Source organism: Rhinoraja longicauda, chromosome 38, assembly GCF_053455715.1.
Source record: "Rhinoraja longicauda isolate Sanriku21f chromosome 38, sRhiLon1.1, whole genome shotgun sequence".
NCBI lineage: Eukaryota > Metazoa > Chordata > Chondrichthyes > Rajiformes > Arhynchobatidae > Rhinoraja > Rhinoraja longicauda.
In genome coordinates this window covers 7,088,977-7,160,179 of record NC_135990.1, presented here as the reverse complement: position 1 = coordinate 7,160,179, position 71,203 = coordinate 7,088,977, and the positions used below count along the sequence as shown (strand labels likewise).

Below are 71,203 nucleotides of genomic sequence, written 5' to 3'. Positions count from 1 at the left end.
AGACTTTGCCCCACAATTTCCTCTCTAAACTTTGCCCCTCTCACCTTAAAGCTATGCCCTCTAGTCTTCGACATTTCCACCCTGGGGGAAAAGGTTCTGACTGTCTACCCTATCTAGGGATGCCAACTATCTCACTCCCAAATACGGGACAAGGTGACGTCACCGTCCCGCCCTCCACGTGTCCTCACCCAGCCAGCGGCCACGTGCTCCCGCTCCACCGATGGCGGCTGCCCGGGCTGGGAGGCGGGTTGCTATGCAACCTCCATTAGGTGGCGCCCGGGCCTCCAGACCTAGACTGTCTGGAGCTAAAATGTTGGAAACTTAGTGTGTCGGGCCCAGAACTGTCGGGCCCTACAGCGTCGGGGCCTACAGCATCCGGGCCTACAGCGCCCCCCCCGGGCCTAATACGGGACAAGGGCGATACCGTACGGGACAAACCAATTTAGCCCAAAATATGGGATGTTCCGGCTAATACGGGACAGTTGGCAACCCTAACCCTATCTGTGCCTCTCATCATTTTATATACTTCTATCAGGTCTCCCTTCAATCTCCACCGTTCCAGAGAAAACAATCTAAGTTTAGCCCAAACATTCCTTAAATCCTCTAATCCAGGCAGTATCCTTGGAAGCTGCACTTCAAATTCATACTTTAACGTTATTTCTATTAATTAATTTAATTATTTCAGTTTAATGGACAATTGCCTCACAGAAGGGTTTTCAATCTCAAATGTTTCTCTTTCCGCAGATGCTGCCTGACCTATTTTTTTATAACTTAGAAATCATATCATATCATATCATATATATACAGCCGGAAACAGGCCTTTTCAGCCCACCAAGTCCGTGCCGCCCAGCGATCCCCGTACATTAACACTATCCTACACCCACTAGGGACAATTTTTTAAAAAACATTTTTACCCAGCCAATTAACCTACATACTTACAGGATGGAAACAGGCCCTTCGGCCCACCAAGTTCAGGTCAACCATCAATCAGCCATTCACATTAGTTCTACGTGTTCGCTTCACACTAGACTAGTGCGGCACGGTGGCGCAGCAGTAGAGTTGCTGCCTTACAGCAAATGCAACGCCGGAGACTCAGGTTCGATCCTGACTACAGGCGCCGTCTGTACGGAGTTTGTACGTTCTCCCCGTGTTGAATGGCCTCCTCCTGCACCAATTTTCTATGTTTCCCACTGATGTCTGTCTACACCCATTTATGTGGTCAGAGTGCATCAGCGTGTGCTTGGCATGTGTGTGTGTGTCCATGCAGGTGTGTGCTATGACGGGTTGCCCATCAACTTGGAAACCGAGACACAAAATGCTGGAGTAACTCAGCGGGACAGGCAGCATCTCTGGAGAGAAGGAATGGGTGACGTTTCGGGGTCGAGACCCAGCAGGCCCTCGGTCTGAAGATGGGTCACGCCCGGAAACGCCACCCATTCCTTCTCTCCGGAGATGCTGCCTGTCCCGCCAGCATTCTGTGTCCATCTTCGATGGTGGCGCAGCGGTAGAGTTGCTGCCTTACAGCGAATGCAGCGCCGGAGACTCAGGTTCGATCCTGACTATGGGCGCCGTCTGTACGGAGTTTGTACGTTCTCCCCGTGACCTGTGTGGGTATTCTCCGAGATCTTCGCTTTCCTCCCACACTCCAAAGACGTACAGGTATGTAGGTTCATTGGCTGGGCAAATGTAAAAATTGACCCTAGTGGGTGTAGGATAGTGTTAATGTGCGGGGATCGCTGGGTGGCGCGGACCCGGTGGGCCGAAGGGCCTGTTTCTGCGCTGTATCTCTAAATCTAAAAAATCTAAAAATTTAGACCTCTGAGTGTTTTCAAAATTGATTTGTCTATTTCATGTTGGATAATTATTTGTTGGTGCCAGTGCCGAAACAGGAGAAATTGTTTAAAGATTCTAAAAGTCATAGTGGTGAGTCATACAAAGTGGAAACAGGCTCTTTGGCCCAACTTGCCCACACCACGCCAAAATGTCCCAGCTGCCCTAGGTCCATATCCCTCCAAACCTGTCCTATCCATGAAGTCTGAAGAAGGGTCTCGACCCGAAACGTTACCCATTCCTTCTCTCCCGAGATGCTGCCTGACCTGCTGAGTTACTCCAGCATTTTGTGAATAAATCGATTTGTAGCAGCATCTGCAGTTATTTTCTTATACTGTCCTATCCATGTACCTGTCCAACTGTTTCTTAAGAAAATAACTGCAGATGCTGGTACAAATCGAAGGTATTTATTCACAAAATGCTGGAGTAACTCAGCAGGTCAGGCAGCATCTCGGGAGAGAAGGAATGGGTGACGTTTCGGGTCGAGACCCTGTTTCTTAAACGTTGGGGTAGTCCCTGCCTCAACTACCTCCTCTGGCAGCTTGTTCCATACACCCACCACCCTTTGTGTGTGAAAAGGTTACCTACCCCTCAGATTCTCATTAAGTCTTTCCCCCCCCCCCCCCTTCTAGAAAGTCTAGAAACAAATCACAAAGCAAATCTGGCTGTGAACTCGCCTTCTTCCAAAGAATGATTGAAAACACAAAACTGTTCCAGCAACAAATGAGGAGGGGGGGAGAGAGTTTATTAAATATTCCCTCCCTCCCTCCCTCCCTCCTACCCCTACCTCGGCTGTCAAAACCGGTCATGGTGGCACCCGATTTACTCCTGAATTCGGTTGTTTTGCATTTCAATGGGCCAGAGAGAGAGAGAGACGTCGGGGAGGGGGGTCGATGGAGGGAAATAAAGAAATCTACTGTACGCGCTTTCCAAATGGCGAGTCTCAAGTGCGGTTGAATGGTGGGAGGCCGGCCTACGATTAAATAGGGGGCCCCCTTTGAAAAACACGCGCGTCCTGCCCCCATTCATGGCTTGCAAAGCGTAAACAATTCCCTCTGGCGAGGAACGAACAGACTGAGTGCGGGAGAGAGCCGGCCACAAAGGGAATGTATCGGGCCAGAAAATGCTATTCAAGGGAGTTTTAGGGAGGGGGGATGGGAGATTGAGAGGGGGGGTGTGGGGGGTGGGAGAAGAGATTGAGGAGGGGGGGGGGGGGAAGGAGGAGAATCTGAGCCAAAGGACAACAAAATAAATATTGCTGCTTATCAGTCTCCCAGGATTTAGCTGAGCAAAACTTGCAACAATCCCCACAAAACAAAAACATTACACATGTGTAGGAATGAACTGCAGATGCTGGTTTTAAACCGTGGGCACAAAACGATGCATCTCTGGAGAGGAGGAATGTCAAGTTACATTTCTACGACGGGGGAGGGTGGATTGGAGGTGGTTTTAAGGGGGGGGGGGTAATTTCTAAGTGTCAGCAGCTCCTGTGAATTTCACATGTTGAATTATATAATCACTTCTCCTCTTCTCCACTGAATCCTGCTCCCCCTGGTGTTTTATACTTTTTTTTGTGGGGAGGAGGAGAGGGGGGGGGGGGGGGGGGGGTATTTAGCCCTTTAAAAAAAAAGTTAAGACCACGCACGTCGCGGTTTGTTACATTTATATAAACATTTGATCAGTATGTGACGTGCGGCTTTGCCAAGAAATCTGAGAGTCGCTGTGGAAACCAATCCAAATCTGCACAACCCTAAAAGCAAAAACTCAACCAATCCCATTTCGGGATGAAAGTAAGAGATCTTTTTTTTTCTTTTCCCCTCTCTCTCTCTTTTTGACTCTCTCTTTTTTTTTAAAGACCGTTTTGGGGAGGGAAAGGCGAGAGTTGGGCTGTGTTTTTTTTTTCCTTCTCTCTCTTTAAAAAAAGGGAGAAAAGAGAAAGCTAAATGAAGCGTGAAGTGGAACAGTTGGCACTTTAGAGACGGGGTTTGAAGGGCTGTGAGAAAAAAAAGCCCCAGCGTCTCGTAAAAAACCGCGGCAAATCTCCTTTCCCAGCTGTGTGTGTTTGGGGAATTCAGAACAAAGAGGGGGGAGAGATATTTGACTTCAACTGGAATGGGGGCATTTGGTGATTGGGAGCGTCCGGGACAATACTCGCAACACTTTCAGGGAACTCGCCAGTTAACTTGATCGCCAACACCAGAGGGAATTAAAGAGGGGGAAAGCGAAGAAGGGGGGGGGGAGATGTTTTAACCAGTGCACCGACCCAGCTGGAATGCGACTACCAGGGATCTCTACAGACAGAGAGAGAGAGAGAGAGAGAGAGAGGGGAGCGTTTGGGTGGCCACTGGAGAGATGCGCTCGACGCGGTCGCTTTAGACAGGGCGCGGATGGTCGTTGTGGAGAATGGTACGGGCAGTCAGGCTGTGGTGGTGGTGGTACCTGGCGATCGTGGAGTGCTGTAGCAGGTCGGTGGCCGGGTCTCAGCCGGTGTGCTGGCAGGCCCTGCTGCGTTGCCAGCAGGAGAAAGACTGCAAGTGGGCTTACAGCCAGTACAGCGCGGCTTGCGAGCCCTTCATGAAGGGTCTGAGGAAGCATTGCCCCAGCCACTGCATAGGCGCACTGGTCAAGCTCAACCAGACCCTGAACGGGCCGGACCTGGAGAACTGTGACTGCGACAAGGACGCAGAGTGCAGGCGGGCCAAGAGGGCCATCGAGCCGTGTTTGCCCCGGAGATACAGAGGTGAGTCCGACCTGGGTTGCACCAGGGCGCGGCAGCGTTGCGAGGACGAGTCTCTGTGTCATGGAGCCATGAAGGATTACCTCTCCAACTGCGGGCAGCTCTTTAACGGGAGGAGGTGCACGACTGTGTGCCGAGACACCATCAACTACCTCCTCTCCATCCCCACCGGCATCTTGCTCAACACATGCGTCTGCGACGGCGTGGAGAGGCCTTTCTGTGAAGTGGTCAAGGAGAACATTGAGAAATTCTGTGCCATCAACGGACACTCGTTTCTGACGGCCATGCCGGACTCCGATGAGAATTACGAATATGAGGATTATGAGATAAACAGAACTGACTTAAAACCGCACCAAAGTGTCCCGGAATCCAACTTCTCGGAGGTGCACACGTGTTCCCCGCTCCTCCTGATTCTGCTTCCAGGCTTGTGGTTTCTATAATTGTGCAAACGATTATTTGGAGGTTTGTTTGTTTGTTCAGTCTCTGCTCTCCCCCCCCTCTCCTCTCTCTCCCTCTCTCTTTACACAAACACACACACACACACACACAGCGTGGCGGTGTTTACAGATTAGCAACTAAACACACACACACACAATGACGCACAGGCACACAGCCACACACACACATACATATAGGCACACAGCCACACACACACATATAGCCACACACACACACACACACACACACACATACATATAGGCACACAGCCACACACACACATATAGCCACACACACACACACACACACACAGAGGCACACACAGCCACATACACACAAGCGCGCACACACACACACACACACACACACACAGAGGCACAGACACACACACACACACACACACACACGCACAGACACACACACACACACACACACACACACACAGAGGCACAGACACACACACACACACACACACACACACACACACACACAGAGGCACAGACACACACACACACACACACACACACACAGAGTCTCAGGCAGATATACACACAGGTAGAGCCACACAGGCACAGACACACACACACACACACGCACACAGGCACACACACACACACACACACACAGAGGCACAAACACACACACACACACACACACACACACACACACACACACACAGAGGCAAAGGCACATACGCATAGAGGCACACGCAACCACACACACACACAAGTCAAGTCAAGTCAAGTCAATTTTATTTGTATAGCACATTTAAAAACAACCCACGTTGACCAAAGTGCTGCACATCTGATTAGGAAAAAAAAGAAACAAAACATACATACACACACGCAGAGGCACACACAACCAGACACACATACAGAGACACACAGACACACACATGCACACACATACACACAGAGGCACAAATACACACACACACATCCACACACACACACACACACACACACACACACACACACACACACACACAGAGGCACAAATACACACACACACACATCCACATATACACACACACACACACACACACACACACACACACACACACACACACACACACGAGGCTCACAGAACAACATTGAGAGCAAACATTCTGAAGACACGAAATACCCGCTGTGTGTCCACCCCCCTCCACAGACGCTGTCTGACCCGCTGAGTTCCTCCAGCACTTTTCTCTTTTTTTTGTGTGTTTCTGCTGAAAATCGGATATAATTTCTGTCTCACAATCAATCCCCATTTCCCGGCTGGGGGGGGGGGTTGTTTTTTGTTGTTGTTGTTGTTGTAAACGCCATGTGCAAATCCACTCGTTCTACAATCTTGGGATTTGGCTCGACTCAAACCGAATAAAGCTCAGCGTTTCGTGTACAGTTACAGCAACTGATTGAACCCTGACGATGGGACAACGTGTAGATTTGTACGAAGACTTTTTGTTTTGGTGTTGTATAAAAGGTGGTACACATTTTTGGCACTATTTATGGTTTTGAGCGAATGTATTTTGGAAATAAATTCGGGCCACGGTTTTGTATCGGATTTGCTCGGTTCTGTAATTATGCATTTCTTTTTCTTTCTCTCTCTATGTGCGTGGATTGACAGCGAAGTCCAAACACACACATGATCAAACTGTTCCTCCCTCTGCATGCATTGAGTCGCCCTGTGTGAAACCTTGCCCCGTCGCTGTCCGCTCACAAATGTGCTGTCTGTACGGAGTTTGTACCCGTGACCGCGTGGGTATTTCCACCGGGTGCTCCGGTTTCATATGAAGAAAGACTGGAATAGACTCGGCTTGTACTCGCTGGAATTTAGAAGATTGAGGGGGGATCTTATAGAAACTTACAAAATTCTTAAGGGATTGGACAGGCTAGATGCAGGAAGATTGTTCCCGATGTTGGGGAAGTCCAGAACAAGGGGTCACAGTTTAAGGATAAGGGGGAAGTCTTTTAGGACCGAGATGAAAAAGTTTTTTTTCACACAGAGAGTAGTGAATCAGTGGAATTCTCTGCCACAGAAGGTAGTTGAGGCCAGTTCATTGGCTATATTTAAGAGGGAGTTAGATGTGGCCCTTGTGGCTAAAGGGATCAGGGGGTATGGAGAGAAGGCAGGTACGGGATACTGAGTTGGATGATCAGCCATGATCATATTGAATGGCATAAGAAAATAACTGCAGATGCTGGTACAAAAACGATTTGTACCACCCATTCCTTCTCTCCCGAGATGCTGCCTGACCTGCTGAGTTACTCCAGCATTTTGTGAATAAATCATATTGAATGGCGGTGCGTACAGGCTCGAAGGGCCGAATGGCCTACTCCTGCACCTATTTTCTATGTTTCCTGCCACACTCCAAAGACCTACAAGGTTTGTAGATTAATTGGCTTATGTGTGTAAAAAAAAAAAGTAAATTGTCCCGAGTGTGTGTAGAATGGTGTTAGTGTGCGGGGATCGGTGGGCCGAAGGGCCTGTTAAAACAGTGCAGGAGGGTCTCGACCCGAAACATAGAAAATAGGTGCAGGAGTAGGCCATTCGGCCCTTCGAGCCTGCACCGCCATTCAATATGATCATGGCTGATCATCCAACTCAGTATCCTGTGCCTGCCTTCTCTCCATACCCCCTGATCCCTTTAGCCACAAGGGCCACATCTAACTCCCTCTTAAATATAGCCAATGAACTGGCCTCAACTACCTTCTGTGGCAGAGAATTCCACAGATTCACCACTCTCTGTGTGAAGAAAAACCGTTCTCATCTCGGTCCTAAAAGACTTCCCCCTTATCCTTAAACTGTGACCCCTTGTTCTGGACTTCCCCAACATCGGGAACAATCTTCCTGCATCTAGCCTGTCCAACCCCTTAAGAATTTTGTAAGTTTCTATAAGATCCCCCCTCAATCTTCTAAATTCCAGCGAGTACAAGCCGAGTCTATCCAGTCTTTCTTCATATGAAAGTCCTGCCATCCCAGGGATCAATTTGGTGAACCGTCACCCATTCCTTCTCTCCAGAGATGCTGCCTGGCCTGTCCCGCTGAGTTCCCCCAGCACTTTGTGTCTCGATGGAGATTCCAGCATCTACAGTTCGCTGTGTCTCGGCTGAATTGTAATGGATGACCTGTTTGGTACATTAACTGGAAAAGAACCGCGCTTGGGTAACCTACAACTCGACGTTATGAACTTTGAAGGACACAAAGATTATGATAGACTCATAAGAGTGATACAGCGTGGAAACAGGCCCTTCGGCCCAACTTGCCCACGTGTCCCAGTACACTAGTCCCATCTGCCCGCGTTTGGTCCATAACCCTTTAAAAAAACTCCCATAAAAGATCTAAGACTCCTTTGTGTATTAATCTGCATCTGCAGTTCTGTGTTTCTACGGTACGAATGGTGAATTCTCCAATTTCAAGAAGTGCCCTTGTAACCAAGTTCAGTCCCCCCTCCTCCCCTCCCCACACGCTCATTTCTCCCACCAACAACATCATCCCACTCCTTCCCATCCTCTCCATACACACATCTCCCATCCCAGATTCCCACATTTCCCTCTTTCCCCTCCCCTCTGTTCCCCTCCATCCATCTCTCCCTCCCTCCAGTTTTACATTTCACTCCTCCTTTCTTTATCTGACACCAGCCGGACTAGATTTCAGATTTAGATTTAGAGACAGGCCCTTCGGCCCACCGGGTCCGCGCCGCCCAGCGATCCCCGCACATTAACACTATCCTACACCCACTAGGGACAATTTTTACATTTTACCCAGCCAATTAACCTACAAACCTGTACGTCTTTGGAGTGTGGGAGGAAACCGAAGATCTCGGAGAAAACCCACGCAGGTCACGGGGAGAACGTACAAACTCCGTACAGACGGCGCCCATAGTCGGGATCAAACTTAAGTCACCGGCGCTGCATTCGCTGTAAAGCAGCAACTCTACCGCTGCGCCACCGTGCCGTACTGAACTACGATCTACCTGATTGGTGACCTTCGGGCTATCGTTGATCGGACTTTGCTGGCTTTACCTTGCACTGAACGTTATTCCCTTATCATGTATCTGTACACTGTAAATGGCTCGATTGTAATCATGTACTGTCTTTCTGCTGACTGGTTAGCACGCAACACAAGCTTTTCACTGTACCTCAGTACACGTGACAATAGACTAAACTAAAACCTTTTGTCTCCTTTTCATCTCCAGCCTTTGCCACTTACCCCACCCATCTGCCAGTCAACCTTCCCCCTCCCCCCCTCACCTGTATCCACCTATCACTCTCCAGTCCCGCCCCACCACCGCCACCCCTCTCTTCCAGCTTTCTCCTCCCCCCCGACTCCATCACAGTCCGAAGAAGGGTCCCAACCCCAAATGTACGATACGGTCAAACTTTATTGATCCCAGGAGGGAAATTGGTCTGCCAACAGTCATAAAGACACAAGAAGATACGTGAAACACGAAATTAAAGTGATGAGTGGAAATGATTGGTGGTGGGGGGAGGGGTTAAAGGATGGGGGGGAGGGGGTCAGTCTACCCCACGACAGAAGAGGGAGGAGTTGTGCAGTTTGATAGCCACAGGGAAGAAGGATCTCCTGTGGCGTTCTGTGCTGCATCTTGGTGGGGCCAGTCTTTTGCTGAAGGTGCTCCTCGAGGTGGTGCCTGTTACCTGTCCATATTCCATCCACAGATGCTGCCTGACCCGCTGGGTTCCTCCAGCACTTTCTGTTTTCGCTCAAAAAAAATCCAGCACCTGCAGTTCCTTGCACAGCTGGTATGACCGCGTTGTTGCTGCTGGGATCTTGCTGTGTGAAGATTGAAATGCTCGCCCACGGTAGCGACTTTGCATGAAAAAGCAATGACTCGGCTGTCAGGTCTTTGTGTGATCAGGTAGGGACACCAGCTCTTTTAGAAAGGAGGTGAGGAGGAACTTCTTTAGTCAGAGGGTAGTTAATCTGTGGAACTCATTGCCACAGAGGCCAAGTCAGTGGATATTGTTAAGGCAGAGATAGACATATTCCTGATTAGAGCGGGTGCCAAGGGTTAATGGGGAGAAGCCAGGAAAATGGGATTAGGAGGCAGAGATCAGCCAGAATAGCCTCAATGGGCTGAATGGCCTAATTCTGCTCCTATGTCTTCGAAGGCAGGAACGGGGTACTGATTGAGAATGATCAGCCATGATCACATTGAATGGCGGTGCTGGCTCGAAGGGCCGAATGGCCTACTCCTGCACCTATTGTCCATTGTCTGTTGAACCCATATGAACTTGTATCACATTTCTGTCAGGCTCTGACTTGGATTTAGTGGTAAATAGCAAGGATAATATTTATTCCCCCCCCAACCATCATTGTTAATAACAGATCGCCTGGCCTGTCCACACTGTAGCCATGTTACACCAGCTAGAACGTTTCAAATATGAACTCCCTTGACTGGTAAATGCTTTGGGATGTCATGAACAGGCAAGGAACTGCAGATGCTGGCATTTTGAGCAAAGCACAAAGTGCTGGAGGAACTCAGCGGGTCAGACAGCATCTGTGGAGGGAATGGACGGAAGACATTTCGTATCAGGGTCCTTCTTCAGACTGATTGGAGGAGAGTCATAGAGTGATACAGCATGGAAACAGGCCCTTCGGCCCAACCTGCCCCAGCTACACTAGTCCCATTGGTCTATATCCCTCCAAACCTGTCCTATCCATGTACCTGTCTGTTTCTTAAATGCTGCAATGGTCCCTGCCTCAACTACCTCCTCTGGCAGCTTGTTCCATACACCCACCACCCTTAGAGTGGATGTTACCCCTCAGATTCATATTAAATCTTTTCCCTTTCACCTTAAACGTATGTCTTCTGGTCCTCGATTCACCTACTCTGGGCAAGAGACTCTGTGCATCTACCCGATCTATTCCTCTCGTGGTAGTGGGGGAGGGGGGAGAAAGGTGGACAAGGGTGGTGGGGGGTAGGACAAAGTCTGGAACTAAAGATGCTGGAATCAAAACACAAAGTTTGTCCAGTCCCTGCCTCTCTTTTCCAGCTTCACACCCCTCCCCACCCCTCCCCTCCCCTCCCCTCCCCTCCCCTCCCCTCCCCTCCACACACCAATGTGAAGAAGGCTCCCGATCTGAATCATCCTCTGTCCACGTTCCCTCCACAGATGCTGCCTGACCCGCTGAGTTCTTCCAGCACTTTGTGTTTCGCTGAATAGAGTGAATGCTGTCACTGGATTTCATGATTTTTTCTTCTTTAAATGTTACTTTTAAAGATTCCTTCACGAATATTTAACCTGCTTTGTGTAGGAAGGAACTGCAGATGCTGGTTTAAACCGAAGATAGACACAAAATGCTGGAGTAACTCAGCGGGACAGGCAGCATCTCAATTTAAACTGCTTTGTTTAAATATAAATTTAAATTTTTTTAGATTTAGAGATACAGTGCAGAAACAGGCCCTTCGGCCCACCGAGTCCGCGCCGCCCAGCGATCCCCGCACATTAACACTATCCTACACACACTAGGGCCAATTATTACATTTGCCCAGTCAATTAACCTACATATCTGTACGTCTTTGGAGTGTGGGAGGAAACCGAAGATCTCGGAGAAAACCCACGCAGGTCACGGGGAGAACGTACAAACTCCGTACAGACGGCGCCCGTAGTCAGGATCGAACCTGAGTCTCCGGCGCTGCATTCGCTGTAAGGCAGCAACTCTACCGCTGCGCCACCGTGATGTACTGAACTACGATCTACCTGATTGGTGACCTTCGGGCTATCGTTGATCGGACTTTGCTGGCTTTACCTTGCACTGAACGTTATTCCCTTATCATGTATCTGTACACTGTAAGTAGCTCGATTGTAATCATGCATTGTCTTTCTGCTGACTGGTTAGCACGCAACACAAGCTTTTCACTGTACCTCAGTACACGTGACAATAGACTTAATTTTTTTTTTAAAGAGATACAGCGCGGAAACAGGCCCTTCGTCCCACCGAGTCCGCGCCGCCCAGCGATCCCCGCACACTAACACTATCCTACACACACTAGGGACAATTTTTACATTTACCCAGTCAATTAACCTACAAACCTGTACGTCTTCAGAATGAATAATCATTCATTTTTCCCTCAAAGGTCACTCTCGCAGATTCTAATTTTAATGATTCATAACAGGAATACTCAAATAAACACGGCTGTCGCAAGAAGCGAGGAGGGTGGGGGGGTCTTGTGGGACGGTCGCTGTTTATTGAACAGCGAAGAGAGAGTTTACTCTGGTTGCGAAATGCTACCTGTAGACATTTGATAGTCATCGGCCTTTGAGCGCCAGCGCCGTACAGAAACAGCACCAAGTTACATAAACAGTCTGAAAGTGACAGCACTCGAGTTTTGTGGAGAGGTTTGGGCTGGAGTTTGTGTGTGTGTGTGTGTGGTGTGTGTGTGTGTGTGTGTGTGTGTGTGTGTGTGTGTGTGTGTGGGTGTGTGTGTGTGTGTGTGGGGGGGGGGTAGGGTGGAGACAGACGAGAGATGGGGAGGGGGGGGCGAAAGAGGGTAAAAAAATTGCTCAATTGCAAAGCAAAGAGTATCCGAACTCGCAGACTGCATTTCCTCTAAATCCTCATTGAACTTTTAACATGGGATTAAAAATAGCTTCCCGGGCAAAAGAGGAAACGTCTTAATATTTTGTGCAATGCATTTTGTACACAATAAACCATTGATTGGGGGGGGTAACATACAATGGAGGCGCAGTGAAGGTTAGGTTACTTAAAGCATAGAGGCCCTGAGAAGGAATAGAATCTTTGCCTCCCTGTGGAATAGTCTTCCAAGAACAATCTGTTTCCAATTACCTTGCGCAGAGTCAGACTCAAGGCATTAACTCAGGGATTTCGCCCGTCTCTCTGCATCCATATAAAATGTTTTAACAGCCTTTCGCCAATGCCCAGAACACTCATTCGCAGCTCAGAGGGGTTTGGCGCGCTTTTAAATTGCAGAGTAATTGCAGACGGTAATAAAACGATGCCATTATCAACAGCTCTAAACGTTTAGAAAGCTCGGAGACTGAGGCTTGGCACCATTTTTCACACTTGAAGGCCCTCTTTCCAGCCTGAATGGCCATCTTCCCGATTTGTGGGAAAAGAACTGCAGATGCTGGTTTAAACCCAAGACAGACACAAAATGCTGGAGTAACTCAGCGGGACAGGCAGCCTCTCTGGAGAGAAGGAATGGGTGACGTTTCGGGTCTGAAGAAGGGTATTTTTAAAACGGAGATTCATAGGTTGTTGATTAGTAAAGGTGTCAAAGTTTACTGGCAGAGAAGGAGGGAGAATGGGATTGAGAGGGAAAAATAGATCAGCCATTATCGATGGGCCCCATGGGACTAATTCTGCTCCTATGTGTATTATGGTCTTACTCCAGCACTTTGTGTTTTTATGCTGGTTTTTTCCCTGTATAAATCAGCCTCTGCAGGCCTAGTATTTCCGTTTTGCCACACCTTAAGCTTTATATTTGCCTACATAGATTATTGTCAGATCATTGGAAACAGGAATTTATTTATTAAAGAGGAGACACAACTAACTGCAGGTGCTGGAATCTTGAGGAAAGCACAAAGTGCTGGAGGAACTCCAGATTATGTTAATTGAAGATGGACACAAAAAGCTGGAGTAACTCAGCGGGTCAGGCAGCATCTCTGGAGAGAAGGAATGGGCAAAGTCTGAAGAAGGGTCTCGACCCGAAACGTCACCCATTCCTTCTCTCCAGAGATGCTGCCTGTCCCGCTGAGTTACTCCAGCTTTTAGTGTCTATCTTCGGCTTAAACCAGCACCTGCAGTTCCTTCCTAAACATTAGGTTAATTAGCCACTAATGTTTTCCCTAGTGTGTCAAGAGTGAATGAGAAAGTGGAATAACACAGAACTGATGGGTGATCAATGGTTGGCATGGACTCAGTGGGCCAAAGGGCCTGTTTCCATGCTATATCTCTAAACTAAACTCAGCAGTTCATACAGCATCTATGCTATGAACCAATCTGTCTGAAGAAACCGCGCCCGTCTATTCCCTCCACAGATGCTGCCTGACCCGCTGAGTTCCTCCAGCACTTAGATGGTAAAGAGTTGTCCACTCTAGTAGTCTGAAGAAGTGTCTCGACCCGAAACGTCACCCATTCCTTCTCTCCTGAGATGCTGCTGAGTTACTCCAGCATTTTGTGAATAAATACCATCGATTTGTACCAGCATCTGCAGTTATTTTCTTAAACTATTATATAGCCACTCTAGTGGGCACGGAGAGAAAACATTCTTAATTAAAGAAATATTTTAATCTTTTGAAGAAAGTAATACAATGTCGCTGGTGGTTTTCAAGGATTTTAGGTCTGTATTTTCACTGCTGCATAAGTCTTTATGTTCTGGTTTTGAATTTGGTGTTTGATTCAGCTAGAAATTCAATTTATAAAATGCTTTGGTAAACATTGGCAAAACCAGCAGGTAATGGGGATTGTTTCTGTATTACTTCAAGTAGGGCGGTTTCAGGTGACGCAGTGGTAGAGTTGCTGACTTACAGCGCCAGAGACCCTGGTTCGATCCTGACTACGGGCGCCGTCTGTACGGAGTTTGTACGTTCTCCCCGTGACCTGCGTGGGTTTTCTCCGAGATTTTCAGTTTCCTCCCACACTCCAAAGACGTACAGGTGTGTAGGTTAACTGGCTCGGTAAATGTAAAAATTGTCCCTAGTGGGTGTAGGGTAGTGTTAATGTGCGGGGATCGCTGGTCGGTACAGACTCGGTGGGCCGAAGGGCCTGTTTCCCCGCTGTATCTCTAAACTAAAACTAAAGTGTTAACTTGCCAAGGTACATGTTTGACCAGAACCTAACTCGGTTTCCAGCATTTAATCTCAAGAAAAAAAAGATCAAATATAAGAGGGAATTAAATCTGGAAGAACGAACAGCAAAAAGTGAAAATCCGGTCAAAAAGAATAATTTATCTTATTTATTCAGGCACGGTCTGAAGAAGGGTCTCGACCCGAAACGTCACCCATTCCTTCTCTCCCGAGATGCTGCCTGACCTGCTGAGTTACTCCAGCATTTTGTGAATAAAAACCTTCAATTTATCTTATTTTGAGAGTTATTACAGAACATTCTGAAATCAGCTGGGAAATTAAACAGGGGAGGATAAAAGTGACAGTTTTAAACCCATTCCTTCTCTCCAGAGATGCTGCCTGTCCCGCTGAGTTACTCCAGCATTTTGTGCCTATCTTCGGTTTAAACCAGCATCTGCAGTTCCTTCCGACTAGCCACCAGGCTGAAACTCTGCAGATGTGTGCCAATTCTCAGTGTAGATCGATGAAAGATGGTCATATTGGAATGGAAGATCTATTACAAGTCATTGACTGGACCTGTCCAATCTAAACACTTGAAACGTTTGCTTCAGATAATAGGTCAGGCATGTTTATAGAGGAAGCAAATAGCCCTCAAGAAATGTCAAGTGCCTGGTCCATTGTCATTCAGATTTTCCCAGCCCCTACACATCCACACTCCCCCTGCAAGTGTGAATGCTCTCAGACGTGGTAAACAGGTTATTGTGTGCGGGATATTCCAGAGGATGAAACACCATCTGCTTTTTTTTGTGGGGAGGGAAGAGGTGAAGGCTCGGAAAACTGTAACCCCTGGAGATAGACACAAAATGGTGGAGTAGCTCAGCGGGACAGGCAGCATCTCTGGAGGGAAGGAATGGGTGACGCTCCAGAATCTGCATATGGGGCTGCACACGGATATCAGGCAGGTGGTCATAATGTTTCGGCTCATCAGATCATAATGTGTTTTTTTTTAGAGATACAGCGCGGAAACAGGCCCTTCGGCCCACCGGGTCCGCGCCGCCCAGCGATCCCCGCACACTAACACTATCCTACACCCACTAGGGACAATTTTCACATTTGCCCGGCCAATTAACCTACATACCTGTACGTCTTTGGAGTGTGGGAGGAAACCGAAGATCTCGGAGAAAACCCACGCGGGTCACGGGGAGAACGTGCAAACTCCGTACAGACGGCGCCCGTAGTCGGGATCGAACCGTGAATCTCCGGCGCTGCATTCGCTGTAAGGCAGCAACTCTACCGCTGCGCCACCGTGCCGGGCTTTTGGCCGATCAGTGTATAGACACTATTTTGAAGATCTCAATCAGACCATTCTACGGGCTTACACACACACACACACACACACACACACACACAAAGAGTTTCTTTATTTTCACTTTATTGAGACGGCACTGACTCTCATCATTTGTTAAGTTACTTTAACAAGACAGACAGCCCACACAGGCAAGTGGGAACGCAGATGTGACTTTCCACTAAAGCCGTGGGCAGGCTCGTCATTAAAGGAATCCTCGTAAAATATCAAAGGTGACAAGGAAAAGTGAGCAAAGGAATCTCTTGTTACACAAAAAACACCGCAGCCTGCCCTGAAAGGCCAACTAGATTCTCGCAACTAGAGGTCATTAATTTATCTCCTCCTATTAAACAAAGTTATTTGGACAGTGAACTGATTGTGTTTCAGCTTCCTGAGTTCCAGCAGTTCCAGATGAGACACCTCTCCCCAGTGAAGCAAAGGGGCTCCAGGTTTTACTTGCCGATAGCTGGAGAGGGAGCACTCAAGGCACTCAATTAATTATCCTGATGTATAATTTTCACTAAAGACGTTAGTTAATAACCTCACTGGAATGTGCTTCCCTGGCTAACGGTCAAAATCTGAAGAAGGGCCTCGACCCGAAACGTCACCCATTCCTTCTCTCCTGAGATGCTGCCCGACCCGCTGAGTTACTCCAGCCTTTTGTGTCTATCTTTGGTCTAAATCCACCTCCTAACCCCTTGAACAACCAACAGTTAACAGGGGCAACCGATCCCTCTCTGTAAAAATAAGAAAATAACTGCAGATGCTGGTAGAAATCGAAGGTATTTATTCACAAAACGCTGGAGTAACTCAGCAGGTCAGGCAGCATCTCAGGAGAGAAGGAATGGGTGACGTTTCAGACTGATGTCAGGGGGGGCGGGACAAAGGAAGGATATAGGTGGAGACAAGGTATTCTCCAACCTCTAACAATGCCACCCCTCCAATTTCACCCCCACACCCCTCTCCCCCCCCCCCCCCCCCCACCTCTCCTCCAGAGATGGTTTACAAGAATGATCCCAGGAATGAGTGGGTTAACATATGATGAGCGCTGGGCCTGTACTCGCTGGAGTTTTGAAGGATGAGGGGGGGACCTCATTGAAATTTACCGAATAGTGAAAGGCCTGGATAGAGTGGATGTGGAGAGGATGTTTCCACTAGTGGGAGAGTCTAGGACCAGAGGGCACAGCCTCAGAATTAAAGGATGTTCCTTTAGGTAGGAGATGAGGAGAAATGTCTTTAGTGGTGAATCTGTAGGATTCTTTGCCACAGAAGGCTGTGGAGGCCAAGTCAATGGATATTTTTAAGGCAGAGATAGGCAGATTCTTGATTAGTACGGGTATCATAAATCAGCCATGATTGAATGGCAGAGTAGATTCGATGGGCCAAATGGCCTAATTCTGATCCTATGTCTTATGGTCATGGTCAGGATTGAACCCGGATCACTGGCTCGATAGCTGTACATCAGCCATGATTGATTGGCGGAGTAGGCTCATTGGGTTAGAATCACCTAATTCTGCTCCTGTGATTTACAAACTTATGACCCATTATTTAACCTGCTGCGTCCCCTGGTTCTGGCGATCAGTGGCCGATTCCCATGTGCTGCAGCTGACCCTGATGTACTTCAAAGAACAAGTGGCAGAGCAAGATGTCAAGAACAAAGTGCTGGAGGTACTCAGCGGGTCAGGCAGCATCTGTGGAGGAAAATGGACAGGCGAAGTTTCGGGTCAGGACCCTTCTCCAGACTGATTGTTTCACACATCTATCCACCCCCTCCCTAGAATCTGTCTGACCCGCTGAGTTCCTGCGGCAAGGGTCCTAGCACAAAACACCGAGTGTCCATGTTCTCCGGAGATGCTGCCTGACCCGCTGAGTTCCTCCAGCACTTTGCATCTTTTGTTTCCTCCACCATTTTGCTCAAGATTCCACCATCTGCAGTCTCTCTCGAGTCCCTGGTCAACCAAAATAATTGGTGATACCATTGGGAAAAAAATTAAAGACAAAGGAGAAAACTCCTAAAAATAAAAAGCCTAACTTAGGCCAAACTTAAATAAGACTGCTCTCCCTAAACAGCGACTTGGTAAATATATTACCTCTATGAAAAAAATTAATCTTTCTACTAGGAATGATTATTTTTTTTAAGGCTGCAAACTTTAAAACTAAGCTCCTTGTACCAGTTTGTTTACTGGCTCTGCACACTGCAGTGCTCGGCAGCTGACTTACACTGAAGGATGACTTGTACCAGAACGTACTGGAGTTATGTTGGAGATACGGCCTAGTTATATTTGAGGGTAGTTGCCAACATCGAGGTGTATCTGACACACTTGCATTCACTGGAGGGAACAATCTGTAACACAAGATTAAAGAAAAGCAAAAGATTAATTAACTGGTGATTCGAGACTTGCACCCCTTGAAGAATTGGCCGGCACGGTGGCACAGCGGTAGACAATAAACAATAGGTGCAGGAGGAGGCCATTCGGCCCTCCGAGCCAGCACCGCCATTCAATGTGATCATGGCTGATCATTCTCAATCAGTACCCCGTTCCTGCCTTCTCCCCATACCCCCTGACTCCGCTATCCTTAAGAGCTCTATCCAGCTCTCTCTTGAATGCATTCAGAGAATTGGCCTCCACTGCCTTCTGAGGCAGAGAATTCCACAGATTCACAACTCTCTGACTGAAAAAGTTTTTCCTCATCTCAGTTCTAAATGGCCTACCCCTTATTCTTAAACTGTGGCCCCTTGTTCTGGACTCCCCCAACATTGGGAACATGTTTCCTGCCTCTAACGTGTCCAACCCCTTAATAATCGTATACGTTTCGATAAGATCTCCTCTCATCCTTCTAAATTCCAGTGTATACAAGCCTAGTCGCTCCAGTCTTTCAACATATGACAGTCCCGCCATTCCGGGAATTAACCTCGTGAACCTACGCTGCATGCCCTCAATAGCAAGAATATCCTTCCTCAAATTTGGAGACCTAAACTGCACACAATACTCCAGGTGCAGTCTCACTAGGGCCCTGTACAACTGCAGAAGGACCTCTTTGCTCCTATACTCAACTCCTCTTGTTATGAAGGCCAACATTCCATTGGCTTTCTTTCTTACAGCGCTTACAGAGTCAGAGAATCGGGTTCGATCCCGACTACGGGCGCCGTCTGTACGGAGTTTGTACGTTCTCCCCGTGACCTGCGTGGGTTTTCTCCGAGATCTTCAGTTTCCAAAGACGTACAGGTTTGTAGCTTAATTGGCTTGGTGTAAGTGTAAACTGTCCCTAGTGTTTGTAGGATAGTGTTAAAGGCATGCATCGCTGGTCGGTGCGGACTCGGTGGGCCAAAGGGCCTGTTTCCACGATGTAGAAACATAGAAAGTAGGTGCAGGAGTAGGCCATTCGGCCCTTCGAGCCTGCACCGACCGCCATTCAATATGATCATGGCTGATCATCCAACTCAGTATCCCGTACCTGCCTTCTCTCCATACCCCCTGATCCCTTTAGCCACAAGGGCCACATCTAACTCCCTCTTAAATATAGCCAATGAACTGGCCTCAACTACCTTCTGTGGCAGAGAATTCCACAGATTCACCACTCTCTGTGTGAAAAAAAACTTTCTCATCTCGGTCCTAAAAGACTTCCCCCTTGTCCTTAAACTGTGACCCCTTGTTCTGTATCACTAAACTAATTAAGGCAGTGAAAGACCTGGATAGAGGGGATGAGGAGAGGATGTTTCCATGAGGGGGGCAAGTCTAGGACCAGCGGGCACAGCCTCGGAATTAACGGACAGACCTTTAACCGGAGTTAAAGACCAGAAACCGGAGTACCTGGAGAAATCCCACGTGGTCACAGGAAGAACGTGCAAACAGACAGCAGCCGAGGTCAGGATCGAACCGCGGTCTCCAGCTCTGTGGGGCAGCAGCTCTACCCTTAATTTGGGATTTGGGATACCTTTAATTTAAATTTAAAACGGAGAAGGGGGGAGAGAAATTGCAGTCGCGCGCAAACCAGGACGCACTGCGTCTTTCTCGATAAGCTGAGGAAAAGGTTTGCTCTGAGACACCTGCTTCCATTGTATAGAGGGTGGGTGGAGAATGGGGCCTTGGGTCTTTGTCGGAGTTTTCGAGCCTGCAGATAAATTATCTGTGTTCTGTCAAGTATACAGTGAGGCAAGGTCACAGTTCATGCATTGTGCTCTGGGCACAATTAACTCCTTCCTCCCCCTCCCGCCACACACAGGCTGCTGTAAGGCTGACATGGGCAAGATGCTAAACAGAGGGTGGGAGTATTTATGTGCTTTTTATTACAATTACATTCTTTGGTTTTAGAGACACAGCGCGGAAACAGGCCCTTCGGCCCACCGAGTCCGCACCGACCAGCGATCCCCGCACACTAACACTATCCTACACACACTAAAGACAATTTACACATATATCAAGCCAACTAACCTACAAACCTGTACGTCTTTGGAGTGTGGGAGGAAATCGAAGATCTCGGAGAAAATCCACGCAGGTCACGGGGAGAACGTACAAACTCCGTACAGACGGCACCCGTAGTCGAGATCGAACCCGGGTCTCCGGCGCTGCATTCGCTGTAAGGCAGCAACTCCACCGTGCTGCCCCTGACAATGTGTGCAGTGATTTACAAGGATACACATATGTATGTATGTATGTATGTATGTGTGATAGACACAAAATGCTGCAGTAACTCAGCGGGACAGGCAGCAGCTCTGGATAGAAGGGATGGGTGACGTTTCAGGTCAAGACCCTTCTTTAATCTGAAGAAGGGTTCTGACCCGAAACGTTACCTATACATGTTCTCCAGAGATGCTGCCCGACCCTCTGAATTATTCCAAAACACAAGGTGCCGGAGGAACTCAGAAGGTCAGGCAGCATCTGTGGAGGGAATGGTTTCACGGAAAGAGTAGATCGTACTGGGATTGAATGCCAGAGGAGGTGGGGGAACCGCAACGACATCAAAGCGGCGTCTGGGCAGGTGATCGAATGTGCAGAGCCCAGCGGGATAGGGAATTAAGATAGAAACGTATAATGGATAGCATAGACGCGTTGGGCTGAAGGGCCTGCTTTGTGCTGTGCCACTCTATCATTCTATAATAGTGCATGGCAGCATGTGCGTGCACATGTGTGTGTATGTGTGTGCGTGCACATGTGTGTGTATGTGTGTGCGTGCACATGTGTGTGTATGTGCCCGTGTGCACAAGCTGTTATGTGGGTGCGCACACATGCATGTGTATGTGCCTGAATGCATATGCTATTGTGTGTCTGCATGTGCATGCACATGTGTATGTAACTGCGTGTGCGTGCTATTGTGTATGTATGCACATGTGTGTCAGTACACCTGTGTGCACATGTATGTGCCTGCGTGCGCCTGCTAATGTGTGCGTGCACACACGTGTGTCTACGCATCTGCGCGTATGTATGTGTGTGTGTGTGTGTGTGTATGTGCCTGTGTGCGCATGTTAGTATGTGTGTGCACACGTGTGTGTGTGTAAGAGAGAGAGACACAGACAGCAGAAAGGTAACTGTGAGAGGAGGGATTAGGAAATGAGGTTAGGAAATAATGAGAGCCTTGGTTTCTTGTCCAACTGTGCTGTGGTAGTTTTAGTGAAGATTTGCCTGGGCGGAGATGGCTGTGATCAGGAGCCAATCAAGATGAATGTTGCTGCGAGGTTTCCAGGGGTACGCAGTGATGCTCTGCTCCATTCTCCAACCGCTGGGTCCCATTAATCACGTCCGCTGACCCCTTCCCGTTCATGAAGTTCAGTTTAGATTATTGTCACGTGTACCGAGGTAGACAATAGACAATAGGTGCAGGAGGAGGCCATTCGGCCCTTCGGCCCTTCGAGCCAGCACCGCCATTCAATGTGATCATGACTGATCATTCTCAATCAGTACCCCGTTCCTGCCTTCTCCCCGTACCCCCTGACTCCGCTATCCTTAAGAGCTCTATCCAGCTCTCTCTTGAATGCGTTCAGAGAATTGGCCTCCACTGCCTTCTGAGGCAGAGAATTCCACAGATTCACAACTCTCTGACTAAAAAAGTTTTTCCTCATCTCTGTTCTAAATGAAAGTACAGTGAAAAGCTTTTGTTGCGCGCTAACTACCAATCGGTTGCTGGTTAGTGTGGCATGACCTCTCCTTGACCACACACACGGACATGACCACACACACGGACATGACCACACACACAGACATGACCACACACACAGACATGACCACACACACGGACATGACCACACACACGGACATGACCACACACACAGACATGACCACACACACGGACATGACCACACACACGGACATGACCACACACACAGACATGACCACACACACCACTGACTCACATCATAGAGTCACAGAGTGACAGAGTGTGGAAACAGGTCCTTCGACCCAACTCGTCCACACTGGCCAACAATGTCCCAGCTACACTAGTCCCACCTGCCTGCGCTTGATCCATATCCCTCCAAACCTGTCTTATGCATGTAGGCAATAGACAATAGGTGCAGGAGTAGGCCATTCGGCCCTTCGAGCCAGCACCACCATTCAATGTGATCATGGCTGATCATTCTCAATCAGTACCCCGTTCCTGCCTTCTCCCCGTACCCCCTGACTCCGCTATCCTTAAGAGCTCTATCTAGCTCTCTCTTGAATGCATTCAGAGAATTGGCCTCCACTGCCTTCTGAGGCAGAGAATTCCACAGATTCACAACTCTCTGACTGAAAAAGTTTTTCCTCATCTCCGTTCTAAATGGCCTACCCCTTATTCTTAAACTGTGGCCCCTTGTTCTGGACTCCCCCAAACATTGGGAACATGTTTCCTGCCTCTAAGGGGCGTGGCTGTGTTCTGCAGCTGTGGCTCACCGGCAGTCTCTCCGTTTTTTTTGGTGTTTTTCTGTCATTGTCGATGTTAAATGTACGTTTTGTTTTATTTTTAATTCTGTGTATGTAGGGGGTTGGTGGGGGGGTTGGGGGAAACCTTTTTTAAAATCTCCTCCTCAACGGAGATGCGACCTTTACCGTGTTGTATCTCCGTTCGCGCTACGGCCTAACATCGTGGAGTCGGCGGCCTCCAGCTGGGATCGACCTCGAAGACTCCGGTCGCAGGGCCTGGACTTACCATCTCGGAGGCTTCGGCCGTTGGGCCCTGCAGACCGCAACATCGGGAGCTCGCAGGTCCCTGGCTGGCGACCGGCTTTTGGGAGCTCCAGCCGTAGCAGCTTCGACCGCCCCGAAGCGCAAGGTACGATCAACCCGCCCGCAGGCCCTTCATCGCCCTGCGTGGCTCGGCCGCAGCACTTTACATCGCCCGGTGGGGGCTCAGGACTCTCATCGCCCTGCGTGGCTCGGCCGCAGCACTTTCCATCGCCCGGTGGGGGCTCAGGACTTTCATCGGCCTGCTCGGCTCGGCCCTGGGACTTTCCATCGCCCGGTGGGGGCTTCAAGGGGTTGGGAGCCTCGATCGCCTCGTGGCGCCACGGGAGAAGAATGAGGAGGAGATAAGACTTTGCCTTCCATCACAGTGAGGGTATGCCTAGAGCAATCACTGTGATGGCTGTTTTGTGTAAAAAATTGTATCTGTGTGTCTTGTGCTTTTTGATGTCTACTGCCGGACCCTGACGTGAGAGGACGCTGGCGTTGAGTATTCGCCGCTTTTCCGTCAGGATAGTTTGTCTGTTTGTCTGTTTGTTTCTATGTTAATTGTATTTGTAAAGCGCTTTGAGCATGTGATAAGGCGCTATATAAAATAAATATATTATTATTATTATTAACGTGTCCAACCCCTTAATAATCGTATATGTACCTGTCTAACTGTTTCTTAAACGATGGGATAGTCCCAGCCTCAACTACCTCCTCTGGCAGCTTGTTCCCATACCCCCACCACCCTCTCTCTGTGTGAAAAAATTACCCCTCGGATTCCTATTAAATCCTTTCCCCTTCACCTTGAACCTATGTCCTCTGGTCCTCGATTCCCCTACTCTGGGTAAACTACTGTGCATCTACCCGATCTATTCCTCTCATGATTTTGTACACACGAGAGGAATAGACCGGGCAGATCATTGCAGACGTGCCAGCCCTGCCCGATGCTCCGAGATTGTACGCAAGGCACCTTGGCTTCAAAGCGGTCTGAAGATGGCACCACGTTGCGTTGCGAGATTGTAAAGTGGTCCCCCTAATACTCACTGCTCTTTATCGACTCTGAGAACAGGTCCTGATCCACCGATGTTGCTTCCTTCTGATTCTCACGCATCTGAGGCAAAAGGTTTCAGTTTCAGTTTAGTTTATTGTCACGTGTACCGAGGTACAGTGAAGAGCTGGACACAGAATTCACTTGGCATTAATTGCACTGCTGGGCAAGGTGCACAAAACATTCTGTAAGGTGTTAGATTATTCACGGAGGGGTGGGAGGGAGCAAATGGGATTGAGATAGTGGGATTCAGAGAAACAACGGGAGTTTTTTAATTGAAGATAGGCACAAAGTGCTGGAGTAGGCAGGCACGGTAGAGTTGCCGCCTTACAGCGAATGCAGCGCCGGAGACCCGGGTTCCATCCTGACTACGGGCGCCGTCTGTACGGAGTTTGTACGTTTTCCCTGTGACCTGCGTGGGTTTTCTCCAAGATTTTCAGTTTCCTCCCACACGCCAAAGACGTGCAGGTTTGTAGGTTAATTGGTTTGGTAAATGTAAAAATTGTTCCTAGTGGGTATAGGATAGTGTTAATGTGCGGGGATCGCTGGTCGACGCGGACCCGGTGGGCCGAAGGGCCTGTTTCCGCGCTGTATCTCTAAACTAAACTAAACTAAACTCAGCGGGTCAGACAGCGTCTCTGGAGAAAGGGAACAGGTGACGTTTCAGGACAAGACCCTTCTTCAGACTGAGTGTCAGGGGAGAGGGAAACTAGAGGTATGAAAAGGTTCAGAACAAAGCAAAGCCGGCACCAATGACCAAGGAAAGGTGGAGCCTACAATGATCCATTGTTGGCTGTGGAAGAGGTGAACACGAAGGGATACGAACAATGAAACTAGCAGGACGACTAGTGTGGGGGATGGGCGGAGAGAGAGGGAATGCAAGGGTTACTTGAAATTAAGGAAATCAATATTCATAGCGCTGGGTTGTAAAAGCTGCCCAAGTTAAATATGAGATGCTGTTCCTGTAATTTGCATTAGGCCATACGCTAACAATGGAGGAGGCCCAGGACAGAAAGGTCAGTGTGGGAATGGGAAGGGGAGTTAAAGTGTTTGGCAACTGGGAGATCACTTAGACCAAGTTGGACTTGGATGAAGGGATTAAAAGTATCATTAGCAAATTTGCAGATGATACAAAGCTGGGTGGTAGTGTGAACTGTGAGGAAGATGCTGTGAGGTTGCAGGGTGATTTGGACACGTTGTGTGAGTGGGCGGATGCATGGCAGATGCAGTTTAATGTGGATAAGTGTGAGGTTATCCACTTTGGTGGTAAGAATAGGAAGGCAGATTATTATCTGAATGGTGTCAAGTTAGGAAAAGGGGACGTACAACAAGATCTGGGTGTCCTAGTGCATCAGTCACTGAAAGGAAGCATGCAGGTACAGCAGGCAGTGAAGAAAGCCAATGGAATGTTGGCCTTCATAACAAGAGGAGTTGAGTATAGGAGCAAAGAGGTCCTTCTGCAGTTGTACAGGGCCCTAGTGAGACCGCACCTGGAGTACTGCAGTTTGGTCTCCAAATTTGAGGAAGGATATTCTTGCTATTGAGGGCGTGCAGCGTAGGTTTACTAGGTTAATTCCCGGAATGGCGGGACTGTCGTATGTTGAAAGACTGGAGCGACTAGGCTTGTATACACTGGAATTTAGAAGGATGAGAGGGGATCTTATCGAAACATATAAGATGATTAAGGGTATAAGAAAATAACTGCAGATGCTGGTACAAATCGATTTATTCACAAAATGCTGGAGTAACTCAGCAGGTCAGGCAGCATCTCGGGAGAGAAGGAATGGGTGACGTTTCGGTCCCGAAACGTCACCCATTCCTTCTCTCCCGAGATGCTGCCTGACCTGCTGAGTTACTCCAGCATTTTGTGAATAATAAGATGATTAAGGGGTTGGACACGTAAGAGGCAGGAAACATGTTCCCAATGTTGGGGGAGTCCAGAACAAGGGGCCACAGTTTAAGATCATCCACAATCAGTACCCCGTTCCTGCCTTCTCCCCATAACTGTAAATTGTCCCTGGCGTGTGTAGCAGGGCAATAGACAATAGACAATAGGGGCAGGAGGAGGCCATTCAGCCCTTCGAGCCTGCACCGCCATTCAATGTGATCATGGCTGAACATTCGCAATCAGTATCCCGTACCTGCCTTCTCCCCATACCCCCTGACTGCGCTATCCTTAAGAGCTCTATCTAGCTCTCTCTTGAATGCATTCAGAGAATTGGCCTCCACTGCCTTCTGAGGCAGAGAAATCCACAGATTCACAACTCTCTGACTGAAAAAGTTTTTCCTCATCTCCGTTCTAAATGGCCTATCCCTTATTCTTAAACTGTGGCCCCTGGTTCTGGACTCCCCCAACATTGGGAACATGTTTCCTGCCTCTAACGTGTCCAACCCCTTAATAATCTTATACGTTTCGATAAGATCCCCTCTCATCCTTCTAAATTCCATGTGTGAATGTGCTGGGATCGCTGGTCGGCGCGGGCATGGTGGGCCGAAGGGCCTATTTCTGCGCGGTATCTCTAAACGAAACCAATAGTGCCTTACCTTGAGTTGTTCCTTCAGGTACTCCGCTCGGCTCATGAGACTTTTGACCTGTGGGAATCAGTGAGAACAGAATAACTCACTCACTCACAAACAACATTTGAACAAAACATGGGTTAAGGGGTTGAACACGTTAGAGGCAGGAAACATGTTCCCAATGTTGGGGGAGTCCAGAACAAGGGGCCACCGTTTAAGAATAAGGGGTAGGCCATTTAGAACTGAGATGAGGAAAAACCTTTTTCAGTCAGAGAGTTGTGAATCTGTGGAATTCTCTGCCTCAGAAGGCAGTGGAGGCCAATTCTCTGAATGCATTCAAGAGAGAGCTGGATAGAGCTCTTAAGGATAGCGGAGTCAGGGGGTATGGGGAGAAGGCAGGAACGGGGTACTGATTGAGAATGATCAGCCAGGATCACATTGAGTGGCGGTGCTGGCTCGAAGGGCCGAATGGCCTCCTCCTGCACCTATTGTCTATTATCTATTGTCTATGAATTACATCCACCCATCTACCAATAACCCCCCCCTCGCCTGTATCCACCTATCACTTGCCAGACTTTGTCCCACTCCCACCTCTCTTTTCCAACTCTTCCCCCCACTACTCCAATCAGTCTGAAGATTGGTCCCAACCCAAAATATTGCCTCTCCATGTCCTCCTGAGAGGGCCAAGTCAGCACGGTGGCGCAGCGGTAGAGTTGCTGCCTTACAGAGTCAGAGAATCGGGTTCGATCCCGACTACGGGCGCCGTCTGTACGGAGTTTGCACGTTCTCCCCGTGACCTGCGTGGGTTTTCTCCGAGATCTTCGGTTTCTCGAAAACGAAAAAACTATCGGAGATATTGACCGTCGATAGGCAAGAAGAATAAGGCGACTTTGGTCCTTACCTCCGCGTGTAACAACACGCGTCTTCTCCCCTGTGACTCAGCTGTAAGAGGGATAGAGAGAGAGAACGAGAGAGAGAGAGAGGGAGAGACGGAGAGAGGGAGAGAGGGAGAGACGGAGACGGAGAGAGAGAGGGATAGAGAGAGGGAGAGAGGGAGAGAGGGAGAGACGGAGAGAGGGAGAGATGGAGAGAGGGAGAGATGGAGAGGGAGAGAGGGAGAGAGGGAGAGAGAGAGGGAGAGAGAGACGGAGAGACGGAGAGAGAGAGGGATAGAGAGAGGGAGAGAGGGAGAGAGGGAGAGACGGAGAGAGGGAGAGACGGAGAGAGAGAGAGATGGAGAGGGAAAGACGGAGAGAGGGAGAGACGGAGAGAGAGACGGGGAGAGAGAGACGGAGAGGGAGACGGAGAGAGACAGAGACACAGAGACAGAGAGAGAGAGAGATGGAGAGGGAGAGACGGAGAGAGAGACGGAGAGGGAGTGACGGAGAGAGAGAGACAGAGAGAGAGAGAGGGAGAGACGGAGAGAGGGAGAGACGGAGAGAGGGAGAGACGGGGAGAGAGCGGGAGAGAGGGGGAGGGAGGGAGAGGGAGAGAGAGAGAGAGGTGAACAGTCTGTTCGTTAAGTCCTCCATATCCTCATGCATTCCCCCACCCCCCACCCACCCCCTACATCTGCACCTATTTTTGTTCTATCTTTCTATGACAAAATATGTAGGAGGGAAAGTTCCAATTTGTGTCCCTGGCTTGGACTCAAGAGTTCAGGAGGCAACTTGACCCGTCCAGGTCAACCAATGTTGCCGAGCTGGAAAGGGTGCGGAGAAGGTTTACGAGGACGTTGCCTGGGCTCGAGGGCCTGAGGTACGGGGAGAGGTTGAGCAGGCTGGGATTCCATTCTTTGGAGCACAGGAGGATGAGGAGTGATCTTACAGAGGTGCACCAAGATCACGAGAGGAACAGACCAGGTAAATTGAGGCAGGTGGGACTAGTGTAGATGGGGGTATGTTGGCCAGTGTGGGCAAGTTGGGCTGAAGGGCCTGTTTCCGTGCGGTGTGACTGAATCGGAAGCTGTTCCAGTCTCCCTGGTCCTGTATCTCCCCCCCTCCACCCCTCCTCACCACCACTATCCCCACTCACCGGCCAGAATGGGCAGCAGCTCACCCAGGCTCTGCTGGTACAGATGCAGAGTGTCCACCGAATCGTCACCCCCTTCCTCCTGAGGGCAGAGCAGAGGGGCAGGGAGAAGGTCACCTGTTGAGGCCGTCAAGCCCTTCGGCCCATCCAGTCCCTCCCAACCCCCCGCGGGCGCTGACGAACCCCCACCGCCAAACTACCCCCAGCCGAGCATGGGTGTGCGCAGGAAGGAGAGGCCATTCGGCCCCACCTAGCCTGTTAACCACCCATTGTAAATCACGGGGCGCAGTGGTGGAGCCTGACTCAGGTGCTGCCTTTGTGGAGTTTGCTCGTTCTCCCTGTGATCACAAAGAGGAAGGTGATTGGGTCTGAAGAAGGGTCTCGACCCGAAACGTCACCCATTCCTTCTCTCCTAGATGCTGCCTGACCCGCTGAGTTACTCCGGCATTTTGTGAACAAAGAGAAAGATGATTGAACTTTATTACCTTCCACCACAGTGATGAATGTGGTGGATGTTTATGTTAAATTTTACTTTATGTGGCCGTGTGTCTTGTTGCTTTTCACGTAGTATGGCTGTGTGGCAACTCAAATTTCACTGTACCTTAATTGGTACACGTGACAATAAATTGATCTTGAAATCCTGAAATCCCATGGGCTTCATCAGTCTGAAGAAGGGTCTCGACCCGAAACGTCACCCATTCCTTCTCTCCTAGATGCTGCCTGACCTGCTGAGTTACTCCAGCATTTTGTGATACCTGGGCTTCCATGGGGCTCCGGTTTCCTCCAACACTCCTGAGACGTACAGGTTTGGAGGTTAATTGGCCTACTGGCTTTATCTTGCCCTTATTGACACAGGGAATGGAGGGACATGGATTGCAGTCAGAGGAGATTAGTCTAATTTGGCATCATTTACAACACAGACACTGTGGGATGAAGGGCCTGTTCTTTTGCTGCATGTTCTATGTGCTGTCTACTTCTATTTTGATCGGACTTTATTTGCTTTACCTTTGATCGGAACTTTACCTTGCACTAAACGTTATTCCCTTATCATGTACCTGTCCACTGTGAATGGCTCGATTGTCATCAAGACATGATTACAATCGAGCCATTCACAGTGTACAGATACATGATAAGGGAGTAACGTTTAGTGCAAGGTAAAGTCAGTAAACTCACTGGTTAGCAGGCAACAAAAAGCTTTTCACTGCCCCCTGAGAGATACACTTGACAATAAACTAAACTGGACTCTGTGTAAAAAAAAAAAATTGCTCTTAGGGCGTAGGGAGTGGATGGGAAAGTGGGATAACATAGATCGGCACGGTGGCGCAGCGGTAGAGTTGCTGCCTTACAGCGAATGCAGCGCCGGAGACTCAGGTTCGATCCTGACTACGGGCGCCGTCTGTACGGAGTTTGTACGTTCTCCCCGTGACCTGCGTGGGTTTTCTCCGAGATCGTCGGTTTCCTCCCACACTCCAAAGGCGTACAGGTTTGTAGATTAATTGGCTGGGCAAATGTAAAAGTTGTCCCTAGTGGGTGTAGGATAGTGTTAATGTGCGGGGATCGCTGGGCGGCGCGGACCCGGTGGGCCGAAGGGCCTGTTTCTGTAAATCTAAATCTAAAAATCTAAATAAATCCAAATCTAAACTTCTCCAACTTTAGATAGTTCCTCTGTCCCTCTCTTCCCCTCCCCCTTCCCAGTTCTCCCTCTATCTTCCTGTCTCCACCTATATCCTTCCTTTGTCCCGCCCCCCCTGACATCAGTCTGAAGAAGGGTCTCGACCCGAAACGTCACCCATTCCTTCTCTCCCGAGATGCTGCCTGACCTGCTGAGTTACTCCAGCATTTTGTGAATAAATAACATAGGACTAGTGCGAATGGGAGACAGATGGGCCGAAGGGCCTGTATTCATGCTGCATCTCTAAACTAAACACCCCTCTTGTAAATTACTCCTCAGGTTCACAAATCCAGTCACGGTTCTCCCCGTGTGAGCCCACAGCGTGATCCAAATAGCTTGCTCGAGGCTCCATTTTGGGGCTGGCAAAAAGGCAGTACAACTGAATGTGTCCACAAAACAGTCCTCAGCAGAAACTGATGGCACAAAAGAGGCCATTCCACCCATCAAACCAATGCTAGCCAATTGAACCAACGCTGGCCAATCGCGTTGACCCATTGTTCCAACCTGCAAAGGTGGCGCAGCGGTAGAGTTGCTGCCTCGCGGCGCCCGAGACCCGGGTTCCATCCCGACTACGGGGGCTGTCTGTGCGTTCTCCCTGAGACCACGTGGGTTTTCTCTGCTTGCTCCGGTTTCCTCCCACACTCCAAAGACGCACAGGCTTGTAGAATAATTGGCTTTGGTAAAAATTGTAAATTGTCCCTCGTGTGGGACTAGGGACATTCACTATTCCCCAGTGGACACTCGTGTCCTAGTGCGAGTGGATGGGGTGGTCGCTGGTCGGCACGGACTCGGTGGGCCGAAGGGCCTGTTGCCGTGCTTCAATTACCATGGCAATTTGAGATGGAAATTGTAATGGGTCTCATTGGAGAAGCCTTTCAAGGGGCTAGCACAGGTATGGTGGGCTGAAGGGCCTCCCCCGATGCTATAGAGGCCTCACCTGGGTGACCGCCGCTGACGCCATCTCCAGGGCAACGAGTAGTTGCGGCTTGTCCCGGGACATCTCTGAAACAGAAAGGGTCAAGGGTTGAGGGGGGAACGCACCTCATCATTGCCCCGAACTCAGCAAAAGGGGGGGGGTCTCACTCAAACACACACTAACATGCACCCACTAACACGCATGTGCCCACGTGCCCACAAACACGCACGCACTAACACGCATGCACCCACTAACACGCACCCACTAACACGCACCCACTAACACGCACGCACCCACTAACACGCACCCACTAACACGCACCCACTAACATGCACATGCCCACTAACACGCACCCACTAACACGCACCCACTTACATGCACGTGCCCACTAACACGCACCCACTAACGCGCACCCACCAACACGCACCCACTAACACGCACGCACGTGCCCACTAACACACACCCACTAACACGCACGCACCCACTAACACGCACCCACCAACACGCTCCCACTAACACGCACCCACCAACACGCACCCACTAACACGCACCCACTAACACGCACCCACTAACATGCACGTGCCCACTAACACGCACCCACTAACACGCACCCACTTACATGCACGTGCCCACTAACACGCACCCACTAACGCGCACGCACCCATTAACACACACCCACTAACACGCACCCACCCACTAACATGCACCCACCCACTCACACGCAACCAGTAACGCGCACGCACCCACTAACACGCACCCACGTGCCGACTAACACGCACCCACTAACACGCATGCACCCACTAACACGCACCCACGTGCCGACTAACACGCACCCACTAACACACACGTGCCCACTAGCAATGCACACACCCACTAACACACACATGCAAGGCCCCAATCCCGTGCTTCAACCCCGCTCCAAGGGCCCTTAGTTCAAGGCCCATCTCAAGTTCTTAGAAATAAATATCACCAGCAACTTGTCCTGGACCAGCCACATCGAAGCAAAGGCCAAGCAGGGCTCACCAACATCTCTGCTTCCCCAGGACGTTTGTCATGTCCCCAACAACCCTCACCAACATGTACAGATGAATCACAGCCTGGTTTACAAACAGCTCCATCCAAGACCGCAAGGAATTGTAGAGAGTTGAAAACACAGCCCAGACCATCTCACAAACCAACCTCCCTTCCATTGACTCAATCTACACTTCATGCTGGCCCGGCATTGACGGGCTGAATGGCCTCCATCTCTGTCACGAGAAATAACATGGGGCTGTAAAACAGCGATACAAGTTACAGCAGATGCTGGAACCTTGAGCAAAACACAGAGTGATGGAGGAACTCAGCGGGTCAGGCAGCACCTGTGGAGGGAAATGGACAGACGATGTTTCGGGTCAGGACCCTTCTGCGGACTTCAACACGAGGCTGGGATGATGCTCTAAGGCTGGAGGGTTCCGACCTAAAACACTGCCTACCCATGTTCTCCAGGGATGCTGCCTGACCCGCTGAGTTACTGCAGCACTCTGTGAAACGTCACCTATCCATGTTCTCCACAGATGCTGCCTGACCTGCTGAGTTACTCCAGCATTTTGTGTCTCCTTTGACTCAGTGCTTCCACCTGGTGGTCACTCAGTGAAGACCAAGACCAGCACTTTAAACCTAGTTGAATACCTCAATGTGAGACCAATGTTACTGTCCTATGCTTTCTACAAGACCAAGTAAATTCTGAAGAAGGGTCTCGACCCGAAACGTCACCCATTCCTTCCCTCCAGAGATGCTGCCTGACCCGCTGAGTTACTCCAGCTTTTTGTGTCTATCCAAGTAAATCCAGATGTATTCAGACCAAGATGATCCGAATTGGAGGAGGAATGTGTTGAACAGGTTTATATCATCATTTAAGTGCCGAGAAGATTTACAGAGATTTAGAAAGGTGTTGCCAGGACTTTAAGGCGAAGGGGAAAAAATTTAATAGGAATCTGAGGAGTAACTTTTTCCAAAGGGGGAGTGGGTGGGTGTATGGAACAAGCTGCTGGAGGTTGAGGCAGGGACTATTGCAATGTGGTTAGGGCAGGTTTACGGGGATACTAGACCAAGTGAACCCATTGGGCGCAAACCTCTCCTGCATTGGTGCAGCACCCTCTCCTCTCCTCCCCCCCCCTCCCCCTCCCATCCCCCTCCCCCCCTCCCATCCCCCTCCCCCTCCTCCCGAGGAGATAGAATTAAACTTTAAAATGTGAATAACTTTAAAAATATAACACCGATTTCAATGAAACTTCTTCCATTAGCACCAAAGGGACGACGGTGAGTAAGGTGGGCCTAAAATTGTTGCGCTATCGTGTACCGTTTGGGCCGTAGTTCAGGAACAAACGAACAAACAAACGAGAGTTTTAGTAAATAGATAGGCCAAACACAGGTAGATGGGACTAGTGTCGATGGGACATGTTGGTTGGTGTGGGCAGGTTGGGCCGAAGGGCCCGTTTCCATGCAGTACGACTCTGTGGCTCAAGGGGCCTGTTTCTGCGCTGTCTCAGACTAACTTAGATGGGGCATCTTGGTCAGCATGGACAAGTTGGGCCGAAGGGCCTATTTCAGTGCAGAATAAGACTAGATTAGATTAGGCGAGTGGGCAAATGCATGGCAGATGCAATATAATGTGGATAAATGTGAGGTTATCCACTTTGGCGGCAAGAACAGGAAAGCAGAGTATTACCTGAATGGTGGCCAATTAGGAAAAGGGGAGATGCAACGTGACCTGGGTGTCATGGTGCACCAGTCATTGAAAGCAAGCGTGCAGGTGCAGCAGGCAGTGAAGAAAGCGAATGGTATGTTGGCATTCATAGCAAGAGGATTTGAGTATAAAAGCAGGGAGGTTCTGCTGCAGTTGTACAGGGCCTTGGTGAGACCGCACCTGGAGTATTGTGTGCAGTTTTGGTCTCCTAATCTGAGGAAAGACATTCTAGCCTTAGAGGGAGTACAGAGAAGGCTCACCAGATTGATTCCTGGGATGGCAGGACTTTCATATGAAGAAAGACTGGATAGACTAGGCTAGACTGGAAGATTGTTCCCGATGTTGGGGGAGTCCAGAACAAGGGGTCACAGTTTAAGGATAAGGGGGAAGTCTTTTAGGACCGAGATGAGAAAACATTTCTTCACACAGAGAGTGGTGAGTCTGTGGAATTCTCTGCCACAGAAGGTAGTTGAGGCCAGTTCATTGGCTATATTTAAGAGGGAGTTAGATGTGGCCCTTGTGGCTAAAGGGATCAGGGGGTATGGAGAGAAGGCAGGTACAGGTTACTGAGCTGGATGATCAGCCATGATCATATTGAATAGCGGTGGTGGCTCGAAGGGCCGAATGGCCTACTCCTGCACCTATTTTCTATGTTTCTATGTTAGTCAAGATGGGGCATCTTGGTCAGCGTGGACAAGTTGGGCTGAAGGGACTCTTTCAGTGCTTCATGACTCTAAGACAAACAGGTTAAACAAACAAACCGCTTCAAGATGCCAATGGCAAGAAACCAAGATGGCGGTCAAACACAAAGTGCCGGAGGGACTCAGCGGGTCAGGCCACATCTGAATGGACTGAGGACATTTTGGATCGGGGCCTTCTTTCTTCACACTGATCCAAGTACCGGGGGGCCGTTTGGAAACGTTCTCTCTGCCGGGCATCGCACTCACCTCTCAGCAGGCCTCTCTCGCACTTGGCCTGCTCAAAGTTGGCTTTGTTGCCCTTGGCGACCAGCGCCTTCAGCTCCTCTGCCCTGGAGATGTACTGCGTTACCTGGCAACCGATGAAGAAGAACCAAATGAGTGGCGGCCCCAAACGTCCACGAGAATACAAAAGCGACAGGAATAAGACGAGGCTACGATAAGGCCGTAACAATAGTCTTATCTAGGACGGTCACGGTGGTGCAGCGGTAGAGTTGCTGCCTTACAGCGAATGCAGCGCCGGAGACCCGGGTTCGATCCCGACTACGGGCGCCGTCTGTACGGAGTTTGTACGTTCTCCCCGTGACCTGCGTGGGTTCTCTCCGAGGCCTTCGGTTTCCTCCCACACTCCAAAGACGTACAGGTTTGTGGGTTAATTGGCTTAGTGTAAGTGTAAATTGTCCCTAGTGTGTGTAGGATAGTGTTAATGTGCGGGGATCGCTGGGCGGCGTGGACCGAAGGGCCTGTTTTCGCGCTGTATCTCTAAACTAAACTAAACTAGGCCGCTCGGCCCATCTAGCCTGTGACATGATTATGGCCGATCAACCATGTTCCCTCACTGTCGTAACTACACCTGCCATCTTGTTCCCCCTTATTGAAGGGATCTTATTGAAACATATAAGATAATTAGGGGATTGGACACATTAGAGGCAGGAAACATGTTCCCAATGTTGGGGGAGTCCAGAACAAGGGGCCACAGTTTAAGAATAAGGGGTAGGCCATTTAGAACGGAGATGAGGAAGAACTTTTTCAGTCAGAGAGTGGTGAAGGTGTGGAATTCTCTGCCTCAGAAGGCAGTGGAGGCCAGTTCGTTGGATGCTTTCAAGAAAGAGCTGGATAGAGCTCTTAAAGATAGCGGAGTGAGGGGGTATGGGGAGAAGGCAGGAACGGGGTACTGATTGAGAATGATCAGCCATGATCGCATTGAATGGCGGTGCTGGCTCGAAGGGCTGAATGGCCTCCTCCTGCACCTATTGTCTATTGTCTATTGTCCTCCATCCCACCCCGGTCATTCCTTCTCCTCCCGATCCCATCGGGCAGAAGGTACGGAAGCTTGAAAGCGCGCACCGCCAGACTCAGGAACAGCTCCCTCCCCTCTGTTGTCAGGCTTCTGAACGGTCCTTCAGCAAGCTCGGCCACACTCTGATTCACCTCTACCCCGCAGCGGACATTGGACTTTGTCCCTGGGCGGCAGGGTGGCGCAGCAGGTAGAGCCGCTGCCTCACAGCGCCTGAAACCCCTTTTCGATCCCGACCTCGGCTGCTGTGTCTGCGTGGAGTTCGCATGTTCCCCCTGTGACCGCGTGGGTTTCCTCCGGGTGCTCCGGTTTCCTCACACGTTTCCCCAAAGGCGTGCGGGTTTGTGGGTTAATCGGCCCTCTGTGAATCCCCCCCCAGTGTGCAGGGAGTGGAGGAGACAGTGGGATAACTAGTGTGAACGGGTGCAAACTTGGTGGGACAATAGACAATAGGTGCAGGAGGAGGCCATTCAGCCCTTCGAGCCAGCACCGCCATTCAATGCGATCATGGCTGATCACTCTCAATCAGTACCCCGTTCCTGCCTTCTCCCCATACCCCCTCACTCCGCTATCCTTAAGAGCTCTATCCAGCTCTCTCTTGAAAGCATCCAACGAACTGGCCTCCACTGCCTTCTGAGGCAGAGAATTCCACACCTTCACCACGAAGGGCCTGTTCCCACGCTGTATCAAAAACCAAACCAAACTGAACTAATACCAAGAATTAATACCAAGACTTCTTCAGTCTGAAGAAGGGTCTCGACCCGAAACGTCACCCATTCCTTCTCTCCTGAGATGCTGCCTGACCCGCTGAGTTACTCCAGCATTTTGTGAATAAATACCTTCGATTTGTACCAGCATCTGCAGTTATTTTCTTATAATACCAAGAACTATATTTTGAACCTTGTGCTCTATCTATTGTGCTTGTATTGTGTTGATGTATGGAACAGAAACATAGAAAATAGGTGCAGGAGGCCATTCAGCCCTTCGAGCCAGCACCGCCATTCAATATGATCATAGCCGATCATCTAGAATCAGTACCCCGTTCCTGCTTTCTCCCCACATCCCTCGATTCCGTTAGACCTAAGAGCTAGATCAAACTCTCCCTTGAATACATCCAGTGAATTGGTCCCCGCTGCCTTCTGTGGCAGAGAATTCCACAGATTCACAACTGAAAAAGTTTTTCCTCATCTCAGTCTGAATGGTGTCAAGTTAGGAAAAGGGGACGTACAACGAGATCTGGGTGTCCTAGTGCATCAGTCACTGAAAGGAAGCATGCAGGTACAGCAGGCAGTGAAGAAAGCCAATGGAATGTTGGCCTTCATAACAAGAGGAGTTGAGTATAGGAGCAAAGAGGTCCTTCTGCAGTTGTACCGGGCCCTAGTGAGACCGCACCTGGAGTACTGTGTGCAGTTTTGGTCTCCAAATTTGAGGAAGGATATTCTTGCTATTGAGGGCGTGCAGCGTTAATTCCCGGAATGGCGGGACTGTCATATGTTGAAAGACTGGAGCGACTAGGCTTGTATACACTGGAATTTAGAAGGATGAGAGGAGATCTTATCGAAACGTATAAGATTATTAAAGGGGTTGGACACGTTAGAGGCAGGAAACATGTTCCCAATGTTGGGGGAGTCCAGAACAAGGGGCCGCAGTTTAAGAATAAGGGGTAGGCCATTTAGAACTGAGATGAGGAAACACTTTTTCAGTCAGAGAGTTGTGAATCTGTGGAATTCTCTGTCACAGAAGGCAGTGAAGGCCAATTCTCTGAATGCATTCAAGAGAGAGCTGGATAGAGCTCTTAAGGATAGCGGAGTCAGGGGGTATGGGGAGAAGGCAGGAACGGGGTACTGATTGAGAATGATCAGCCATGATCACATTGAATGGTGGTGTTGGCTCGAAGGGCCGAATGGCCTACTCCTGCACCTATTGTCTATTGTGGCCCCTGGTTCTGGACTCCCCCAACATGGGGAACATTGAGAATATCTGATCGGGTTTGGATAGCAAAGCTTTTCGCTGTACCTCGGTACACGTGACAATAACGAGGCCAAACATCAACCCTACCTTTGATCGGATGGCGGCCTGGCGGCGACAATCGGGTTCATCTGAGCACCGTGGACGGGGGAGGAAGAGGAGGGGGATTAGTGTCCAGCAACAGCACAGGAGGGGTTACACTTGGGGTTACGATGGTACCATCGTGGTCAGCCATGAAGCACACTCGGGCTGGAGGTGGCAGAGGGACTGGGGGAGGAAGGCAGAGGGGGGGGACAACGGGGGGCGGGGTGGGGGAGTTGAAGGGAAAGAGGGAAGGGGAGAAGACTGGAGGGGGGGGGGGGGAAAGAGGGGCAGAAACGGGGATGGGGAAGAGGGAGGGAGTGGGAGAGGGAGGAAGGCAGAGATGGGGGGAAGGGGAATGAGGGGGGGGTGGGGGAGTTGAAGGGAAAGAGGGAAGGGGAGAAGGGGGTTGGAGAGAGACTGTAGGGTGGGGGGAAAGAGGGGCAGAAAGGGGGATGAGGGGAGGATGAGGGAGGGAGTGGGAGAGGGACAGGGGGAGGTGGAACGTTACGGGGGGGAAGAGGTAATGGATGAGGCGGGGAAGATCGAGGGAGAGGGGGGTGTGAGAGGGGCTCGGGGAAGGGGGGAAGGAGGGAGGGGAGTGGGGATGAGAGGGGGAGAGGAGCGGGCAAGGGGGGGTGAGGGGTGGACTGTGGGAGGAGGGAGGGGGGGGGGATTTCGATACAGTCCTGGCACGGTGGGGGGTGGAACTCACAGTGTAAGGCTGGGACAAAGTACTCCAGAGACCTGCAGTAGAGGGAGAGGGCCGCAGCAAAGTCTCCCTGCGTGTCCTTCTGCACGGCGTCCATCACCAGGGCGGTCTGCAGGGAGAACCAGATGGTCAATGTGGAGGGGAGAGAGAGGGAGGGAGAGAGAGAGAGAGGGGAGAGAGGGGGGGGGAAGAGATGGGGGAGAGAGAAAGAGAGGGGAGAGAGGGAGAGGGAAAGGGGGAGAGATGGGGAGAGAGATGGGGGGAGAGAGAGGGGGAGAGAGAGAGAGGGGGGAGAGAGATGGGGAGAGAGAGAGGGGGGAAGAGAGGGGGGAGAGAGAGGGGGGGAGAGAGATGGGGGAGAGAGAGGGGGAGAGAGAGGGGGGAGAGAGAGAGATGGGGGAGAGAGAGAGGGGGGAAGAGAGGGGGGGAGAGAGGGGGGAGAGAGAGGGGGGAGAGAGAGGGAGGAGAGAAGGGGAGAGAGGGGGGAGAGAGAGGGGGGAGAGAGAGATGGGGAGAGAGAGATGGGGAGAGAGAGAGGGGGGGAGAGAGAGGGGGGGAGAGAGAGGGGGGGAGAGAGAGGGGGGGAGAGAGAGGGGGGGAGAGAGAGGGGGGGAGAGAGAGGGGGGAGAGAGAGGGGGGTAGAGAGAGGGGGGTAGAGAGAGGGGGGTAGAGATAGGGGGGGAGAGAGAGGGGGGAGAGAGAGGGGGGAGAGAGAGGGGAGAGAGAGAGGGGGGAGAGAGAGGGGGGAGAGAGAGGGGGGAGAGAGAGGGGGGGAGAGAGAGGGGGGAGAGAGAGGGGGGTAGAGAGAGGGGGGTAGAGAGAGGGGGGTGGAGAGAGGGGGGGGGAGAGAGGGGGGAGAGAGAGGGGGAGTAGATGAGAGAGGGAGAGGGAGAGAGAGAGAGAGATGGGAGAGAGATCCTGGTGGCTGGAGGAGGATGCTGGAGTAAACACGGGAGCGGGGATTTAAACGTGAGCCCCAGGCTCGGACCTTCACAAGAGGCCGCCCCTTGTCGGGGGATCACGGGGGGAGGGGGGTGGGGGTCACGGGGGGTGGGGGTCACGGGGGGAGCCCACGTCGCCCTCTACTGGCCGTGCGGGGAGCGGGCGACGGCGAGGACGTACCGCCTTGTCCAGGCTGCCGGCGGCCGGCATGTGGTCCAGGTCTACGCACGGGTGGGTGAAGAATTCCTCGAAGATCATCCGCTTCTCCGGGTCCCTCTCCAGCAGCCGCACCAGGAGATCCCGGCACTCCGGGGAGACCCGGCACCCAGCCGGGAGCTGCAGGGAGACGGGAAACGGGTGAAACATCTGGAGGAGGAGAACAGCGGGAAAACATCTGGAGCAGGAGAGAAGCGGAGAAAACATCTGGAGGGGGAGAGAAAGGGGAACACATCTGGTGGGAGAGAAGCGGGAAAACATCTGGAGTAGGATAAGCAGGAAAACATCTGGAAGAGGAGAGAGGCGGGAAAACATCTGGAGTAGAAGTGGGAAAACATCTGTAGGAGAGAAGCGAGAAAACATCTGGAGTAGGAGAGAAGTGGGAAACATCTGGAGTAGGAGAGAAGCAGGAAAACATCTGGAGCGGGAGAAGTGGGAAAACATCTGGAGTAGGAGAGAAGTGGGAAATATCTGGAGTAGGAGAGAAGCAGGAAAACATCTGGAGCGGGAGAAGTGGGAAAACATCTGGAGCAGGTGAGAAGTGGGAAAACATCTGGAGTAGAAGTAGGAAACATCTGGAGTTTGGGGAGGTGGTAAAACATCTGGAGTTGGAGAGATGGTAAAACATCTGTAGTCTAGGGGGTGGTGGTAAAACATCTGGAGTTGGAGGCAGTAAAACAGTTGGAGTAGGAGAGAAGTGGGAAAACATCTGGAGCTGGGAGAACATCTGGAGTAGAAACTGTAAAACATGTGGAGCTTGGGGAGGTGGTAAAACATCTTTAGTTGGAGAGAGGGTAAAACAGCTGGAGTAGGAGAGAAGTGGTAAAACACCTGGAACTTGGGGGAGGTGGTAAAACATCTGGAGGAGAGATGGTAAAACATCTGGAGTTGGAGGCAGTTAAGCAGCTGGAGTCGGGGGAACGCGATAAAACATCTGGAGTTGGAGAGGGTAAAACATCTGTAGTCGAGGGGGTGGTGTTAAAACATCTGGAGTCAGGTGGGAGGTGGTATTAAAACATCTGGAGTCAGGGGGTGGTAAATAGCTGGAGTTGGAGACGTTAAAACATCTGGAGCTGGGGGAAGCTGTGAAACAGCTGGTCAGTGGGGGAGGTTGTAAAACATCTGGAACAACTGCCAGAGGAGGTAGTTGAGGCAGGTTCTATTACGACGTTGAAGAAACATTTGGACAGTTACATGGATAGGACAGGTTTAGAGGGACACGCGCCAAACGCAGGCAGGTGGGACTAGTGTAGATGGGGCATGTTAGACAATAGACAATAGGTGCAGGAGGAGGCCATTCGGCCCTTCGAGCCAGCACCGCCATTCAATGTGATCATGGCTGATCATTCTCAATCAGTACCCCGTTCCTGCCTTCTCCCCATACCCCCTGACTCCGCTATCCTTAAGAGCTCTATCTAGCTCTCTCTTGAATGCATTCAGAGAATTGGCCTCCACTGCCCTCTGAGGCAGAGAATTCCACAGATTCACAACTCTCTGACTGAAAACGTTTTTCCTCATCTCAGTTCTAAATGGCCTACCCCTTATTCTTAAACTGTGGCCCCTTGTTCTGGACTCCCCCAACATTGGGAACATGTTTCCTGCCTCTAACGTGTCCAACCCCTTAATAATCTTTTACGATTCGATAAGATCTCCTCTCATCCTTCTAAATTCCAGTGTATACAGGACTACTTGTAGGCAAGTTGGGCTGAAGGGCCTGTTTCCATGCTGGAATCTGGGATGTTGGCGTTAAAATATCTGGGGGGTGGGAGAGCTGAAATCAAAAGGAGACACCATAAAGCTGGAGTAACTCAGCGGGTCAGACGGCATCTCTGGAGAAAGGTGACGTTTGGGGTCGAGACCCTTCTTCAGACTTGAATTTGTTTTTGAGTTCTACAACTGCACAGCTCGATTAGAGGTCCCTCTGGTGGCGACACCTTAAATTGCAAAAGCTCTGCATAACACGGGCCAAGAGGGGAAGTCGATTTGGAAAGGCATTTCCTTCCTTCCAGACATGGAGGATGACAGAGGTCACAGCGATCAGCCTTCGACTTGTGATAAAATAACCGTCCTATTTTCAGTAACATCTCCAAAGACGTACAGGTTTGTAGCTTGAAGATAGACAGTAACTCAGCGGGACAGGCAGCATCTCTGGAGAGAAGGAATGGGTGACGTTTCGGGTCGAGACCCTTCTTCAGAAGAGAAGGAATGGGTGACGTATCGGGTCGAGACCCTTCTTCAGAAGAAGAGAAGGAATGGGTGACGTTTTGGGTCGAGACCCTTCTTCAGAAGAAAGGTCTCGACCGGAAACGTCACCCATTCCTTCTCTCCAGAGATGCTGCCTGACCCGCTGAGTTACTCCATCATTTTTTGCGTCTATCTTCGATTTAAACCAGCATCTGCAGTTCTTTCCTACAAGCGGCACGGTAGCGCAGCGGTAGAGTTTCTGCTTTACAGCGAATGCAGCGCCGGAGACTCAGGTTCGATCCTGACTACGGGTGCTGCACTGTAAGGAGTTTGTACGTTCTCCCCGTGACCTGCGTGGGTTTTCTCCGAGATCTTCGGTTTCCTCCCACACTCCAAAGACGTACAGGTATGTAGGTTAATTGGCTGGGTAAATGTAAAAATTGTCCCTAGTGGGTGTAGGATAGTGTTAATGTACGGGGATCACTGGGCGGCACGGACTTGGTGGGCCGAAAAGGCCTGTTTCCGGCTGTATATATATGATATGATATGATAAGTTTGCAAGTTAGTTGCCTTGGTATCAATGTAAATTGTCCCTAGTCTGTGTGTATGGGGAAGTGTTAATGTGCGGGGATCGCTGGTCGGCGCGGACTCGGTGGGCCAGAGGGCCTGTTTCTGAAGGGTCTCGACCCGAAACGTCACCCATTCCTTCTCTCCAGTGATGCTGCCTGTCCCGCTGAGTTACTCCGGCATTTTTTTTGTGCGTCTATCTTCAAGCTACAAACCTGTGTTACTAAAATAAATCTAAAGGGAGTTTTTGCTTCAGCAACAAACTCTGCTTTCCTCGGGAGACTGAAGAAATCCCTCTCTGTCTCCAGTGACTCTTACAAACCTCTTCAGATGCACCACAGAAAGCACATTGTTGGAACTAGGAGCGGCAGATAGTTTAATCTGACATCATGTTCGTGGGCAGAAGGGCCAGTGGTGTAAAGCGTGGAGTCGTGCATTTTGGTAGCAGGAATAAAGGCGTGTAGACTATTTTCTAAATGGGGGGGAGGATCTAGAAATCGGAGTGCTGGTGCAGGATTCCCAAAAAATTAATCTGCAAGTCAAATTGACAGTAAAGAAAGCAAACGCCCTTATTTCAAGAGGGCTAGAATTCAAAAGTAGGGATGTAATGCTGAGTCTCTTTAAGGCACTGGTCGGGCCGCACTTGGAGTATTGTGAGCAATTTTGGGCCCCAAATCTGAGTGCTCCTATCACTTATCACCTGATCTCCTTGTCCCTGTGATATACTGTTCTATGTTCTAATTCTGATCGGAAATTGTCCCCGATAGTGCTAGTGTGCGGGGTGATCTCAGGTCGGCGTGGGCCCGGTGGGCCGAAGGGCCTGTTTCCACGCTGCATCTCTAAAGTCTAAATTAAAGTAAAAATGCATAACAAAACCCACCGGCACCTGTGCTCACCTGTTACCTGCCACGCTTTGTGCTGCTTCTCCACTCTTCCATGCTTTCTTTCCCCCCTCCACAATCAGTCTGAAGAAGGATTCCAACCGGAAATGTAGTCTATCCATGTTCTCCCGAGATACTGCCTGACCTGCTGAGTTACTCCAACACTTTGTACCCATGTTCACCAGAGATACTGCCTGACCCGCTGAGTTACTCCAGCACTTTGTACCAATGCATGTTCACCAGAGATACTGCCTGACCCGCTGAGTTACTCCAGCACTTTGTACCCATGTTCACCAGAGATACTGCGTGACCCGCTGAGTTACTCCAGCACTTTGTACCAATGCATGTTCTCCAGAGATGCTGCCTGACCTGCTGAGTTACTCCAGCACTTTGTACCTATCCAGGTTCTCTGACGATACTGCCTGACCTGCTGAGTTACTCCAGCACTTTGTACCTATCCATGTTCTCCTGAGATGCTGCCTGACCCATTGAGTTACTCCAGCACTTTGTACCAATGCATGTTCTCTGAAGATGCTGCCTGACCCGCTGAGTTACTCCAGCACTTTGTACCTATCCAGGTTCTCTGACGATACTGCCTGACCTGCTGAGTTACTCCAGCACTTTGTACCTATCCATGTTCTCCTGAGATGCTGCCTGACCCATTGAGTTACTCCAGCACTTTGTACCTATCCATGTTCTCCCGAGATGCTGCCTGACCCGCTGAGTTACTCCGGCACTTTGTACCAATGCATGTTCACCAGAGATACTGCGTGACCCGCTGAGTTACTCCAACACTTTGTACTCATGTTCTCCAGAGATGCTGCCTGACCCGCTGAGTTACTCCAGCACTTTGTACCTATCCAGGTTCTCTGAAGATACTGCCTGACCTGCTGAGTTACTCCAGCACTTTGTACCTATCCATGTTCTCCAGAGATGCTGCCTGACCCGCTGAGTTACTCCAGCCCCATGTGTCCTTTCATCTTCCCTGGCCTTTGATAACTGAGGCCCCAGGGTGCCCTGGTCACTCACCCACCTCCACCGCCTTGCTGCTACGGATCTTTTCCTCCAGCTCCACAAATGATTTGGATGCAAACGGCGGCCGCCCGAATAACGACTCTGCAACGAAACCGGGCCCCACAGGAGTCAATGGCAGCTCCAGCGCCGACCAGCGATCCCCGCACATTAACACCACCCGACTCCCACTAGGGACAGGTTTGACACATTTGCCCAGCCAATTAACCTGCACGTCTTTGGAGCGTGGGAGGAAACCGAAGATCTCGGAGAAAACCCACGCAGGTCACATAGAAACATAGAAAATAGGTGCAGGAGTAGGCCATTCGGCCCTTCGAGCCTGCACCGCCATTCAATATGGCCGATCATCCAACTCAGTATCCCGTACCTGCCTTCTCTCCATACCCCCTGATCCCTTTAGCCACAAGGGCCACATCTAACTCCCTCTTAAATATAGCCAATGAACTGGCCTCGACTACCTTCTGTGGCAGAGAATTCCACAGATTCACCACTCTCTGTGTGAAAAAAAACGTTCTCATCTCGGTCCTAAAAGACTTTTCCCCCTAATCCTTAAACTGTGACCCCTTGTTCTGGACTTCCCCAACATCGGGAACAATCTTCCTGCATCTAGCCTGTCCAATCCCTTAAGAATTTTGTAAGTCGCACGGGGAGAACGTACAAACTCCGTACAGACGGCGCCCGTAGTCGGGATGGAACCCTGGTCTCCGGCGCTGTATTCGCCGTAAGGCGGCAACTCTACCGCTGCGCCACCGTGTCGTTCTTTCCCCCCCCCCCCCCCCCCCCACACTCCCTCACGCCGGTCTCCCCGGGCTCTCATCGACCGTCGAGCGAGGATTCACCGCGTGACACTGGATGCCTCACCCTCCCCTGCGTTTCCCCCCCTCCTTCCATCCCTCCCTCCCTCGCCCCTCTGGTTCGCTCACCGTACAGAATGACTCCGACTGACCACAGATCCACTCTGGCATCGTACTGCTGCCGACAGACCATCTCGGGCGCCATGTACAGCGGAGAGCCCCTCAGAACGTGCTTCTCATCCCACGGGGACATGTGCTGAGCGAAGCCAAAGTCTGCGTAGGAGCCATTTTGCAGTTATTAGTTATTATTAATATCATCACCTTGTATCCTGCTGTAGTCTGGACACTATAGAGTTAATGCAAAGCTTACATAGGGACCGGGCGGAGCCGGAGTACGAAGAGTTGGGTACGTACGTGCTGGCAGACTGTGTGAGCTGGGAGGTGCTTACACAGGGTCAGCTACAAGCTCCGCCTAAAGATTTATCAGCCATGATGTAATCGCCTGTACGTTTTACTAACTAGAAGATTAATACAAACTGCATCAAAGCTATATCTGGCAATTCGTAACGATCGCATGGACTGTGGTAAGATATGGAATTTTACCTAGCAATCAATAACCAGTCGATGACAAGAGATATGTTTATTGCACCTTCAAATGAAGAATAACTATTAAACGTAGAAACATAGAAAACATAGAAAATAGGTGCAGGAGTAGGCCATTCGGCCCTTCGAGCCTGCACCGCCATTCGATATGATCATGGCTGATCATCCAACTCAGTATCCCGTACCTGCCTTCTCTCCATACCCCCTGATCCCTTTAGCCACAAGGGCCACATCTAACTCCCTCTTAAATATAGCCAATGAACTGGCCTCAACTACCTTCTGTGGCAGAGAATTCCACAGATTCACCACTCTCTGTGTGAAGAAATGTTTTCTCATCTCCAAAGACGTACAGGTATGTAGGTTAATTGGCTGGGTAAATGTAAAAATTGTCCCTAGTGGGTGTAGGATAGTACTAATGTACGGGGATCGCTGGGCGGCACGGACTTGGAGGGCCGAAAAGGCCTGTTTCCGGCTGTATATATATGATGATATGATGATGATCTCGGTCTTAAAAGACTTCCCCCTTATCCTTAAGCTGTGACCCCTGGTTCTGAACTTCCCCAACATCGGGAACAATCTTCCCGCATCTAGCCTCTCCAACCCCTTAAGAATTTTATATGTTTCAATAAGATCCCCCCTCAGCAGAGGATCTCTGTTATTATTTGTTTGAGTCATTACGCTTATCGCTGACCCGGTCTATGCAAGTGGCAACTTGGGAGCTGATTGATATGGACGAGAAGCTGGCCGCTACAGTCGGCGTTGGGGGAGGGGGGGGGCACACGGGATGGGCTGTCAGTCCCGGAAATGCACAGAGAATCTCCGCGCGTCAGGCAGCATCTGCGGAAGGAGCCGACTGATTCTTCCACACCTGCTGCCCGTCCCGTGGAGTTCTTCCGGCACTCGACTACCGGTTTGAGTTCAGTTTATTGTCTCGTGTACCGAGGTGCCGTGAAAAGCTTGTCGTTGCTTGCTAACCAGTCTGTGGGAAAACCACGCATGGTTACAATCTAGCCGTCCACAGTGTGCAGGTACATGATAAAGGGAATAATGTGAATGACATTCAGTGCAAGATAAAGTCCAATCAAAGATAGTCCGAGGGTCTCCAATGAGGTAGATAGTAGCTCAGGACCGCTCTCTGGTTGTGGTAGGATGGTTCAGTTGCCTGATAACAGCTTGGAAGAAACTGTCCCTGAATCCGGAGGTGTGCGTTTTCACACTTCAATAAACAATAGGTGCAGGAGGAGGCCGTTCGGCCCTTCGAGCCAGCACCACCATTCACCGTGATCATGGCTGATCACGCACAATCAGTACCCCGTTCCGGCCCTCTCCCCATACCCCCTGACTCCGCTATCATTAAGAGCTCTATCAAACTCTCAGTTGAAAGCATCCTACCAACAACTAGAGAGGTACTTCTGTGGCTTTTGCCTGATGGGAGAGGGGAGGAGTGGCCGGGGTGCGACTAGTCCTTGATGATGCTGCTGGCCTTGCTGAGGCAGCGTGAGGTGTAAATGGAGTCAATGGAGGGGTCTCAGACTGAAGAAGGGTCTCGACCCGAAACGTCCCCTATTCCTTTTCTCCAGAGATGCTGCCTGACCCCCAGAATTACTCCAGCATTTTGTGTCTATCTTCAATGGAAGGGGGGAGGGGTTGGTTAGAGTAATGGTCTGGGCTGCGTCCACAATTCTCTGCAATTTCTTGCAGTCTTGATTGAAGCTGTTTGCGTTTTGATCCAGGTTCCAGTATCTGCAGTTCCACGAAGGCCTACACCTCACACATAAAGATTGTGATGTAAAATGCCACGATTGCGTGACTGGCTTCAGAGAGCAATCTGGGAACATTAGGGGCAAAAGCAGGCCATTCGGTCCATCCGATCTACTTGCATGGTCAATTTTCACTTCAATTGCAGGTACACATTAAATACGGCAGAAGGCTTGGATCGAGTGGATGCAGAGAGGATAGTCCAGTAGTGGGATGGTCAGGGACCTCAGAATAAAAGGACGTACATTTAGAATGGAGATGAGGAGGAATTTATTTATTCACACGATGATGACTCCATGGAATTCATTGCTACGGAGATCGGTGGAGGGCAAGTCATTGAGTATTTTTAAAGTGGAGACTGCAACGATGGTCCAATTCTATACTGCCACCGTAGAGTCTGTCCTCACCTTCTCCATCGTGGTCTGGTTTGGCTCAGCCACCAAGCACCACATCCGGAGGCTGCAACGGATCGTTCGCACAACTGAGAAGGTTGTTGGCTGCAACCTTCCCCCCCATTGACGAACTGTACACTGCAAGGGCCAGGAAGCGAGCGGGCAAGATCATCTCTGACCCCTCTCACCCTGGCCACAAAATCTTCGAAGCACTTCCCTCTGGAGGGCGACTCCGGACTGTCAAAGCAGCCACAGCCGGACATAAAAACAGCTTTTTTTCCCACAAGTGATAGTTCTATTCACTTTACAGGAGCACCAAGTGAGACGTGTACTAAAGATGGTGGATCCAAATAAAGCAGCAGGACCTGATGGAGTACTTGGCAAAGTGCTGACCAGCTTTCAGAGGTCCTCACAAAGATCTTTAACATCTCCCTGACACAAGCCACCGTCCCATCCGGCTTAAAATCGGCTACTATTACCCCTGTCCCCAAAAAGCCTGCTGTCAGTAGTCTAAATGACTGCAGGCCAATAGCCCTTACATCGGTTGTTATGAAATGTTTTGAGAAGCTTGTGGCACAACACATCAACGCCATCCTTCCTCCCAGCTTTGACCCTCATCAGTTTGCCTATCGAGCAAACAGATCTACAGAAGACGCCATCAATACTGCCCTCTACACTGCGCTGAGCCACCTGGAGAGCCCGGGGACCTGTGTAAGAATGCTCTTCATAGACTACAGCTCGGCATTCAATACGATCATCCCAGGCATACTAGTGGACAAGCTGTACAATAACCTGGGTTTTCCCCCATCCATCTGCGCCTGGATAAGACTTCCTCACAAACCGCCCACAATCTGTTAAGATCGGCCCCCACAGTTCCTCCACCATTACGCTCAGCACTGGTTACCCGCAGGGCTGTGTGCTGAGCCCCCCTCCTCTATGCTCTGTATACACACGACTGCACTCCTATTCACCCCTCCAATTCAATCATCAAATTTGCAGACGACACAACCGTGGTCGGTCTGATCACTGGAGGGGATGAGCCTGCGTACAGAGACGAGGTCTGTGCTCTGTCCGGGTGGTGCGAGGCAAAGAATCTAGCACTGAACACAAGCAAGACAAAAGAAATGGTGCTGGACTTCAGGAAACAAAGGGCGGCTCCCACCCCACTTCATATAAATGGGGAGGAAATGGAGAGGGTCTCCTCCACCTTCAAGTTCCTAGGGACCACCATCTCCCAGGACCTCTCCTGGACTGCAAATACCAAGGCGGTAGTGGAAAAGTCACAGCAGAGACTGCACTTCTTATGATTACTCCGGAAAAACAGACTGAAGGAGAATCTGCTGGTGACCTTCTACCACTCCACCATCGAGAGCCTACTGGCATACTGCACCACTGTGTGGTATGCTGGCTGCTCGGCTGTACGCTCCACCATCGAGAGCCTACTGGCATACTGCAACACTGTGTAGTATGCTGGCTGCTCGGCTGTACGCTCCACCATCGAGAGTGTACTGGCATACTGCACCACTGTGTGGTATGCTGGCTGCTCGGCTGTACGCTCCACCATCGAGAGCGTACTGGCATACTGCACCACTGTGTGGTATGCTGGCTGCTCGGCTGCAGACCAGAAGGCCCCTCCAGAAGGTCCTCAGGACAGCAGAGAAAATCATCGGCTGTCCACTACCTTCTCTGAAGGACATCACCAGCTCGCGCTGTCTGAACAGGGCCAGAAATATAATCAAGGACAGCACTCGCCCGGGACACGAACTGTTTGCTCTCCTGCCCTCTGGGAGGCGCTACAGGAGCCTAAGGGCCAGGACTAATCGACTCAAAAACAGTTTCTTTCCCTGGGCAATAAGAACAGTATACAGTAGCGTACGGCACGGTAGCGCAGCGGTAGAGTTGTTGCTTTACAGCGAATGCAGCGCCGGAGACTCAGGTTCGATCCTGACTACGGGTGCTGCACTGTAAGGAGTTTGTACGTTCTCCCCGTGACCTGCGTGGGTTTTCTCCGAGATCTTCGGTTTCCTCCCACACTCCAAAGACGTACCGGTATGTAGGTTAATTGGCTGGGCAAATGTAAAAATTGTCCCTAGTGGGTGTAGGATAGTGTTAATGTACGGGGATCGCTGGGCGGCACGGACTTGGTGGGCCGAAAAGGCCTGTTTCCGGCTGTATATATATGATATGATGATGATATGAACAGGGCCAGAAATATAATCAAGGACAGCACTCACCCGGGACACGAACTGTTTGCTCTCCTGCCCTCTGGGAGGCAGTACAGGAGCCTAAGGGCCAGGACTAATCGACTCAAAAACAGTTTCTTTCCCTGGGCAATAAGAACAGGCGGCACGGTAGCGCAGCGGTAGAGTTGCTGCTTTACAGCGAATGCAGCGCCGGAGACTCAGGTTCGATCCTGACTACGGGTGCTGCACTGTAAGGAGTTTGTACGTTCTCCCCGTGACCTGCGTGGGTTTTCTCCGAGATCTTCGGTTTCCTCCCACACTCTAAAGACATACAGGTATGTAGGTTAATTAGCTGGGTAAATGTAAATGTAAAAATTGTCCCTAGTGGGTGTAGGATAGTGTTAATGTACGGGGATCACTGGGCGGCACGGACTTGGAGGGCCGAAAAGGCCTGTTTCCGGCTGTATATATATGATATGATGATATGATAGTGAACGGAAGCACATGACTTGACTACTCTCATTTTCGTCACACATTTTAAAAAGAAACATTTTTTAGAATTTTAGGTGTAAAACTCATTCATTATTTATTAGGTTTTTAAATTGTTTTTTTATTGATACTGGTATTTGTTGTGTTGGCTCGTATGCCTGTGCAATTGTCTTTGAAAGATATGCACTGTCGCACTGTTATCAGCTGTAGCACTTCTAATTTCGTTGTACCTTGCGTACAATGACAATAAAGGCACATTATTACTCAATAACCAAAGTCTGTAGCCTCCTTTTAATAGACAATAGACAATAGGTGCAGGAGTAGGCCATTCAGCCCTTCGAGCCAGCACCGCCATTCAATGCGATCATGGCTGATCACTCTCAATCAGTACCCCGTTCCTGCCTTCTCCCCATACCCCCTCACTCCGCTATCCTTAAGAGCTCTATCCAGCTTAAACTATGATGTTTTATTGTGAATGTTTTAATGTTTTATGTTTTATTCTCAGTGTAAGAAAATAACTGTAGATGCTGGTACAAATCGAAGGTATTTATTCACAAAATGCTGGAGTAACTCAGCGGGTCAGGCAGCATCTCGGGAGAGAAGGAATGGGTGACGTTTCTGGTGACTTCAGTCTGAAGAAGGGTCTCAACCCGAAATGTCACCCATTCCTTCTCTCCTGAGATGCTGCCCGACCTGCTGAGTTACTCCAGCATTTTGTGAATAAATAAGTTTTAGTCTTAACTGTTTACTGTATGTCACGTTGTTACTTGCGAGCGGAGCACATTCCTTGTATGTGTACATACTTGGCCAATAAAACTTATTCAATAAACTTATTCAACCCTTGAAGGTTGCAAGGGTGGGCAAAAGAGATGAGGAGGGGAGGGGAGGGGGGGGGGAAGGCAGCAATATGAAGAAGGCCATGATGCCTTTCCCCCCCCCCCCCTTACTCATCACTTTTGCCCACCCTTGCAACTCCTGTTGAGTTACTCCAGCATCCTGTGTCCATCAACATGAAGGAGGGGACGGAGAGGGGCAGATGTGAACTCACCAGCCAGTTTGAGGTGAGGAGAGGACTGGGAGCTGAGCAGGACGTTCTGTGGCTTCAGGTCGAGATGAGAGATGTTGCGCTGGTGGAGATACTGCAGAGCAGAGGCTGTGGGTGGAGAGAGAGAGTGTGAGAGAGAGAGTGAGAGAGAGAGAGAGAAACCGGCTCATCTCAGGAGGTCAGACTCGCAGAGCGACACACCGTGAAACAGGCCATTCGGCCCAGGGCGTCCATGCCGACCATCGACCTCCCATTTACCTCAACCCCGTTCCATTCTCCCCACAATCCTATCAACTTCCCCCGAGAATCTCTCGCCATTGTTGGAGCGGGAGCACGTGGCCGCTGGCTGGGTGAGGTCACGTGGGGCAACGACGTCACCCTTTGTCCCTTATTTGGGAGTGAGGAAGTTGGCAACCCCTACTAAACACTCCCTCACCAGAGCTCACGGGGTTAATACTCAACAGTAGCCAGGGACTGATCATGGCTGGGCCAGAAATGTCAGTATCCTAGCAGGGAGGCACGGTGGCGCAGCGGTAGAGTTGCCGCCTTACAGCGAATGCAGCGCCGGAGACTCAGGTTCGATCCCGACTACGGGCGCCGTCTGCACGGAGTTTGTACGTTCTCCCCGTGACCTGCGTGGGTTTTCTCCGAGATCTTCGGTTTCCTCCCACACTCCAAAGACGTACAGGTTTGTAGGTTAATTGACTGGGCAAATGTAAAAATTGTCCCTAGTGTGTGTAGGATAGTGTTAATGTGCGGGGATCGCTGGGCGGCACGGACCCGGTGGGCCGAAGGGCCTGTTTCCGCGCTGTATCTCTAAATCTAAAAAATAATAAAAAAATCTAAAATCTAAAGGTCCAGTTATCTGGAGACGCAATTAGAAATAGCACTGATGGTACTTTGACCCACGCATATAATCTGAACAAAGCTACCCGTCCTTCAGCAATCAAAACCCACCCGATAATCGCACGCACGCACACACACCACTCCTCACCCCCGCACAGTTATTACCCAGCCAAACCCATGAAGAGATCAAAGTTTACACCCAGCAAATGGTTAGGGCGATCGCAAATTCAGTTCTAATCCAACCTTTGGCACTGTCTGTGTGGAGTTTCCACATTCCCCCCGTTTCCCCCCCGGACCATTCTCCGGTTTCAGGGCTGAATAGCTGACCGCTGTAAATTGCCCCACGTGAAATCAGTGAGTGGACAGGAGACTTGATCAGTCTGAAGAAGGGTCTCGACCCGAAACGTCACCCATTCCTTCTCTCCCGAGATGCTGCCTGACCTGCTGAGTTACTCCAGCATTTTGTGAAGAAATCAATGTGTTTAATTCTTATATGCGCTGTAAACAAAACAACGTGCCGGAAAATTAACTGCAGATGCTGGTTTAAATCGAAGGTAGACACAAAATGCTGGAGTAACTCAGCGGGTCAGGCAGCATCTCGGGAGGGAAGGAATGGGTGACGTTTCCAGTCAAGATCCTTCTCCAGACCTCAAGGGTCTCGACCCGAAACGTCACCCATTCCTTCTCTCCTGAGATGCTGCCTGACCCGCTGAGATACTCCAGCACTTTGTGTCTACCTTCAACAACAGATGATATCTTGCTCACAGCAGCTTAGTAGGTCTGTAACACAATACACATAGATAACATATCTTAAATAAAATAAAATAATTATTTGATAACCCCAAGTGTATTAAAAAAGCCTGGCTCTTACTGCAACTAAAGACAGTCCTGAATTCATTGCTTACTCCAGCACTATGTGCACTTTTTTGCATTAACCAGCACCTGCAGTTCTTTATTTCTATGCGTATTCATTGGCTACAAGGTCATAGCTAATAGGAGCCGAATTAGGCCATCAAGTCGACTCCGCCATTCAATCATGGCTGATCTATCTCTCCCTCCTGACACCATTCTCCTGCCTTCTCCCCATAACCCCTGACACCCGTACTAATCAAACATCTATCTGCTTTAAAAATATCTAATTGCACATTTAAAAACAACCCACGTTGACCAAAGTGCTGTACGTCAGTTCAGGTACTAAGAAACGAACATACAATGGCACACAAACATAACAGCACATACATAAACAGTTACCCCTTGCCCCCTCAGAGGGCCTCAAACGCTAGGGAGTAGAAATAGGTTTTGAGCCTGGACTTAAAGGAGTCGATGGAGGGGGCAGTTCTGATGGGGAGAGGGATGCTGTTCCACAGTCTAGGAGCTGCAACTGCAAAAGCGCGGTTACCCCCGAGCTTAAGCCTAGACCGCGGGATAGTCAGTGGCCCCAAGTCGGCCGACCTGAGGGACCTGGAGATAGAGTGGTGGGTTAGAAGATTTTTGCAGTTGTACAGGGCCCTAGTGAGACCGCACCTGGAGTACTGTGTGCAGTTTTGGTCTCCAAATTTGAGGAAGGATATTGTTGCTATTGAGGGCGTGCAGCGTAGGTTTACTAGGTTAATTCCCGGAATGGCGGGACTGTCACATGTTGAAAGACTGGAGCGACTAGGCTTGTATACACTGGAATTTAGAAGGATGAGAGGAGATCTTATCGAAACGTATAAAATTATTAAGGGGTTGGACACGTTAGAGGCAGGAAACATGTTCCCAATGTTGGGGGAGTCCAGACCAAGGGGCCACAGTTTAAGAATAAGGGGTAGGCCATTTAGAACTGAGATGAGGAAAAACGTTTTCAGTCAGAGAGTTGTGAATCTGTGGAATTCTCTGCCTCAGAAGGCAGTGGAGGCCAATTCTCTGAATGCATTCAAGAGAGAGCTGGATAGAGCTCTTAAGGATAGCGGAGTCAGGGGGTATGGGGAGAAGGCAGGAACGGGGTACTGATTGAGAATGATCAGCCATGATCACATTGAATGGTGGTGCTGGCTCGAAGGGCCGAATGGCCTCCTCCTGCACCTATTGTCTATTGATATGGGTTGGTGGGGGGCGAGCCCGTTTAGGGCTTTATATGTGAATAGGAGGAGCTTGAAGTTGATTCTGTACCGTACTGGGAGCCGGTGGAGAGAGGTCGAAATCGGGGATAAGGGGGGAAAAACGACGGCATTCCAGTGGGATTCCGCTTACCAAGCTGCTGGAGAAACCGGCGGACCACGCGCTCGGGAAGCACCCTCCGACTGCGGATGAAGTGGGAGAGATCTCCTCCGGCACAATATTCCATGATGAGGTAAATGTTCCCGCCATCCCACTGCGGACACAGGAACGAAGAAGGTCACACGGCTGACATACGATAAAAGAACGGATCGAACGGGCTTATAGTCACTGGAATTTGGACGGATGAGTGGGGATCTTATAGAAACATATAAAATTCTTAAGGGATTGGCCAGGCTAGATGCAGGAAAAATGTTGGAGGGGGGGGGGGGGGGGGAAGAGTCCAGAACCAGGGGGTGGTCACAGTTTAAGAGATAAAGGGTAGGCCATTTAGGACTAAAATTAGGAAAAACCTTTGCACTCAGAGTTGTGAATCTGTGGAATTCTCTGCCACAGAAGGCAGTGGAGGCCGATTCACTGGATGTTTTCAAGAGAGAGTTAGATTTAGCTCTTAGGGCTAACGGAATCAAGGGATATGGGGAGAAAGCAGGAACGGGGGGACTGATTTTGGATGATCAGCCATGATCATATTGAATGGCGGTGCTGGCTCGAATGGCCGACTCCTGCACCTATTTTCTAAGTTTCTATACACAGTCGCAGGGGTCAAACACCCCACCAGTCCCATCAGTTCAACTCGGTGTCATGTTCGGCACTAACATTGTGGGCCGAATGGCCCATTCCTGTGTTGCGCTGTTCTTTGTATAACCCCCCCCCGGTACCACATTCATAGAAACATAGAAACATAGAAAATAGGTGCAGGAGTAGGCCATTCGGCCCTTCGAGCCAGCACCGCCATTCAATATGATCATGGCTGATCATTCAGCTCAGTAGCCTGTACCTGCCTTCTCTCCATACCCCCTGATCCCTCTAGCAAAAAGGGCCACATCTAACTCCCTCTTAAATATAGCCAATGAACTGGCCTCAACTACCTTCTGTGGCAGAGAATTCCACAGACTCACCACTCTCTGTGTGAAGAAATGTTTTCTCATCTCGGTCCTAAAAGACTTCCCCCTTATCCTTAAGCTGTGACCCCTGGTTCTGGACTCCCCCAACATCGGGAACAATCTTCCCGCATCTAGCCTCTCCAACCCCTTAAGAATTTTATATGTTTCTATAAGATCCCCCCTCAGTCTTCTAAATTCCAGCGAGTACAAGCCCAGTCTATCCAGTCTTTCCTCATATGTAAGTCCCGCCATCCCAGGGATCAATCTGGTGAACCTTCTCTGTACTCCCTCTAAGGCAAGAACGTCTTTCCTCAGGTTAGGAGACCAAAACTGCACACAATACTCCAGGTGCGGTCGCACCAAGGCCCTGTAGTGCACAATACCATACGGTGTTGGAGATGGATGCATGAACAGGCAGGGAATGGGTGGATACTGAACACATGTAGACTGAGGAAGGGTCCTGACCTGAACCATCACCGTTCTCCAGAGATGCTGCCCGACACCCTGAGTTACTCCAGCACTTTGTGTCTCTTTTTTTTGTGGCACGCTGACCATCATCAATTGGAGTACAGAAGATGGGGTACAATTTTAAAGTTGTACAAGAGACTGCACTTGGAGCGTTCAAAATGTGTAGGAAGGAACTGCAGATGCTGGTTTAGACCAAGGATGGACACAAAAAGCTGGAGTAACCCAGTGGGCCAAGTAGCATCTCTGGAGAGAAGGAATCGAGAGCCTTCTTCATTCGTCTTCATTCAGTTTTGGCCACCCTGCCAATAGACAATAGACAATAGACAATAGGTGCAGGAGTAGGCCATTCAGCCCTTCGAGCCAGCACCGCCATTCAATGCGATCATGGCTGATCACTCTCAATCAGTACCCCGTTCCTGCCTTCTCCCCATACCCCCTCACTCCGCTATCCTTAAGAGCTCTATCCAGCTCTCTCTTGAAAGCATCCAACGAACTGGCCTCCACTGCCTTCTGAGGCAGAGAATTCCACACCTTCACCACTCTCTGACTGAAAAAGTTCTTCCTCATCTCTGTTCTAAATGGCCTACCCCTTATTCTTAAACTGTGGCCCCTTGTTCTGGACTCCCCCAACATTGGGAACATGTTTCCTGCCTCTAATGTGTCCAATCCCCTAATTATCTTATATGTTTCAATAAGATCCCCCCTCATCCTTCTAAATTCCAGTGTATACAAGCCCAATCGCTCCAGCCTTTCAACATACGACAGTCCCGCCATTCCGGGAATTAACCTAGTGAACCTACGCTCCACGCCCTCCAAGTAGCATCTCTGGAGAGAAGGAATCGAGACCCTTCTTCATTCGTCTTCATTCAGTTTTGGCCACCCTGCCATTGGAAAGATGCCATTAAGACATCGTAATGGGAGCTCCAACCGCAGGAGCTTCGACCTTCCCGATCGCAGGGGCATCGATCGCCCCGACACGGGAGTTTCTATCGCCCCGTCCGCGGGGGGAATAAGGAGGAAAGAAGATAAGGTATTTATTCACAAAGTGCTGGAGTAACTCAGCAGGTCGGGCAGCATCTCGGGAGAGAAGGACTGGGTGACGTTTCGGGTCGAGACCCTTAAGACTTTATTGCCTTCCACCACAGTGAGGAATGTAAGGGAGCCACTGTGGCGGACGTTTATGATGACTTTTACGTAGTTTTAGATTTAGATTTAGAGATACAGCGCAGAAAACAGGCCCTTCGGCCCACCGGGTCCGCGCCGCCCAGCGACCCCCGCACACTAACACTATCCTACACCCACGAGGGACAATTTTTACATTTTGCCCAGCCAATTAACCTACAAACCTGCACGTCTTTGGAGTGTGGGAGGAAACCGAAGATCTCGGAGAAAACCCACGCAGGTCACGGGGAGAACGTACAAACTCCGTACAGACGGCGCCCGTAGTCAGGATCGAACCTGAGTCTCCGGCGCTGCATTCGCTGTAAGGCAGCAACTCTACCGCTGCGCCACCGTGCCGTAGGGAATAGTCGTGTGTCTGGTTGCTTTTTTCCAGTGCGACTGTACAGTAAATCAAATTTCACTGGACTTTAAATGGTGCACGTGACGATAAAGGACCATTGAACCATTGAAGACCGGAGAGGGTGCAGAGAACGTTTACGAGGACGCGGCCAGGACTCGAGGGCCTGAGCTACAAGGAGAGGTCGGGCAGGCTGGGACCATATTCCTTGAGTCGCAGGAGGCTGAAGGGGCCATCTTGTAGAGATGTACAAAATCACGAGGTGAAAAGGTTAGGGGGGGGGGGGCTGCACAGAATCTCTTTCCCAGCAGGGGAATCAACAAGAAGGCGGCACCGACTTAAGGTGAGAGGGGAATGATTTAATAAGGAACCTGAGAGGAAACTTTGTTTATTTTACACAAGGAGAGTGCTGGGTACATGGAATGAGCTGCTGGAGGAGGCAGTTGTAGCAACAACAGTTGAAAGACACTTGGACAGGTTCATGGATAGGAAAGATTTGGGCCAAACTCAGGTAAATGGGACTAGGTTAGATGGGGCACCTTGGTCGGCAAATGGGACTAGGTTAGATGGGGCATCTTGGTCAGCATTGGCAGCTTGGGCCGAAGGGCCTGATTCCGTGCTATATGACTCCATGATTGCAGTCGGAACAGAGGAAGACCGATGCAGCCAACTGATAACTAATTATCCAATTCCAAATCATTCATACTTGAAAATCCTTCAGCTGGACAATGTTAGGGTGTTCGACTGTCTTCAGAATCTCGATCTCCGTGAGGAGGTTCTCCACAGAGGCTTTGTTCAAACTTTTCTTACTCACGCACTTAATGGCCACCACTTCACGGCTGTTAACCTGTTCAAGAGAGCGTCAAGATTGTGTTTTTTTAAATTGTCTATATATGTCCCAAAGCAGAACAATGAAATGCATACTGTAGACACAAAAAGCTGGAGTAACTCAGCGGGACAGGCAGCATCTCTGGAGAGAAGGAATGGGTGGCGTTTCGGGTCGAGACTCTTACTTACTTACAACAGCACAACAGACATGTAAACCGGAGGAGCATTCTGAGGAGTCCCACCCTCAGTTTGCACAGGGAGAACGTGCAAACTCCACACAGACAGCACTCACGGTGGCATAGCTATTGCCTTACAGCACCAGAGACCCGGGTTCGATCCTGACTACGGGTGCTGTCTGTACGGAGTTTGTACGTTCTCCCCGTGACCTGCGTAGGTTTTCTCCGAGATCTTCGCTTTCCTCCCACACTCCAAAGACGTGCAGGTTTGTAGGTTAATTGGCTAGCGAAAAATGTAAAATTGTCCTTAGAGTGTGTAGGATAGTGTTAATGTGTGGGGATCGCTGGTCGGTGTGGACTCGATGGGCCAAAGGGCCTGTTTCCGCGCTGTATCTCTACACTAAATTAAACTATAGGTCAGGGATGAACCAGGGTCTCTGGTGCTGTGAGGCAGCAAGTCTACCAGCTGCTTCACTGTGCTGCCCAACCTAATTTGCTTTTGTGATCTTAATTTTAAATACTTGAAAGAGTAAAGACTGTGGCATGGTTCTCAACGTTTCTTATTTCCCTTTAGCCTAAGAAGCATAACTTGCTTGTAAATGTCTCCATTTGGTCCTGCCCTACCTAAGGGGTAGGCCATTTAGAACTGAGATGAGGGGAAAAAAATTCAGTCAGAGAGTTGTGAATCTGTGGAATTCTCTGCCTCAGAAGGCAGTGGAGGCCAATTCTCTGAATGCATTCAAGAGAGAGCTGGATAGAGCTCTTAAGGATAGCGGAGTCAGGGGGTATGGGGAGAAGGCAGGAACGGGGTACTGATTGAGAGTGATCAGCCATGATCACATTCATTTTACTACACATTTATGTGTATGTAACAAATAAACGACTATTGACTATTGATATTGACTACTGAATGGCGGTGCTGGCTCGAAGGGCCGAATGGCCTCCTCCTGCACCTATTGCCTGTTGTCCAACAACGATACTATTCGCTACAGATCTGACAACGCATAAATGGGATAAAAGGAACACAGTTCTCAAAGTCTGAAGAGGGGTGGCCACCCATTCCTTCTCTCCAAACATCCCTTCTCTCCAAAGATGTTGCTTGACCCTTTGAGTTACTCCAGCATTTCTGTGTGTGTGTGTGTGTGTGTGTCTGTCTTTCCAAAGATACATGCATCTCTCTCTCTCTCTCTCTCTCTTACCTTTCTGTAGGCTTTATAAACAGTGGCGTAGGAGCCACTGCCCAGTTTTTCAGTGAGGATATACTCCTGGAGTTTGGGGGGAGCGCATCCTGACGCCATCCAGCAACTCCATCCGACGGGGACTGGGGCTATAGAGAGAGAGATTAAACACAGGAAGGGAATAGTCACAGCCAGCGACTCCGGCTGGTGTACTATGCACTCTGCAGAATGATGCACCACCCCAATCTCCCTCGGAAGAAATGCTAATGCTTCCGGGGGAGAACCAAATAATCCATGCAATTGAACATAAACTGTTTGCAACAAACCTCATGCGTTGGCTGCCCATTTCAGCGCACCCTCTAAGTTCCTTGCAACTCAATCGTGCACGGGAATTTGCAGTTTTTCCTCGCACAGAACTTGTAACCTTTTCCTTTTGCACCATTTCAAGTCAAACAGCTCACACTGCCACCTTCTGGAAGGCAATTTGATTGAGCGTTAGGGAAATATAAATCTTGTCCTTTCCAGCAATGCATGCAGCAGAACAAAAAAAAAGAAAGTATTAGTTCATGATGTTGTGATATTGCAAGGACTACTTTGTTATAGACAATAGACAATAGGTGCAGGAGGAGGCCATTCGGCCCTTCGAGCCAGCACCGCCATTCAATGTGATCATGGCTGATCATTCTCAATCAGTACCCTGTTCCTGCCTTCTCCCCATACCCCCTGACTCCGCTATCCTTAAGAGCTCTATCTAGCTCTCTCTTGAATGTATTCAGAGAATTGGCCTCCACTGTCTTCTGAGGCAGAGAATTCCACAGATTCACAACTCTCTGACTAAAAAAGTTTTTCCGCATCTCTGTTCTAAATGGCCTACCCCTTTATTCTTAAACTGTGGCCCCTGGTTCGGGACTCCCCCAACATTGGGAACATGTTTCCTGCCTCTAACGTGTCCAACCCCTTAATAATTTTATACGTCACAAGGACTACCTTGGTGGCCTGTGTAGTAACGTGTATATAAGAGAATGAGGCGATTTGGTATAAGACAATAACTGCAGAAGCTGGTACAAATCGAAGGTATTTATTCACAAAAATGCTGGAGTAACTCAACAGGTCAGGCAGCATCTCAGGAGAGAAGGAATGGGTGACGTCACACATTCCTTCTCTCCCGAGATGCTGCCTGACCTGCTGAGTTACTCCAGCATTTTGTGAATAAATACCTTCGAGGTGATTTGGTGGTCACTCTGGTTCCAGGTGGCTGTGGAATAAACAGCCTGGATTTAAGCTCCAGCATTCTAACCTTTTAAACACGTGTACTTGTGGCCCGTCCACAGTCATAACAAAGGTATAACAGATACCGGACCACGAAGTACAACATGGTGGCAGCGATGGGATTCGAACCCACGCCTCCAAAGAGACTGGAGACTAAATCCAGGCTGTTTATTCCACGGCCACCTGGAACCAGAGTGACCACCAAATCACCTCATTCTCTTATATACACGTTACTACACAGGCCAACAAAGTAGTCCTTGTGATACAACAAAGTAGCCCTTGCAACAACACAACACATGATGTTGCTTCTCAATTTGAGAATTGATTGAGAATTCTCCCCATCAATTTCTCACTAAGCTCCAGAGAAATATTGCGAAGATGGTCTATATTCGGGCTTGGAGTGAACAAGGCACCACTAATCATCTTACCAATGTCTAGCGCTCAGCACGGTAACTCGTGGTTTGAAATGGCATTGTCGGAAAATTTCTGGAAGGAGAAAGCAGCAAAGACAATTTAGATTCACTTGCAAGAGAGTTGCGGACATAGACCAGAACATCAGGCAAACTAACGTCCACACTTCACGCTGCCTCGGTAAGGCCACCAGCATGATCACGGACGAGTCTCACCCTCTTCTCCCCTTTCCCATCAGGCAAAAGGTACAGAAGTGTGAAAGCACATATCTCCGGATTCAATGATAGTATCTTCCCAGCTGTTTTCAGGCAACTGAACAATCACCAACTAGTGAGTGTGTCCCTGGACTACCATCTACCTCATTGGAGACCCCGGACTATCTTTAATCAGACTTTGCTCGACATTCTTTTGCACTAAACATTATTTCCTTTATTTTGTAACTGTACACTGTGGACAGCTTGGTTGTAGTCATGTCGTCTTTTCACTGATTGGATAGCAAAGCTTTTCACGATACATCAGTACATGTAAAAATAATAAACTGAACTAAACTTCTATGTTAAACCAAAGTGAAGGGAGCATCCTGAAGATTTCATAAATATACTGATTCACCTATTGCAATTTGATCGGATCCAATAACAAAATATAAATTAGAAAAGGATGTAGTTCGACATAAGATTTCAGAGTAGCCAGGTGGCATCTCCATAACCTTTGGCTGCAGCTGTTAGTTATCAACTGCACATTAATGTAGTCTGTTGGAGTAGTTTACTTTCCACTTTGCTCACTGATTAGCTGACAGACAGGGAAACTATAAGCAGCCAAATTTATCTCTGCTTTCAAACTATCAGGTGCACTGATAACTACAATGGGGAGAAAGGGCAGACTGGAAGATTTACTCAATGCCATAGAGCAGGGCGGCACGGTGGCGCAGCGGTAGAGTTGCTGCCTTACAGCGAATGCAGCGCCGGAGACTCAGGTTCGATCCTGACTACGGGCGCCATCTGTACGGAGTTTGTACGTTCTCCCCGTGACCTGCGTGTGTTTTCTCCGAGATCTTCGGTTTCCTCCCACACTCCAAAGACGTACAGGTATGTAGGTTAATTGGCTGGGTAAAATGTAAAAAAATTGTCCCTAGTGTGTGTAGGATAGTGTTAATGTGCGGGGATCGCTGGGCGGCGCGGACCCGGTGGGCCGAAGGGCCTGTTTTCGCGCTGTATCTCTAAAAACAAAATCTAAACTTTGTGTGATAACTCACTACGTCTCATGTAGATACGTTTAAGGAATCTATTTCAGTGTGTGCACTTAGTTGCATTGAAAAATATCCATCCAAGGCTGGATAAGATGACACATTGTGTAGGAAGGAACTGCACATGCTGGTTTAAACCGAAGATAGACACAAAATGCTGGAGTAACTCAGCGGGACAGGCGGCATCTCTGGAGAGAAGGAACGGGTGACGCTTCGGGTCGAGACCCTTCTTCAGAGATTGTGAGTCAGAAGATGGCACATTGTTGGCCCTGGAGCCTCATCTGCCATTGCAGCCGCATTATCCATTTTAGACATTACCACCTTTTGTCACTTAGGGTGGCACAACTGGTAGTGCTGCTGCCTCAAGGTGCCCGAGACCCAGGTTCCCGAGACCCAGGTTCAATCCTGACCTCTGCTGTTGTCTGTGTGGAGTTTGCACGTTCTCCCTGTGACTGTGTGAATTTTATCCTTGGTCCCAAAGACGTGCAGGTTTGTTGGTTAATTGGCCAATATAAAATTCCCTCTGGTGTGCAGGGAGTGGATACAAAAAGTGGGATAACATAGAACTGGTGTGAATGGGTGATCGATAGTTGGCACGGACTCGGTAGACCAATGGACCTGCTTTCACGCTGTAGCTTTAAATAAACCAATCAATTTAGGATGGAATGATTTAAAGTCACTTGACCAAAATAGGTAATGGAAAACACTCTGGCACCAATTTTCATACTTTCACAATTCAGATCTTTTCAACTTTATAAGTTTTAGTAATCAGTGAAGAGAGAACTAGTGGAGTAGGACAACGTCATAAGGAAGAGTCCATTCCCTCCATAAATGCTGCCTGGCCAACTGAGTTACTCCAGCTCTGTGTGTTTGACCATTAATTGAGGGAATGCATATTGCAGCTAATTAATAGAAACATAGAAAATAGTTGCAGGAGGCGGCCATTTTGGCCCTTCGATCATGGCTGATCACAATGAATAATTCATCCATTCATTACTATGTTCAGCCTTCCGTTTTCCCCATTCCATTTTGGTATTCAGGGACATTTCATTGAGGTTGAAGGCTGCACTTTCCCAAGGTTAATACATAGAACAGTACAGCCCAGGACAGGCCATTCAGTCCACAATGTTTGTACTGAACATGCTGAATGTTAAGTTAAACTGATCTGGCCTACATGTTCCATGCCCCTCTATTCTCTGCACTTCCACGTGCCTATCAAAGAGACCCTTAAGCCCCACTATCAGGTTTGCCTCCACCACCATCCTTGGCAGTGCGTTCCATGCCCCCAGTAATGGCAAACAAGGTCAGCAAAGAAATTACAAACTGTGATGCCCATATTTCGGCACGGTGGCGCAGCGGTAGAGTTGCTGCCTTACAGCGAATGCAGCGCCGGAGACTCAAGTTCGATCCTGACTACGGGCGCCGTCTGTACGGAGTTTGTACGTTCTCCCCGTGACCTGCGTGGGTTTTCTCCGAGATTTTCGGTTTCCTCCCACACTCCAAAGACGTACAGGTATGTAGGTTAATTGACTGGGTAAATGTAAAAATTGTTCCTGGTGTGTGTAGGATAATGTTAATGTGCGGGGATCGCTGGGCGGCGCGGACTCGGTGGGCCGAAGGGCCTGTTTCCGCGCTGTATCTCTAAATCTAAAAAAAAAAATGTCACCATTGTGAGAATATCACAATCCACAGGGTCATAATCCAAAACCAAGTGCTTCAAGGTTAGAGATGCCAAGGACCTGCCCGAAATGGTCAATGAGGCAAGAAACTAGAGACACTGGAATCTCGAGCATCAACACAAAGTGATAGAGAACCTTAGCGAGGGAATTCTCTCCACAGATGTTGCCTGAACTGGATAAAACAGAATTAAGCTTTGACTGAGAGACAGCCAATTAATTCCAGGGGTTCATGTTTTTCCCCCATATGGAATGACTGAACAGTACATTGAGATATTGTATGGCTTAAGTGTGCCTATTTAATGCTTTTATTGTTGGACTGTGTTTTGGGGGTTTTTTGGGGTTGTGTAATTTTAATGCTTATTTAATGCTTTTATTGTTGGACTGTGGGTGACTGAATTTCGTCCAATATTGGATGACAAATAAAGCTATCTTGAATCTTGAATCTTGAATCTTAAAACAGCCACATATCAAATAATCATTATCATTTCCCCCCAGTTCATTCCCATGATAACTGGATTCATATATATTTCAGCTCACCTTTTTACTTTTGGTTTTAAATATTTGAATGGGAGAAAGGTTTGATCAATAGGTTTGATGAAAAGTTAATTGCAGTTCACAAAACATTTTCATGTCTGAAGAGCCAAAGAGTAACAACGAATGAGATAAAGATTTTTATTGGAGCACAAATGTTTTAGAGGACATTTGCATGGATTTTTTTAAATATATTAACAGTGACAGGCTGACACCATACATTCCAATAGAAAGTTTGTTCAAGCAAATGAACATCCCAATTACATTTGTGAAAATCAAAAAAAAATTACATCAGCTCACTTTGATATGATTTAAAAACAATACTCAAATAAAGGAGGCAAGTCCTGTGAACCAAGAGCTCTGAAGCTAAAGGGTGACAGTCCCTAAATGGACACTGCACTCATTTCTGTTTAGTTTTGTGCTAAGCTCATGTGCACATATTCAGTTGGTAGTACAGCACCTGTTATATGCCAAACTAACCTGCAGGGAGGAAAAGAGAAATCTTTGTGAATAATTCAAAGAGAAATTCTGCAGCTACATTTTCTATGTATTCTAACATTTTAGTGGCAATTGCACCAACCAAAAATTGTTCACCCAAACTCGAGGATCTGAACGATCAAGTCGGAGAAATTTTTCCTTGATCTGGGAGTATCAGTCATATCGACATTTGGAAAGGGATGGATGCAACGTGTTCAGGGCTATTCACTCCCCAGAGGCCAAATCACAGTCTGAACCAAGGTGCACACCTGTGACTTCGTGTGGGCTTGCACTTCAGCTAGTTATCTGGGAACAAAGCAAGAGAGAGAGAGGGAGGCGGAGAGAGGGAGGGGGGCGGAGAGAGGGAGGGGGGCGGAGAGAGGGGGGCGGGGAGAGGGGGGCGGGGAGAGGGGGGCGGGGAGAGGGAGGCGGGGAGAGGGAGGCGGGGAGAGGGAGGCGGGGAGAGGGAGGCGGGGAGAGGGAGGCGGGGAGAGGGGGGCGGGGAGAGGGGGGCGGGGAGAGGGGGGCGGGGAGAGGGGGGCGGGGAGAGGGGGGCGGGGAGAGGGGGGCGGGGAGAGGGGGGCGGGGAGAGGGGGGCGGGGAGAGGGGGGCGGGGAGAGGGGGGCGGGGAGAGGGGGGCGGGGAGAGGGGGGCGGGGAGAGGGGGGCGGGGAGAGGGGGGCGGGGAGAGGGGGGCGGGGAGAGGGGGGCGGAGAGAGGGGGGCGGAGAGAGGGGGGCGGAGAGAGGGGGGCGGAGAGAGGGGGGCGGAGAGAGGGGGGCGGAGAGAGGGGGGCGGAGAGAGGGGGGCGGAGAGAGGGGGGCGGAGAGAGGGGGGCGGAGAGAGGGGGGCGGAGAGAGGGGGGCGGAGAGAGGGGGGCGGAGAGAGGGGGGCGGAGAGAGGGGGGCGGAGAGAGGGGGGCGGAGAGAGGGGGGCGGAGAGAGGGGGGCGGAGAGAGGGGGGCGGAGAGAGGGGGGCGGAGAGAGGGGGGCGGAGAGAGGGGGGCGGAGAGAGGGGGGCGGAGAGAGGGGGGCGGAGAGAGGGGGCGGAGAGAGGGGGCGGAGAGAGGGGGCGGAGAGAGGGGGGGGAGAGAGGGGGGCGGGGAGAGGGAGGCGGGGAGAGGGAGGCAGAGAGAGGGAGGCAGAGAGAGGGAGGCAGAGAGAGGGAGGCAGAGAGAGGGAGGCAGAGAGAGGGAGGCAGAGAGAGGGACACATACATATTACTCAAAAAGGTACCATTAGGTACCATGGGTTTCTCTTGTTACCCAAGGACGATGTTATGTTGAAGGGAGTTTGGTTAAAATGCAAAAAAAGGAATAGAAAAAAGTTAGAAACTAACTCAATGGAGTTCCCCCCACAGGCACCCCAATTTATTTAACAGCTGGTTATTAATTTTGTCAGCAGGGAACAGCACAACCATCTGCAAAACTCGCCAAAACCCTAAAATAGAGTGGAGTGTTGATAGTAGAGATCCGACTTACAGACAACACCATTTGCAAAATCAGTATCAGAATGAGTAAATGCAGGCATTTAAAATCAGGTGAAATTTTTAAGATCCAGGTGGATTAAGACTAATTTAGTGAACTACAACATTCAGAGAAAACATTAAATCTGACCAATTAAATCCTTTAAAAAAATCCTGCCTTTAAATATTTGCTCCACTTCCCACCCCCCAGAAATATTTCATTTTAAAAAGGGGGATAATTTGAAGTGGTTCTTACAAGGATGTTTTCTGAGCAGCTGCTGTTTTGATAAAGGAAGAAAAAAAGCTGCTCTTCCAATACTACTATTGCCTAAAAGCACACCTTTAAATACACACAAAACTCAGATTAAACTCAGATTAAAGAACATTTATTATGAAAATAATGAAAAACAAATCAAGATATTCTTCAAGTTAGGAGAGCTGATTCAAAGAGTCAAGTTTTATCAGCATCTGAGAATCAATCAGTTGATGCTTTTCGTGTGGATATTTGCTCAGAAATGGAACAAAGTTCACCTAGACAGTAAAAAGCATCATTTATTCATTGTTTGTGCAATTAAAAAACAATTCTGTGAAATGGGAGCATGTTCTCTTTTCAGTACCTGCTTGGCTTATAGAGTATTTCCAGGCTTGCCTTTAAATACCTTTCTTTTCTTTAAATAGCCAAACATTTTGAACTTAATAAACATCACCTATTTTCTTAAGAGTATTTAAACATCCACGCTGTATTGTCATAATGAGGCCAGGTTTCTCTCTGATGTAACTTTTATCACCAGTTTTCCCATGACAACAAGCCCCACATCTGTCCACCATTCCCAAAACCGATCACACCCAGCATTTCCCCACCAGGCTAAATTAATGCTACAGAACACAGGCCATCATACATCACATAGTGTTGATCAATACCGTCAAACACCAATAAAATGCAGTGTGTTGGACGAAGACAATTAAAAAAGTCAAAGTTGCTTAATAGTTACCCTTTTCTGTAACTGTACCTCTCCAATAATCAATACACTGGTCAATGATTCTTCATACACAAAATATGAAAAAAATACATACATAAATATAAATGTATTTTTCTCCCCCAATAGTGAAGCAGCCGTTTCCTTAAAGTCGGAAATGTAGAGATATTGTCAATGCATCTATTTGAAACCCTCTGATTAAAGCCAAATATCTTATTAGGCAGACACACAAAATACACATATTGACCAATGAAAGTGCATCTTTATAAAGAACGTACAAATAGGAAAGCTTTGAGAAATAATTCTCAGTATCTTAGTTTCCTTGGAAGGTGCTTTGTGCCGCAGCTGATGCGGCTGTGGCAGCAGCACCGCGCACGGCAGTGTTGGAGAAGACACCGTGCGAGAACTCTTCCTGCGCTCTCTGAAAACTAGCACCCGTCCTGCGGAATATTGAATGTACCTGGAACAAAGGGGAAGATGATTAATTCAGTACCCCCCCAAGTTCACACTGCCACACTGCATATATGGCGATAGCAACTTCCATTTTCTTGTCAATTTTAAATACAATTGAGCATCACAACCTGACAACCCAGCAGTATGAATATTGATTCACAAAATGCTGCAGTAACTCAGCAGGTCAGGCAGCATCTCGGGAGAGAAGGAATGGGTGACGTTTCGGGTCGAGATCCTTCTTCAGACTGATGTCAGGGGGGCGGGACAAAGGAAGGATATAGGCGGAGACAGGAAGATAGAGGGAGATCTGGGAAGGGGGAGGGGAAGAGAGGGACAGAGGAACTATCTAAAGTTGGAGAAGTCGATGTTCATACCACTGGGCTGCAAACTGCCCAGGCGAAATATGAGGTGCTGTTCCTCCAATTTCCGGTGGGCCTCACTCAGGCACTGGAGGAGGCCCATGACAGAAAGGTCAGACTGAGAATGGGAGGGGGAGTTGAAGTGCTCAGCCACCGGGAGATCAGTTTAATGCGGACCGAGCGCAGGTGTTCAGCGAAGCGATCACCGAGCCTGCGCTTGGTTTCGCCGATGTAAATAAGTTGACCTCTAGAGCAGCGGATGCAATAGATGAGGTTGGAGGAGGTGCAGGTGAACCTCAATGAATCAATCAATGAATATTGATTTCTCTAACTTCAAGTAACCCTTGCTTTCCCTCTCTCTCTGTCCCTCCCACACCCTAGTTTTCCAACTAGTTTCACTGTCCTCCTGATTAATTTTATTGATTCTATGCCTCGTTGTCACCTTCTCCATAGCTAACAATCTACTTGCACTTTATTCTGTTTTAAAACTGTTCTAATTTGTTTCATTGGGTTGTTTAAATTAATACTGACTAGCTAATTAATTTATTGCATCGTATGGGAGGCACATTCCCAATCTCGTTGTACCCCTGTACAATGACAATAAAGATATATTGTATTGTATTGTATTGTATTGTATGAACCATTCTACATTTCTTTGCCCATTGTCTGCTTTGATCTGTCATTTTCACACCTTACCCTTCCATATCTCCAGTCTCCCTCTCCTGACTCTCGGTCTGAAGAAGGGCCTAGACCCAAAACATCACCCATTCCTTCTCTCCAGAGATGCTGCCTGTCCCGCTGAGTACTCCAGCATTTTGTGTCTACCCCATTCCAGTTCTTGGAGGAACAATGGGGTTTAAATAAAAGGTGCAGCAGAAGGGTAAAGAATATATCTAGAGGGAACAGCCAAAATGTGGCATTCAAGGATGGATGACTGTAGAGGCAAGAGTGAAAGGGGATTCCTATACAAAGGTGGCATGGGTTTGGCAAGATTTTGCTTTATTCTAAATCTACCTACAGCAGCCGCATAACCATAAGAATTTAGCAATGGCAGATTAAAGCACCAAAAAACACATACTATGTCGTAAAACACCTACTACTTATGAAAGAGTGGATGAGTTCCATACTTTGATCACTGAATTTATTTTTGCTTAACATCTCTCGCCAGTGAGTTGTCCTTTATTTTAAGCTAAGGTTCCTTCACCGTGGACACCCCACCAGTTGGTTTCTCTCTACCCACCTCTAATTCCTTTCAGAATACTAAGAAACTCTGGCAAATTATCCTTAACCAACTTTACAAGAAAAACAAATACGATTGTTGCAATCTCAATTTAACTTGCAGTTATAACATACGAATGAATCTGCTGTCCCCCTTCCAAACTATAGAGACATCTACTTGCTAGTGCTGCCTTCCCAGAACTCGACCGTATTCCAATGTAAACCAATAATGTTACTTGCTGTCCCGTTGGAGAACAAGGAAATAATACAGTTGCCTTTTCTTATTATTCAGAGTAGCTACATTCAACAAACATGTTTGGACTTGCAGTGGAAGGAGAATGCAGTGCCCTTTTACAAAGGTTAGAATAGAAATTAAAAACAAGAAGGGATTTATGATCCCAGGATTGTAAGAGGCAAGATGGGGGGAAGGTGGAGCGGGATTGTGTGAGACAGGAAATTAATCGGGGCGGCATGGTGGCGCAGTGGTAGAGTTGCTGGCTTCCAGCGCTGGAGAACTGTGTTCGATCCTGACTGCGGGTGCTGTCTGTACGGAGTGTGTACGTTCTCCCCGTGGGTTTTCTCCTAGATCTTCGGTTTCCCCCCACACTCCAAAGGCGTACAGGTCTGTAGGTTAATTGGTTTGGTACAAGTGTAAGTTGTCCCTAGTGTGTGTGGGATAGTGTTAACGGACTCGGTGCACCGAAGGGCCTGTTTCTGCGCTGTATCTCTAAACTAAACTAAACTAATACAGGTTAACAAAGAGTGGAGCATGGAGTTTGTAAGAAACAGCATACAAACAGGAGTAGATGCACCTCTTGGAAGGTGGATTTCCAGGCCAGAAATCTAGAAATAGTCAAGTCTGAAGCAACAAAGTATTTGGCAAAGCATAATCTTAAGGATGTATTCTTACC

At 49.3% G+C, this 71,203-nt stretch overlaps 3 protein-coding genes across 5 annotated transcripts in view; 1 reads left to right on the top strand and 2 right to left on the bottom strand.

The window, feature by feature from the left end:
* Positions 1–3,657: 3,657 nt before the first annotated feature.
* Positions 3,658–5,268, top strand: LOC144610943 (growth arrest-specific protein 1-like). Its single transcript, XM_078429972.1, has one exon. It carries the CDS (start codon positions 4,234–4,236, stop codon positions 5,005–5,007), a length of 774 nt encoding a protein of 257 aa, XP_078286098.1. The 5' UTR covers positions 3,658–4,233; the 3' UTR covers positions 5,008–5,268.
* Positions 5,269–17,092: 11,824 nt separating this feature from the next.
* ulk3 (unc-51 like kinase 3) lies at positions 17,093–60,644 on the bottom strand. Of its 2 annotated transcripts, XM_078429929.1 has the most exons (17): positions 60,540–60,644; positions 60,235–60,362; positions 58,738–58,878; positions 55,077–55,197; positions 52,002–52,106; positions 45,658–45,801; positions 44,736–44,818; positions 40,035–40,190; positions 38,916–39,021; positions 38,210–38,250; positions 35,104–35,206; positions 31,453–31,517; positions 28,847–28,925; positions 27,714–27,754; positions 26,840–26,887; positions 24,292–24,358; positions 17,093–18,449 (listed from the first exon to the last, which is right to left on the bottom strand). In XM_078429929.1, exons 2-17 carry the CDS (start codon positions 60,331–60,333, stop codon positions 18,433–18,435), a joined length of 1,416 nt encoding a protein of 471 aa, XP_078286055.1. In that variant the 5' UTR covers positions 60,334–60,362; positions 60,540–60,644; the 3' UTR covers positions 17,093–18,432. The 2 variants fall into 2 exon arrangements, with proteins under 2 accessions (XP_078286055.1, XP_078286057.1); XM_078429931.1 differs by lacking the exons at positions 58,738–58,878; positions 60,540–60,644 and having other exon boundaries at positions 60,235–60,422.
* Positions 60,645–65,499: 4,855 nt separating this feature from the next.
* Positions 65,500–71,203, bottom strand: part of scamp2 (secretory carrier membrane protein 2) — a 36,906-nt gene continuing 31,202 nt past the window's right edge. The window contains exons 8-10 of one of the 2 annotated variants that reach the window (XM_078429748.1): position 71,203; positions 68,541–68,722; positions 65,500–65,826 (exon numbers count right to left, since the gene is read on the bottom strand). The exon at position 71,203 is cut by the window's right edge and continues 117 nt beyond it. In XM_078429748.1, the coding sequence (XP_078285874.1) occupies positions 68,576–68,722; position 71,203 (148 nt within the window). In that variant the 3' untranslated portion in view covers positions 65,500–65,826; positions 68,541–68,575. Of the gene's footprint in view, positions 65,827–67,949; positions 68,723–71,202 lie in introns of those variants that run through there. The other variant, XM_078429747.1, reaches the window with a different exon arrangement.

Excerpts from the sequence above, each read along its gene's own strand:
- ulk3 (XM_078429929.1), bottom strand. The coding sequence starts at position 60,333 with ATGGCGTCAGGATGCGCTCCCCCCAAACTCCAGGAGTATATCCTCACT. Across the intron at positions 40,191-44,735 it reads GTAGCAGCAAGGCGGTGGAG|CTCCCGGCTGGGTGCCGGGT; the intron begins GTGGGTGAGTGA and ends GTCTCCCTGCAG. Across the intron at positions 28,926-31,452 it reads CGTCAGCGGCGGTCACCCAG|GAGGAAGGGGGTGACGATTC; the intron begins GTGAGGCCTCTA and ends CTCTGCCCTCAG.
- LOC144610943 (XM_078429972.1), top strand. The coding sequence starts at position 4,234 with ATGGTACGGGCAGTCAGGCTGTGGTGGTGGTGGTACCTGGCGATCGTG.